General features: G+C 44.9%; 1 protein-coding gene across 1 annotated transcript; it reads right to left on the minus strand.

The window, feature by feature from the left end:
* Nucleotides 1-17,039: 17,039 nt before the first annotated feature.
* Nucleotides 17,040-56,274, minus strand: LOC148518396 (protein kinase C delta type-like). Its single transcript, XM_088477454.1, has 9 exons — nt 56,252-56,274; nt 48,131-48,156; nt 23,806-23,906; nt 23,165-23,335; nt 22,883-22,974; nt 22,018-22,080; nt 20,733-20,871; nt 18,678-18,950; nt 17,040-17,318 (listed from the first exon to the last, which is right to left on the minus strand). The coding sequence occupies exons 1-9, from the start codon at nt 56,272-56,274 to the stop codon at nt 17,040-17,042; spliced, it is 1,167 nt and encodes a 388-aa protein (XP_088333580.1).
* Nucleotides 56,275-72,089: the final 15,815 nt, after the last annotated feature.

Genomic DNA, 72,089 nt, shown 5'->3' on the forward strand with positions numbered 1-72,089 from the left:
ACAATGTCCATATTAACGACATAATGGCAACATGAAGCAGGGGGCGGGCCACGATGACGCGTTTCAGCGCAAATCGTGTCACCACACCCCTGCTGCCGGGGATTATATTGTAATTGGGGGGGGATGGCCAGACGGGCCGCGGGGGCCAGGAGGCTTGCCTGCTTTCCGGGGGCCGGGAGCAGCACCCGATTTTCAGGAGGCTCCCTGCCAAATCGGGAGGGTAGGCCAGTATGTCTCACAAACAGAACAATGTCTAGCCTCTGCTCCCTGTCTGTACATCCTTAATCAGCCTTGTTTGAACTCATTTTGACTTTATGGAGTGAATTCAGTTACAAGCTCTCTTCAATAATAAACATTAAGAGCATGACAACACAAAACGCTCGCTCCGAGGCCCTACCCATGTGCCGTGAGGCCCCACAATGAGCGTACAGCCAAAATAGTGATTTTTAATTATTACAAATTAACAGTAATTAATTTCAATTTCAAATTTTTTTAGTTGCCTCGGGCGTGTTTTAATATGCTCGTATGTAAAATTTCACGATCTTGGCTTGTAAACTGTGGATTTGTATAGAAAGTCAGAAGGACAGAAATAGTATAAATAGTAGAGATAAGAAAGTTTTTAAATATCACCACTGGAGGCAGCAGACAGCAGTACTGAGAGCAAGGCCCCACAATGAGCATCCAAAAAAAATTGTGGTGTTTAATTAATTAAAAATTAACAGTAATTCATTTTGATTTCAATTTTTTTTAGTTGTCTCGGCCGTGTTTTAATACGCTTGTATGTAAAATTTCACGATCTTGGCTTGTAAATTGTGGATTTGCATAGAAAGACAGAAGGGCAAATTTTTGCTTTTATATAGTAGATGATTTGTACTCTTGACTGCCCCCTGCTGATTAGTTTTGTTGCACCTTATAAATAAACATTGAAGATGATAATGATGATCCAAAACCTTTGTATCCGAATCATGACACGTCCTCAGTTTCTCATCTCTTCATGTGAAAACCAGCATATTACTTGGGGAGATTTATCAAGCATTCTAAAGAGTACAAGTGGTGGTGTTACCCGTAGTAACCAATCAGCTTCTAGCTATCATTTTATAGAATGTACTAGATAAATGATAGCTGGAATATGATTGATTGATTACTATCGGCAACAACTTCACTTGTCCTCTTTACAAGTGAGTATAAATCTCTCCCTAATAAGTTACACACAATTTAGATTCTCTGTACACTCTAAATACTATTCAAAGTCCTTATTAAATCAAACTGTGTATTGTTTTCCCATGTGTAATATAGTGGTTTAGAGGAACAATGGAGAATATATTTGCCATTGTACCAGTAAATTTCACTGTTAGCCTGTTGAAGTGTGTGTAATAAAGCAGAGGTCTGGAAAAATGGCCAAATAAAACATAACATGCCGTGTATATTGGCTTCATTCACACCTAAACTTTTTTCTTTTATTTTTTTCAACTGAAATAAAACTTTTTTTTTATTTAACAAATTTTTGTTGTTATTGTTACAGGAGAACAACCTGCATAGTATATTGCTTGTGCCTGTGACTCTATATAGGACTAGCAGTCTTAGCAAATTAGTGGTGCTCTCTATGACATTTTAAAGTGACAACAAATTTCAAAAACACCTTCCAGCATTTTAATGAAGTGCTTCTTGTGATGGGCAAGGTTTATTGATCTGTAAAACAACGATACACCCAGGTATATTACACAGGCCGCATCTTAACAATGTAGTCATTGCAACCTTATGTTTAACTGCTGGGCAATATTATACCCCTTTTACACCGGAGCTAAAACCCGGGTTATTTCAGGGTTAACCCGGGCAGCTCCCTGGTGTAAAAGGGGAGACGGTTGGATTGCCGGATCGAGTGACCCGGCAATCCAACCCAGGTAAATAGCAGGGTTTAACACGGGCGTAGCCCGTGAAACCCTGCTGTGAGAACAGCGCACTCCGGGTCACAATGACCTGGAGTGCGCTGCTAGCCGGCCGATTGGTCCGGCTTCAGTGGCACTTGGAGATGACATCATCTCCAAGCGTCCACTTTCACGCCGGGAAATCCGGGTCTATGCAGACCTGACTCCAGTGTGAGCGGCGCCGACTCGGGAATATCCTGAGTCGGCGCCGGCTAAATTCCGGGTCTGATCCGGATAGGAACTCAGGGCCTGATTCAGAGCCGCTCGTAAGCGGCCGCTCATTCGTTCCGAGTGATGTTTGCCCAACTGCACATGCGTACGGATCGTAAAAAGCATGCGCGAACCAGTCAGTGCGGCCGAAAATCGTTTGTTCGCTAAATAGCGAATGCCTGCTATTTTGAGTGACAGGAGGAGGCGTATGTGGGTGGTAACAGGGGAAGGTGCTTGAAAACGGGGAATGGAGATCCGAACGCAGGCGTGCTTAAAGGCCAAAACGGGCGTTTTATGGGTGTGCATAATTAATACAGCAGCGTTATTGACCACGTCACTGGGTTATTTTATAGTCAGAACTGCTCGCAAGATTGGGGTAGGAAAAACCAACCACAAGAATAGCGAGCAGTTCATACGCTGGTCGATGTACTCGATTAATCTAATAAATAGCGGACATGACGTAGGATGCGAGCGGCCAGGGGGCGTAGTTATTCAAAAAACGACCGCAAGTTTTGTTCGCTCGTTCAGACATAGAGGCGTGAACAGACCGCAAAGAGCGAACGGTTCATTTGAATAGCCACCCCTTTTTTCTGAACGAACGACCACAAATAGCGTCCGGCTCTGAATGAGGACCTCTGTTCCAACTCCGGGTCAGACCCGGAATTTTGGTGGAAAAGGGGTATTATTCTGTCGCTTTAACCACTTTACTGACGATTTTTCTGGCAATACCGGTCAGACATTGCCGGGGCCACAGGAGCGTCCAGGGTGTCAGAGAAGATTCGTTCTGCACATGTTTCAAACAAATTTCTGCTTCAAAAACACAGCAGGGTGGTGCGGTCGCACCTTGTCAGCTGAAGCACAGTTGGCTGCATTTGCATCCCATACGACCATGTCAGTTAAGTGATGCAGGGGTCTATTCACTAAGCCTTGGAGAAAGATAAATTGGACAGAGATAAAGTACTAACCAATCAGCTCCTAACTGTCACTTTACAGGCTGTTAGAAAAAAGACAGGAGCTGATTGGTTGGTACTTTATCCCTCTCCACTTTATCTCTCTCCAAGACGTAGTGACTAGGCCCCTAAGTGAATAATATTTCCTTTTGTATCTGCAGAATAATTAATTCTCTACATTATTAGTTAGATATATTGTGTATTATGTAAAATGTGTTTGTGTAATGAATACAACTTTCAAAACAATATTTTTTCATTCTTTTTTTGTCACTACCATTATTATTTATATTAAAAGAACACCATTCTGATATTTTCCCTTAATAATATCTCAATCTTGTTCTCTTTATCCCCAAGTAAGTTAGTCATATGGTTTATCTGTACATTCTTGCACTTCTGCTGTCATTAATCATTTACTTATTTTTAAATCCTACAGATAATCATATACTGGGAGAGAGTGAGGGGCTGTATACACCTCCAGCTTCTGTAATAGCAGAGCTTGGAGAAGAAGCATTTGCTCAGCACAATCAGAGGATCCTAACAACAAGCCTGGTTCACTGGCGGGCTGGGCCGGGGGGCAGGGTGCCATCTGCCCCCCGGGCCGCTACTATATCAGTCCTTGGGGGACGCCATCTGCCTGCAGCCGAACGCTGATAGAATGGCTGGAGACAGGCAGAGGATGTTGCTGGGCCACCCGCTCCATTTGTGTTACTGGAGCCAGAGCCGGATTAAGGAGGGGGCACAGGGGGTAGGTGATAAGTGCCCCCGTGCCCTCCCTTTCGCAGAAGCCTCCCGAAAATCTGGTGCCGCTCCCGGCCCACTGGGAAGGCAGGCAAGCCTCCTGGCCCCCAGTGATGTGTCCGCACCCCCCCCCCTCCGCAGTTGAAAGTATATACCCCAGCAGCGGGGAGGCGGTGATGCAATTCACGCTGAATCACGTCATCGTGGCTCCGTCCCCTGCTGCACAATGCCATTAATGTCTGTAATGTGAAGAGGGGGCGGAGCTGCGATGACACGATCACGCTGTCACAGCCCCATGCTCTGCCCCAATGATGTGTTAGTTGTGGACCCCGCCTCCTTTGACAGCATCACGCCTCCCGCTGTGTAAGCCCGAAAGCACCCTCCCAGAAGGAGGGAGCTAAATGTCGGCAAGCCTGATGTATGTGTGGCTATGTGTACAACAGTACGTATGTGACTATATGTGTATGTATAAGTGTAGCTATGTGTACAACAGTATGTATGTAACTATATGTGACTATATGTGTATGTATATGTGTAGCTATGTGTACAACAGTACGTATGTAATATGTGACTATATGTGTGTGTATATGTGTACTACAGTACATATGTAAATATATGTGACTATGTGTGTGTATATGTGTACTACAGTACGTATGTAAATGTATGTGACTATATGTGTGTATATGTGTACTACAGTACGTATGTAAATGTATGTGACTATGGCCCTGATTCAGAGCCGGACGCTGTGACAGAGCGCTCGCTCTGAATCAGGGCCGGCCTTCTTGTTTTTTACAGCGGTTTCCTGGCCGCTCGCATAGCTCATTCACTATAAATGCTCTATATCAGAGGTTCCCAAACGTGGTCCTCAAGGAACCCCAACAGTTCAGGTTTTAGAGATCTCCATGGTTGAGCACAGGTGGTTAAATCAAATGAATCGATGTACTAATGAAGTCACCTGTGGTCAAGCATGGATATCCTTAAAACCTTAAGGGGGGTATCCACTAGACGATTAAGATGAACGATAACGATCGTTCAATCGTTTGCAAAAGTGTCTAAAATGACCAGCGATGCGTGTGCCTGCTGGTCATTTAGACATCTATCATCTTTCCAACATGCTGGTCAACCTGACGATATCGTCAGGTTCAGTATGTATCCAGATGATTGATGACCCTGCACTGAACGTCTGCCCGTTCAGTGCAGGTTCATCACACGAGTGACAAACGACTGAACGATTACAATGTCATAATCGTGCAGTCATTTTCAGATCTTGTCGTGGATACCCCCCTTTAGGGTGCCTTGAGAACCGAGTTTGGGAAGCTCTGCTCTATATGGATACAAAACAAAAATACAGATGTGTTATGCTATTGCAAACTTCTAGATATTTAGCAAAATGAAAGACCGAGTTATTTTAATACCTGCAAGTCCTACAGTGACAGCATCCTTCAAATAACAATGAAATGTATTAAAAATCAAATGCACTCATATTTCAGAGGTGACTGCATTTGGTTGCATTTGCAATTTTTCATCGCAAATCCATCGCAACTCCTTACTAATATGCAGATCCATCGATACTTGGCCACCCGAGTAACAATATGGTCATGCAGAATGGACGTCTGAACTGAGACGTCGGAGCCATGATTTGTGCGCACGGGATCACAGACACAGGCAGCTTTACATCCCAAAACCGATCGCAGCTAGCCTGCATTTCTGGCTGCACGCCTCGTAACCTCCACCAAACGGCCCTTAACTGTCACTGCTTGCAACTATCGTAATGGATTTTGACGCATGCGCAGTGCGACTCAGACGTATGCGCTGATAGCCGATAATCGTTCAACTGCAAAAACATCGACATAGCTTACAACTCTGAATCAGGCCCTAAGTCAAGTTAAGAGGATCAAAGTAAACACAGAAATTGTCATACAGCTAGTTGCGACTTACTGTTTATATTAGGGGTGGGCAATAAGCGCCCTCCCTGATGTAAACCTACACATCCCAGCATGCCCTGCCGCAGTTTTGCTATTTGGCAGTGCTAAAAATGCAATGCATGCTGGGATTTGTAGTTCAACAGCAGCTGGAGGGCTGCTTATTGCCCACCCCTGGTTTATATCATTGAAATTATATAAATTATTCATTGGTGACATTTTTTAAAGTTTGCACTATTATGATTTTTTTGTGATACAGAAGACAAGTGATAATATTAAGGTAGTTATTTTAGTCATGAGTGCCACAAATTTATAGAAGCTGAGCTATATTTTTATTAATGCCACATGTAAAAGAGGAACAACTTATTGTGTGGACTATGGCCTTGATTCAGAGCCGGACGCTCTAACAGAGCGCTCGCTCTGAATCAGGGCCGTTCTTCATTTTAGAGCGGCCTCCTGGCTGCTCGCATAGCTGTTGGTGACCACCCACAGCTATAGCGAGCAGCCAGGAAGATGGTCGCGATGGTCAAGACCATCGCAACCATCGGACTTGCGACGAGACCCTTATGGTAGGGTCTCGTTGCCGCAAGTCCCAGTGGACTTCTTGCTCTTACAGAGCAAGAAGTCCACCCACTGACATTACTTGTGAAGTCAGTGGGGCCGGCCCTAGACGGTAGGCGTTCCCATGGGAGTGCCTCCGTCAGGGCAGCTACGCCCCCGGCCCGCCCACCAAAGGGGGCGTGCTGTCACTAAACATCGACAGCACGCCCCCTTTGTAGTGAGACCAGGAGCGACGCTATCCGGGTCTCGCGCATGCGCACGACGGAGCCGCCTCCGTCGTGCGCATGCGCACTGGGCCAACATCGACCCGCTTGCGAGCGTTCAGTGCTCGCGAGCGGGTCTGAATCAGGCCCTATGTACAGTATGCACCTCTTTTGGATTGATTTTTTTTTTTTTAAATGAGTGTTGTGAAATCTATTTATTTAGGTTTATTTTTTTCAAAGGCAATATTAATTTCCATGTACAGTACTTGCTATAAAATACTGTGAGTATAAATAGAACCCCGTTCTCATGTTAGCTGCTTTTCTCTTCAGGTCTTCCACATTTCATTCAGCAGCCAGAGATGTTGAATGTCTCTCAGAACACTCCATTTAATCTCACCTGTGAAGCTGTTGGACCCCCTGAACCTGTGGAGATTTATTGGTACCGAAACAGCAAAAAGATCAATGACATTCCTGAAGTGTCACCAGCAGTTCTCCATGTGTTTGGTAAGTCATCTGTAAATTACTACACTATAACATCTGGAGCATCATTTACAGACAATGATAAAAAGTGACTAACTATACTAAAGTGACTAACTACACCTATTTAAAAGGACAAGTGGAAGTGTGCCCATATCAGCCAAGTAGATTATAGCTGCTGTGTATGTTAGTTCCTACCTGCTGTGTATGTTAGTTTGTGCTGCATTGATGGGCTGTACTGATGCTGGCTGTCCTTTCACTGTAGATCTTATTTTATTAAATAAGAATTTTCTGCCAAAATGTATGGACACCCACAGTGGGAGTATACCAGTCCTCTACTGGTATATAAACAAATGGTAAATCGTAAAGGATTCATCTGATAAATGAGCATTGTGACTTCACTGACATATAATTAATAAGCAATTTCCCACTATAACAGTGCCACGATTTCTTTTCAGCACTCTCACACGGCTGCAATTTTACAGACTTGCATACAACACATACAGTTTATAGTCACACACATAGACACATCCAGCATATTTCCCTCCTCCCAACCCCCCACCACTCCCCCTGACGTATACCCCATTAGCTGTGCTGTATCAGCCACTATAAAAATCTTTATGTATACTATTTATTGCTGTTTGACTTTATGACATGTACACATGACATGTTTCAGCCAATAGTGAATGTAATGGCGTGTTTTCACCATTACATACAATATTATTGTTATTTTATATCCTGATGGCAAAACCGCCACAAATCAGCATATTTGAAAATCATCAGCTTAGTAAATACAGCCCAAGGACTCAAACAAGTCATCACAAAAAAATCTCTAGAAATGATGTGTATGCCCCTGGACGGCATTCAGCAATAGACACAATTTATGAGCCGTATTCAATTAGAGACGAAAAGCCGTAATAGGCGAAAAAGTTTCGCATATAGACGCTTTTCGCCTGGTCGGAACTTATCTCCAAATTCAATTCCAGACGGAATTTGCCTAAGTGGAAACTCAATGCAATGTACTGTAATAGACAAAAAAGTTTCTCCAATGAATAGCAGGTAAAAAGAAGTGCAAAATCTTTATTTTGGGGTGCAAACGTGAAGAAACGACCCAGAACCCTTGGGACAGTTCCCCAAAGGACAAATCTGGGGGAAAAAAAAAACTAAGAACACCTCAAAAAAGTACTTTCATTTTTGGGGCGAAAAAGTAAAAAGTGGGGGGACAAACATAAAAACTAGCGAAATAGACTTCTTGGGGGTCTGCAATAATGGGTCAGGTGTTTTTGGGATTGCAGGTGTATGCTGCAGGTGCGTTTTTTACATTTTTTAAAAGTTCATTTTAGAAACATTAAAATATGCTTGCACCCATTTGCAAGTACCCCAAATTTGACTGGACTACTTATTTTCACCAAAAATTACTGCTTTATGCCACTCTTCACCACTTTTGCAAAGACGCTAATAAGAAGCAATTTAAACTACTTAAGTACCCCAAACACTTTTATTAGGGCTATTAGTACACATCTACAGTGATTCCCTGTTAGTGCATCTTTTTTTGGAGTAGAGACTGATTTCCCCACTGCTGACAGCACTTTCCGCCGGTTCTGAATTCGCCACTTTCCGTTTTCGTGTGTTTAGGAATTGAATAGGGCGAAAAGCGGGGACGCGCAGGAAAAGTTTTCGCCTCTGAAACAGGCGAAGGAGATGGAAAGTTGGACAGGCGACACTTGTGTGAGAATCTGGATGTGGGTATATGGGGGCAGAGGGAGGCAGGTTGAAGCCTTGCCTAGTGTGCTGAGAAACCTTGCACCAGTCCTGCATATCCAAACTTAAATCTAAATTGCAGTCTGTCATTTGTGGACTACATGCAAAAGTAGACAGTATTTAACCTGAACACAAGAAAAAAAAATAATTTCACCCTTAGCATTGCTTATGGTTTATCCAGGTGCAAAGGTGCAAAGTTACTCCATTTATTATAAGGGCCCTTATATTAAGACTGACTCGAAAAAAACTGAATTCTCCGATAGAGAACTCCTGAGAGGTGAGGGGGAGGCATGGTGTTTAAGGGGCTACACCTCAAAAGCTATTGGAGGTACCGAGCTGAAACTTGGCATGGATGGGTAGAACCATCGCTCGGTGCTGCATGCCAAATTTCAGGGGTTTGTTATTGTTGTGGAACTACAGGTACCAGTGGGCCCGTAATGTGCATGTAGGGGAGGCTTGCTGGGACCTGTAGTTCCACAGCAAAAGACAAAATTTTTAACTCTTTCAAATACATCAATTAACCCAGCACCCACCGGCCAGGTGTGCCGGGGTTAGCCCCGGGCTATCAGCCTACGCCTGTGGTGCCCTGGAGAGGGGGACCACTTTATTGGGGGGGGTTCCCAGCTCCCCAGGGATCCCCAGCCTGGGCTGACTAGCGGTCAGGGTTAATGCTTCAGCTGGGGGACCCGGTGAAAGGGCTCCCCTGACTGTGGCATTAGCCCCCCACTTGAAAAAGTCCGGTGCTGGTTCTGGAATTAAAGGGGGACCCTACTAATTTTTCCCCTGTATTTCCAGAACCAGGACTGGATCAGAGCCCGGCGCTGGCTGCGCTTAAACACAGGGGACCCCATAGTTGTTTTTTCCACGTATTTTGTACAACCAGCACTGGGTCACTAAAAGCCTGGGGCTCGTTGCTCTTTTACGTGGGAGGGTCACGCCGTTTTTTTTTTTTCATTTTACACAGGTTTTTACTTTTTAGGCATAGATGCATGCATCTGTGTCTTGATGCTTGCAGCACAGATCTCCCTGATCCATGCCTACAAGCATCATATGCGGATCCGAACGATATATCGTACAGACAAACACTGAGCGATATGCTGCTGGATCGTGTGCAAGATTGGTAGATCTTGCCCAGGGCCGTAACTAGGGTAGTGCGACCAGTGCCGTGACACATAGCACCGCAGGGGGCACTGGGCCTGATTCATACCCGCTTGCGAGCAAGAAGGGACTGCAGCAGCAGTAGCCTGGACTAGGGTATGTAGATGTATTGGGCAGTCCCCATAGAACTGAGGTCTCATTTAATATTGATCTTTTATCAGCAGTTGGGGCATGATTTTAATTGAGGGGGAAGAGGGGTTGTCACTTATAGGGGTGTTAATTGACAGGATTTCAATTGACAGAGAAGGGGGAGGTTGTTAGGTCTGCGGGGGGTGGGGGGGGACAGTTCTAGAATATGATTGTAATTCTAGGGGAAGGGGTTGTTAGATTTAGGCCCTCATTCAGAGCCACTCGCTAGCGGCAGTACGCTCGTTCTGAGCGATGTTCGCACATCTGCGCATGCGTACGGTTTTTAGTACGCATGCGCGAACCAGTCAGTGCGGCCGAAAATCGTTTGTACGCAATATAGCGAGTGCCTGCTATTTTGAGTGACAGAATGAGGCGTATGTGGGTGGTAACAGGGGAAGGTGCTTGAAAACGGGGAGCGGAGATCAGAACGCAGGCGTGCTTAAAGGTCAAAACGTGCGTTTTATGGGTGTGCATAATTAATATAGCAGCGTCAATGACCACCTCATTTGTTTTTTTTTAACTCAGAACTGCTCGCAAAATAGCGGTTGAAAAAACCAACCACAAGAATAGCGAGCAGTTCATATCCTGTTCGATGTACTCGATTAATCCAATAAATAGCGGACATGACGTATGGTGAGAGCGGCCAGGGGGCGTTTTTAAGAAATAAAATATGTTTTGCTCGCTCGTTCAGACTTAGAGGTGTGAACAGACTGCAATGTGCGAACGGATCATTTGAATAGCCACCCCTTGTTTTTGAACGAACGAACGCAAATAGCGAATGGCTCTGAATGAGGGCCTTAGTGGCAGTTCTGGGACATGATTTTAATTGAGGTAAAAGGAGGGGTTATCAGGTTTAGGAGAGGCAGTTCTTTGACATGGGTCAGGGCCTGACTTGGGGGGCAGTTCTCTGGTATTATTTACATTGAGGTAGTTGTCAAGTTTGAGACTGATTATAAAGTAATTGAGGAAGGAGGGGTGATTGTCAGGTACAGGGTATGTTTGCAATTGAGGGAGGAGGGTTGTCAAGTTTGGGGTATGATTATAATTGGAGGAGTGGGGGAGGTTGTCAGGTATGGGGTATGATCATAATTGAAGGAGTGATCTAGGGTCTGATTTTAAACTAGAGAGGAAGGAGAACTGACCTGTCAGATCTGGGAACTAATTTTTAATGAGGAAGGGTGGTGTCAGATTTGGGATCTACTTGTTAATGTATAAAAAATTGGGAATTATCTATTTCTTTTACCAATATAAAGTAGTCACTGTTTTGCTTGTGTTGTTGGTGTATTTGTAGCAAATTGTTTGTTTTAAGGGTTAAATAAATGTATGTTTTAATATCAAGTCAGTAATATTCTTATTTATTTTTACCTATAGGGGTCGATTCAATTAGCCATGAGGTGGATTGCCCCGTGAGTAAGTGCAGCTATATACCGCAGTTTCGGTAGCTCTGAACACGCAGCTTTTTGTTTGCAGCGCTGCGTACAAAAAAATTGATGTCTGGGGCGGTATTGAGCCGGGACTGGGCAAGTTCAGCTGCCATTGCTGACGTTTCTACACCATTTCAACTGAAGCTTTCTTCTCTTGCGACTAATTGAATTGACCCCATAGAGTGGCACTTTACTAACTCCATGTATTAGTCGTACTATTAATTATTTATGATTTGTCCTGGTTTGTGTCAGTGCCAGCGCTCACGTTTGTATGTTGTACATCTTGTGGTACACCTGACCACTACGTATATGTTTAGCTTTTGATAATTATCATCATCGTACATCAGACTACACTTGTTGAAGAAGATGCACCAGGCGTATTTACACTTAGGACCAACTCAGTGGCTGCAGTTCCATCAATACGCCCTCACTGAACATTATCTACATGAAATTGCTCATTACAGACCAGTTACGCCTCCTCAGCCATTAGTGGAGATTCACTTGAAATGCGTACTACCCTGTGTCAGTTACACTTGCATATGCCTGGTTTGTGCCTATTTTTCTTTTGCCGTACGCTGGTAGAAAGCCAGGGCCACTTGCTTGTATTTCCCCCCCAGGCTAAAAGCTGCCAGACCCTGACTATTACCATTCACCAAATAATGTAACAAGTAATCCCAGACCAAACATTTTTTTGTAATTGCCATTCTGTAGGACTTCCATAATGCAGATTACTTGCAAATGTACATTAATTAGTAACACAGATATGAAACATAATACACAAGAAAAATAAAAGAATTGTCTAATATTGGTGAACACTTGAATGGAAAAAAGGAGCAAAATTCCTCTTAAAATATAACATTTATTGGTACAGTATAAAACATCATACACATTAAAATATTAAAAATATATAAACGCGTAAAAAAAGTGATACAAAGTTGGAAATGTGAGGTAATAAAATGTCACATTGAATGCTGCTATTTTTGTATTAAATTATAAAGTACTGTACTAAATTGTTTGAGTAACCATGACTATAAACAGAGAATAGTGTTAGTAAGGTAAGTCCATATAACCCATAGAGAGGGAAATCCCCAATAAAGTATATAATAAAAAAAAAGAAAACATATATAATTATAGAGAGATAGAGATCATATATGGTTTATATACTGGAAATAACACAGTTTAAACTTATAGCTAATAATAAAATGGCCCCCATTCAAGACCTATTCATCTTCCTCCTCAACATCACTAAAACCTGGCTTTCTCCAACAGCTCTCTACTATGGTGACCTCTTTTCTACTCACTCAACCAGGTGATGGTGTGTTCTTCAAGGCTTTCATCTCCTCCAAATCCTCCAACTACCAGTGTCTCATCACCACCTTCTCTGCCCTCCCCCACTCCTATATCTCCTTCCCTATCTGCCTATATTCCTTCCCTATCTGCCTCTGACTTTGTCATCTATTCACCTCCAACATAGAATCTATCAGATAGGAAATCTCTACCTGCCACCTTCTAACCCTGTCTCCTATTAACTTCTTCTCCCTCTAGCTATTACTCATTTTACTCCATCATAGGAAACAAATCCAAGTTCTTCTCTCTTTTCCCTTGGTCCCCCTAACTCATCTCTCTCCTATTCAATCTACCCTTAACATTAGGTCATATTTCTTTCATATGCTAACAATAATAATTGCAATAATAATAGTAATAACAATAATGACAGTAACAGAGATATGTACTGTCAATTTTTTTTTTTAAATAACTAAAACACAAACTGTAGGTTTTATTTTTATATGGACACATCTGTACCATGTTTTAGTTAAAACCCGGCCTCCACCACCCCTACATAGCCGGCCAGTCACACGCCTTTGATATTTATTATTATTATTATTATAGTTATTAGTTTAAATAATCTCTCTTCTCCCCTGGTCTCCCCTAACTCATCTCTCCCCTATCCAATCTACCCTTAACCCCTCCCTTCAGCAATAATAGCAGTAGTAATAGTAATAATAATAAAACCCGGCCTCCACCTCCCCTAAATAGCCGGCCAGTCACACTCCTTTGATGTTTATTATTATTATAATTATTGTTATTAGTTTAAATAATCTCTCTTCTCCACTGGTCCCCCCTATCTCCTCTCTCCACTATTCACTCTCTCCTTAACCCCTCCCTTCAGCAATAATAGCTATAGTAGTAGTAGTAGTAATAATAATAAAAACCGGCCTCCATCGCCCCTAAATAGCCGGCCTGTCACACTCTTTTGAAGTTTATTATTATTATAATCATTGATATTAGTTTAAATAATATCTCTTCTCCCCTGGCCCCCCATAACTCCTCTCTTCCCTATTCACTCTCCCCTTAAACCCTCCCTATAGCAAAAATAGCAGTAGTAATAATAATAATAATAATAAAACTCGGCCTCCACCGCCCCTAAATAGCTGGCCTGTCACACTCCTTTGATGTTTATTATTATTATTATAATTATTGTTATTAGTTTAAATAATCTCTCTTCTCCCCTGGTCTCCCCTAACTCCTCTCTCCCCTATTAACTCTCCCCTTAAACCCTTTCTTCAGCAATAATAGCAGTAGTAGTAGTAATAATTAAAATAATAACAATAATAAAACTCGGCCTCCACCACCCCTATATAGCCGGCCAGTCACACTCCTTTAATGTTTACTATTATTATTGTTATTAGTTTAAATAATCTCTCTTCTCCCCTGGTCCCCCCTAACTCCTCTCTCCCCTATTAACTCTCCCCTTAAGCCCTCCCTTTAGCAATAATAGCCATAGTAGTAGAAGTAATGATAATAATATTAATAATAAAACCCGGCCTCCACCTCCCCTAAATAGTCGGCCTGTCAAACTCCTTTGAAGTTTATTATTATTATAATCATTGATATTAGTTTAAATAATCTTTCTTCTCCCCTGGCCCCCCCTAACTCCTTTCTCCCCTATTCACCCTCCCCTTAAACCCTTCCTTCAGCAATAATAGCAGTAGTAGTAGTAGTAATAATAAAAATAATAACAATAATAAAACCCGGCCTCCACCACCCCTAAATAGCCGGCCTGTCACACTCCTTTGATGTTTATTATTATTCTAATTATTGTTATTAGTTTAAATAATCTCTCTTCTCCCCTGGTCTCCCCTAACTCCTCTCTCCCCTATTAACTCTCCCCTTAAGCCCTCCCTTTAGCAATAATAGCCATAGTAGTAGAAGTAATAATAATAATAATAATAATAAAACCCGGCCTCCACCTCCCCTAAATAGCCGGCCAGTCACACACCTTTGATGTTTCTTTTTTTTTTTTTTTTTATTATTATTATTAATATTAGTTCCCTCCTAACTCATCTATCCCCGATTAAATCTCCCCTTAACCCTTCCCTTTAGCAATAATAATAATAGTAGTAATAATAGTTAAAATTATAATAAAAATAATAGGAATAATAATAGTAGTAACAATGAAAAATATATAAACATGTTTTAAAAATTCTAAAAACATAAACATGTTCTTCTTTTCTTCATCATGGCTCTGAAGTGCTGTATAATAACAAAAAAAAAGTAAGACTTTAATGTGTGTTTTCTATGGTAAAAAACACACACACTACAGTATCTTATTCTGTGTGTTGCTGTGTTATCTCTATACCCAGCACCTTCATCATTAGATCTCTCATATTGTGATTATTCATGATATTAATTATCGGGGTTCGGACCCCGATAATTAACATTCTAACTCTATGCAAGCACCGAAGCAATTCATCATTGCTCCAGCGTGGAGACAGCTGATCCGAAAATCAGCTGTCTCCCCGAACTGTTTCATTGTTCCTTTCAGAGCAGTGAGACAAGTGCACATGCGTAACCTACAGGTCACGTATGCGCCCAAGAGACCCGTCGTCTAGAGAAGGGAGTCGGACAGGGGTGGAGGGATCCGAAAGAACCCTCTTCGCTATCCGGGACTCCTTCCCATAGGGAAGGAGTAGGTTGCAAGCCCGGAGCCGGAGCACTTGTCATCTTAGATGGAGAATGCTCCCGCACTCAAGCCCCGAAAATATTGTATTTTCGGAGCTTGATTAATTCTGACCCCATACCAGTGTATGGGGACAGTGGCCCATTCAGCGTGAGGAAGGTAAACAGAAGATATCACAGATACCTTCTTGATGAATGGCCCGATAACTTAATTTCTACAATTGCAGGTGAAAATGTTCATTTTCCCCTGCTTTTGTAGAAATTAAGTGATGATGAATAGGCCCCTATATGATGAAACAAAGGATGCACAGGATGTTATTGTTCATTTACTCATTTAATCAGTATGTGAGGTAATATATTTCCTATCCTGCATTACCTATTATTACATAGACAGCAGGCGCTTAACCAAATGGGATAGGCCATCCCCTTCCCCAAGTTTAGTCATACATTGTGTGGCTGCACAGTGACTGGGTATGAGATCATCTTACACAGTAGCAAACTGATTGGTGGATGGTGCTGGCCATTCACAAGATGGAGTAGCTGGAGGTCTCCATACTTTGATTAGTGAATGTCTGAAACTATCCACTAATCAGAGGGCAGGCTGCTGTCACATGGCCTGTACAGTGCACAGACAGACAGCAAGACACCACAGGAGGGGCAAGTTATTTAATTGTTTCACCCTACAGATATGTGATCTAATTCCATAATAATTATACCAATAAACTTTTTGGAGTGGGCTCAGTCCAGGGGCCTATCTATAATGGGTGCAGGGTGTGCGGGGAACATGGCCTGGGTCCAAGGGGGCCACGCACCGCACACCCTGCCCCCATAATATTACGTACCTCTCCAGGGTGCCACGTCGGTGCGCTGGTCCTTCGCTATAAAATGACTAGACAATGGCCACAGTGGCCATTTTCCCATTTTTTGCGCATGCGCAGTACAGGGAAAATGGGCGCCGCTGCAGTGCCCAGAGTCTGTAACTCCAGCGCTGGCCACGCACAACTCAGTGCACTGCCGGGCGGAGAGGAGGGGGCCCGTGTCGGAGACTGCACACGGGCCCCCTCCTCTCTAGAAACGGCCCTGGCTCAGTCTCATAATTACTTCAGAGATCTGATTTTTTATTATGTTATATGTAGATTTAAATTATATTATACTGTATTATATTATGTATATTATATTGTGCTGCTAGAGCTCTACGGTCTCATTTAGCATTATTGCAGAGATGGGTAAGGAGGGGAATATTCTACATTATAATGTCATCAGAGATATGGGGCCTGATTTTGAATTACAGAGATTGAAGTATGGGGAACTCTATATTAAAATGCCAACAGAGATCTCATGAACAACCATGGCTGTGTATGAATCTAATAATTAAGACACTTTCATAGAGGAGCTGACTATAAAAACTCAAAGTTCAATATTATCATCAGCATCAATCAACTGATTGCTGAGTGACAGACATGAGCCCTGAGATTTATAAGTCACCTTCTTAGAATTTACCTTCTTCATCCAGCGAGAAGTCTAAACTATTTCTGCTGGGAGGTGGAGACATATTCTGTAGAGCACATCCTCAGAGGTGACCTCAGAAGAATAGAAAAGAAAATGTGTTAAAATTATACTCTTAACTTATAAAGAGAATATACACATAAAATATAAACATGAATACGAAAACCATCAGCCTGAAACCATCTCTTCGTTCCATAACCATCTTCCAGGTGTTAGGCCATCTCGCTCCATGCAGGTGGAAGGCTGGTGTTCTGGGGATGGTCCTCCAGTTGGAGCCCACATATGAGAACCCTCTGAACAGCTCCTGGTCTATTGAGCTCAGTGGTGTTATCTGAGCCTCTGCTGCTTCCATCTCCTCGATGTTACATCCTCGGGAGCTGTGTTCAATGGTGGGCTACAGGAAGAAGAGACAAATAAACATCCATGTACTAAAATCTGATTTCAAATTCATAAAAGCTAAAAGTGTTAGAAAAAAGTAAGATGTGACATGTATCTATGGAGCCGCTGATAGCACAGGCTAGTGTAGTGTGGTTCTGCTCAGTGGCCTCTCTATAAAGGGTGCGGGGTGTGCGGTGCATATATTGTAGGCTGCAAAGTCTACTGGCGCCCAAACCATACCAGGGCCAAAACTAGGATTTTTCTCACCCGCGGGAAGGCAGTAATTTGGCCCCTCCCCCCCAAAAAAACAACAATGAAGACATTTTTTTACGTGCAATGCATGTGCACTCCTGAAAAGGGTGTGTAGTTTCATGTATTACATTACGCCACACAGTAATGCCCACAACACATTATACCACAGTAATGTCCCTTACAACACATTATGCCACACTAATGCCCCTTACACATTATGCCACAGTAATGCCCCTTAAGCATTAAGCCACCTTAATACCCCTTACACATTATTCCATAATAATACCCCTTACACATTATGCCATAATAATGCCCTCTTACACATTATGCCACAATACCCACCATAATGCACCTTACACATTTATGTCCCCCTTCCTTCCCCAAAGCCTCTCACCTTGTTCCCAGGATTTGAAGCCCCTCACCCTAAAATTTGGAGCTGCACGCCGCATTGGCAAGCTTGCTTTCCAGCTAAGGATTTGGGGCCACATGCCTGCATTGGCAGGCAACCGTCCGCAGCCCTTGAGAGACAAACCACCATCATTCTAATGTGACACCGGTCACGGGCCAATCAGAACTTGCAGACCAGCAGCCGCTGCTGATTTGCAGCTGGTCCACGAGCTCTGATTGGCTCTCGATTGGCGCTACATGAGAATGATTGCAGCTCTGTGTCTCTGCAGGGCAACGGGCAGCTGCCTGCCAGTCCCGGCATGCGGCTCCAAACCCACACTAACAGCCAGGTACCTAGGCCCCCAATCAGCAGCCTGTTCTCAGTGCCCCCAAGACCAGTGTCAAGGGCACGTGCCCCCCTAGTAGCTGCCCTGACCATACACCCTGCACCCATGTTCAATACTCAGCTCTCCGGAGTTCCATGTTTGCAGTGGCTGGACTCAATATAATAATGTACATGAAATCACTTACTACATATGGGTGCAATGTGATTGCAGTTATTTCATTAGCTAAATAAAGCAAGTAATGCCACAGTGATCACCATGTGGATAGGCTGAGCGATATCCTCTCATCATAAAATGATCGTTGACCTTCATCTTTTTATTATATTTGTAAATGACCCTTATTATCTTTAAATGCATTAATTGTGCAAAACTGCTTTTTTTCCTATACTTACTGGGTCAGGGACATGTGGTGGTGGGAGTCTAAGGGCTTCCAGCGAGACCCAATCCATGCGCTGGAACAAAGGATGCTGGCGGATGTTTCCGTTGGCTCCCAAACGCCTGGATGGATTTTTACACAGGAGCTGCTTAACGATGTCTTTAGCCACAGCTCCTGCCTTGTGGAACCGTCTGGGATGGTAGCGACGGGTTCCGGTAATCATTTCATTAATGATGACACCAAATGAATACCAATCCACTCCAGCGTTGTACTCCTCTCCTGCCAGCATCTACCATAGAGAAAGATATTATAGCACATTGTTACTCTATCATTATCTACTATAAGCCATGTGTCTGTGTCTCATTGGCACTAGTTCTTTGCTATTATCATCCCACCTCTTTCAGTAGGTAACACCTTGGGCAGCATTCTATAGCTGAGTCTTTGCCGCAAATTGCTCAAAGTGGCTAAAAACGTCACAACCGTGACTAGGAATGGTCATATAGGGCTTTCTATTGATGGTCACCTTCCATGGTGCCATCGATGATAACCATCGATGGTGCATAACAAAACATCTATGGAAAACCATTGATGGTTTGCACCACTTGATGGCCACTGCTGCCTAGTAAATAGTGGGTTGCGGGCCAATATAAAACATGGGGTGGGACTTAGCAGGCTACCAGGGGGTGCAGCTAAGCTCCTTGTCTCTCTGTAGAAGAAAAAAACATTGAGCTCCATTGGCTCTCTGCAATCGATAGCAAAACCGTCGCCCATCGGTAGTAAACCTTTAATGCTTGTTAAATATCGATGGTCGATGGCCATCCTTAGCCGTGACTTCCACGGACAGAACTCAAAGTGAATCTGTCACTCAGTGATGTCAATAGGGAAGTGTGAGCAGTGTCATTGTGCAGGGCCCTTGGTATGGCACTGTCTCTGTCCCAGGCTCCTGTATTTGGCTTGCAGGGTGCTTGGTCACTACAAACACACACCCTGCAGCCTGTAGAGCTGCCTGGAGTGTCGTAACACAATGAAGTCACATATTTATGGGCGGGGCTGGCACAGGGTGCCACAGAGTACTTCCCCAGCACTGCTGTCACACATGCTTGCTCCTGGGTAGGCAGGTCAATGATGCTCTTATTAAGAGTACAATAAAGGTGTGATGACACAGCTATGAACAGATGGAGGCCAGAATTATTATTTGGGGTAGGTCAGGGACGTGTGCACATTCACTGATGATGATGATCACCAGCACTAGCGACCCACTTGTCAATGAATGATGGCGAATGCACCACTTATTCTGGAAGGACATATAGGGCCTGATTCTGAATTGGACGCAATGCCGAAGGTCACAGAGTTGGGCAATGTTTTGCTACTGCGCTTACCCGAAAATCCCTAAAACTCCTACGACGCATGTGTTACACAGTGTGTGCGCACAAAGACACTGATGAGCCGCACACCATCAGACATGTCTAGGAGAAGTGCTTGGCATTCCTGGGTGGTGACTGGGAGGTGGCTAAACAGATGCACAGAGATGGTCTGTATTATGGGCGTGTCAGTAACGTGTTTGTGTACATGGGTGCTCAATCACTCACAGTGAGGCCATACTTGTATAATCTGCACCTGCCATAGTGCTGGTATAAGTTTCTATGGTGTGACTGATGGTGGTGACTACAGATGCACCAGGCAGTATTACAGCATCTACATATGCCCATAGTGACGTCTCAGTCCTTGCACACACAGATGTACACCAGGGAAGGGCTGTGTAGTGGCATTACATGGTATCACATACGGCGATTACTAAAGACACAGACACGTCTGCTCCCACCTCTGACTTAGGCCCATAATGTTTTATTTGTGTGTGGTGTAACCATTTTTTTCTCCATATGGAGAGTTTTTTCTATGTTTTAGAAAAGATTTTTAAATTTTATGCCTAAAAGTGATGTAAACACTGTATTTTGCAGTCAAAACAAATGGCAAAAAACATTGATTAATAATGTAAGAAATGTATGTGACATCTTCCAGGCGTAAGCCGGAGCATATGCTGCTGATAGTAATAATATATTATACCCCTCACCTCTGGTGCCATATATCCAGGGGTTCCAGCGTAGGCTGTGGCTGTCTGGTCACCAAAGATGTTATCGATTGCCAGGCCGAAATCAGCAATTTTCAGATGACCAGACTCTGCCATCAGGATGTTATCTGGCTTTAGGTCTCTATAAAGAAAGATTTATGATAAATGAGAACTATTTTGTCTAGTGAGAAATATATACTGTACATGAATTACTAGTAGTATTACAGGAGTCACATTTTGCAGACAGCGCCACCTAGTGATTACAGTGATTTCAGTTCTTACATTAAGCGTAATAACAAAGTGCACATCACTGTGACCTGATTATGGGCTCTATTTATTAACATTATTTTTACTAAAATAAAGTGAAAAAGGGTGTTTTCACACCCTTTTCACATTATTTTAGTTTCACCTGTAGTTATTACAGGGCAATTGGAGTAGAATTAGTAAAATTCTACTCCAAACCCCAGTATCACTTATTTTTAGTAAAGCAGATCGCATTTCCCATAATTGTAATGGGAAATGTGATCCGACCATAGTTACTAAAAATAAATTGTAAAAAAATACCGGGGGAAGCCCTGTGATAATAACGCCACCTGGAGGTGGCGTTATCCAGGATCTCCCCCGGTTACCGGGCTCCCACTCTGCTCTAACGGGGAGAGCAGAGGCGGGAGCTGGTACCAGTAATCAGCTATGTGGTCTAAGCAGACCGCAAGCTGATTGCTGTAAAAAAAAGAAAAAAAAAATGAAACATTTTTTTTTTACTTACCTGAATCCAGGGACCGGTGATCGGGCCTCCGGTGATGGCTCCTCTCCGGTCAGCTGGTCTCCCATAGTGCACTGCGGCCCGGTCATCAGGTGATCGGGCGCCAGTGCAGTATGGGAGATCACCTGATCGGGAAGCCCGGAGAAGACCACCGGAGGCCAGGAGGATGCAGGTAAGTGTAATGAAGGGAGGGGGGTTGCGGGGGGGTCGCAGGGGTCCGCGATCGTGGGGGCGGGGCTTAGCGTCGGTGGGGGGGTAGTAGCGGTGGTCGGTCGGCGCATGCGCGGGCTCTTAGTTGCGGTATTTTTTCCGAAAATACCGCGACTAGAGTGCGGATGGGATCCGCAGGGACAGAGCTTTATCGCAAGCTCTGTCCCTGCAAGGGATTTATAGTAAATCCCTGTGATATTGCCTGAATTCGCAATGCGAATTCATTCGGTAATATCACACTACAATCCGCATTCAATATGCGGATTGTAATAAATAGAGCCCTATGTATGAAATTGGAATTATTAGTATAATTACCGATGGATGATACCCTTAGAGTGCAGGTGTTGTACACCACATGTGATCTCAGCTGCGTAGAACCTTAAAGAGAAGAAATTATTGTAACTTGTTGACACTAGAAAAAGGTAGAAAACCTGATATCCCCACTTACCCCCTCATGTCATACACTGCCCCTGTCACATGACACCCTGTTATCACTGACACATTCTCACAACTATGCTCCCACATGATCAGCACATTGACATATATGGAAGACATTCCATGATCTAATAAGACCATATGTTAGCAGGGCTATCAAGACAATGGTGGGACCAGGTGATATATAGGTGGTGTGGTCAAATCCCCCTGCAAAAAATGACTGGAAAATACTATGTGCACCTGCAAAGGGGGGCCCAGGCACCCCGCCAAGCCCCTCAAACAAGTCTAGGCCCCGGTAATTAGTATCTGCTCCCCCTTCTCTCTGTGCCCCTGCATGTTATTCTATCCATACTCACATTCAACATAAAGACCAAATTAAGGTGATCAGTAATGAAAAGATTACATTGAACATTTGCCATTCCCTGGAGAGGATGGCCCAGGTGTATGGGATGGGGGCATGTACATTAAAGTCTGCGTTTTATTTAAGTCTAACTCCTTTCAATGCAGATGTAATGCAGCTCAAAACTGAGTATTATTATCTTAAACAAGCTCTATTGATAAGGACAAGGTACCCCAGTAATGTTAGCTGCTGGGCCATCTAGCGTCCCTGCTTTGGGTAAAGGTGTAGGGGTAGGAAATATTAAGGGGAATTTACAAAAGGTGTACAACCCTTATACTGTCCCTATCTCTGCACACCCTGTTACAGTTCATTTCAGTACATGTCTGTTGTATTTGAGGTGCTTACGTTGCGCTGGTGATGTCCAAGCAGCCTTTCCTCTGCAGGAACTGGTATAAGTCCCCGCCACTCGCGTATTCCAGACCCAGAAATAGATGGTTCTGTTTGATTGGACACACACAACAGTCATATAATACATTTTATTAGGAGAACATGGCAACAACTCCAAGTGAGCGTACTGGCTCATAGTAACATTATTACCCAAGAAGAGATGAAACCTGTATTTATGGTAAATGTGTAAATATAAATAAAGAATTCTAACTACTGATCCTTGTCTAAAATACACTGTACCGTGGTCTGGAAGGCAAGGTGACCATGGATGAGGAAGGCACTACCAGACGCAACCTCTAGCACCCTGCGCTCCACAAACACCAGCTCCGGGTCCTTCAATAGCAGCTTTCTCTTCTTGATGACCTTCACTGCCAGTCGCTGACCAGTCAGAGAGTCCTCAGCCAGCAGGACCTACAGGTGATAGAGGCATACACACACAATCATATTTCTACTTACATTTTATTACCTCTATACGCATCCATATCTTTAGAGGTTAGCGGTATATTGTATTTCCAGTGTCATTAAAGTAAAAAATAAATGTCATTTTTAGATATTACACATTGACACATTACGTCCATGACGCCGATTGGAGGACCAGGCAGCAGCTCTGCCGGGAGGAGGTCACGCCCGCATGCCGTTACTCAGCAGCAGAGTCTTTGGGGGTAGGAGGGCAGAAGGCTTAGGGGGAAGGGGGGAAGCTCCGTGTGGCTTGAAGGGGGGCCCCCACAAGCCTTAACCTGGCCCTGTCCTACTGCTTTATGGTGATGCTTAATGACGTACATGGAGTGACAATGATAATATATTCATGATGCCTCCTTTACTACAATGTTTGAGTCACACAGTTGTTACCTGAGTTATGTAACCACAGTCACATGACTTACCTTCCCAAAGCTGCCCTGGCCCAGTAGATGGCAGAATGACAGCCTCTTGATGTATGAAGAGACTGTTTCTCCAGGAGCAGCTTCCTGAACACCACTTCCTCCTTATAGGGATAAAAAAGTGAACAATGTAACATTTACTATTCAGAGTTAGGGATCTATTTATTATCATTAGTTTTACTAAAATTAAGTGAAAAAGGGTGTTTTCACACCCTTTTCACATTATTTTAGTTTCACCTAAAGTTACTACAGGGCAATTGGAGTAGAATTCGTAAAATTCTACTCCAACCCCTACGTATCACTTATTTTTAGTAATCAGATCGCATTTCCCATAATTGGAATGGGAAATGCAATCTGTGTGCAAGTTACTAAAAATAAATTGTGAAAAATATACCTGGGGAGGCCCTGTGATAATAACGCCACCTGGAGGTGGCGTTATCCAGGGTCTCCCCCGGTTACCGGACTCCTGCTCCGCTCTAACATGCAGAGCCCGGAGTCGGCCCCAGTGATCAGCTGTGTGGTCTAAACAGACCACACGCTGATACACTGCAAAAAAAAAAAAGTCCAAAAAAAAATGTACTTACCTGAGTCCAGGGACCGGAGTTCGGGGCTCCGGTGATGTCCTCCCTCCGGTCAGCTGGTCTCCCTTATTGCACTGCGGCCCGGTCATCAGGTGACCGGGTCCCAGTGCAGTATGGGATGTCAGCTGACCGGAGTAATATCACACGACAATCTGCATTCACAATGCAGATTGTAGTAAATAGAGCTCTTAGAGGCACATGTAAAATGCATGTACATTATTGTATTGTATTACACCATTATGTAACTGTAATGCAGTCAGAATACTGTTGTGTACAGAGAGAGCACATAAACTCAGCCATATAGAGGAAAGTGGGTCATCAATTGCTACTGTTGGAAAAATGGTCAGGGATGGGCTGTGAAGGGGTATTTGCACCTCAGGCTGGTGTCATATTGCATCACCTTATGCCGGTCAGTTGCTTAATATTATTTGTATAATAGCTGACCATCAGTGTATCTGGGATATCCTCAGTGGGCCCTATTGCTTAACCATTTAATTGACTAATATTTTCCAAAAATTACCCCAAAATTGTTGATTTTTTTAAATGATCAAATTATGTAAATAATTATTTACACCTAATTTGCTAAAACTTAATTAATAAATATGTAGATTATTAATGACATTATATTGAATAAGGGTAATAGTTCTTATTTACATAATTTGATTATTTAATAAATCAATAATTTTTGTAACAATTTAAAAGAAGAGTTTTATACAGGTAAAAAAAACTTTTTAGTGATATATAGTGTGTGTATATATATATAAATATATATATATATATATACCATTTTTATAACTGGGCCAGCAGCAGCAGCAGTGAGTGGGCAATCCTGCGGGGCTGGCCAGGTGAGCAGTGCATGTAAATGGGGAGAGACCAGAATACACAGCATCCCTGAGCCCCTTGAGCTCAGGCTGCAGGAAGACTGTTTTAAAACAGGGGACTGAGCTATTAATTTTATTATTATTCTGTGGGCTAGTAATTTAATGTTATTGGATAGAGGACTGGGCTATTTATTAGTGTGGAGATATTATTTCATGTAATGGGGATGTGGGCTGGGCTATTAATTTATTGGTGTGGTGGGGTAATCATTTAGCAGTGGATGGGAACTGTTCATTTAATGATGAGGGATATTAATATAATAGTGGCATCTTGGCAATGTCTATTAATTTAAGGTGGGGATGAGGGTTATTTATTAAATATTGATGTTATTATGGGCTTTATAGGATGGAAGGTATATTTATTTATTGGGGATGGCTACATGGGATCAACAGTGGTCATGTTTATTATGTTGATCCCAGAATGGGAGATGTGAAATGACTGAGCAGTGAGCGCTGTATACCGTGATCACTCGCACCGCCGGTATTCTGTGCTGACTGCCCCAAGTCCTGACAATGCGCCTGTGCTGCTGCGCAGTGTGTAACTTCCCGTATCCCCACACAACTGCATGCCTGAAACTCTCTGTAACCCTGGTTCTCTCTAGAATATGTGTTATTTATTAATGGCAATGTGAAGGCACAATTGTCCCCTGTGGGCTATATTGCACTTTACACATTATATTGTGTAGGAATAATGTACTATAACTGTGAGGGGGGAGTGCTAGTCCCTTATTTTGCCAGGGGCCTTCACCATATTAACTGTAGGTGGGGCCAGGGGTATAACTAGGTATTTGAAGACCCCATAGCAAAAGTTTGAGAAGGGCCCTATGTAGCACCCAATAGCAGTGTAGGACTGGCCCACAGGGGTACAGGGGAAACCCCTGGTGGGCCCCACTGACCAAGGGCCTACCCTCTTCTCTAGTGCTCAGGATGCAGACTGTACACTTGAATTATTAATTATACATATGTTAAATTATACTGCACAGGACTATGATGTATTTTCTATAATGCATTGCTGTTATTAATCTTGTACATTATCTTGCATGCATTAGCAGTATTTACTATATAGATTCTTTAAGGGACCCAGACCATGCACTCTTAATGGTTAGCCAAGCCTCTGTGGAGGCTGGCCACAACCCCAAATATGGGCCCCTATCACTGCATTCCCCCGGTGGGCCCTTCATGCTCCAGTCCGAGACTGCCCAATGGTAAAAAAATATAACACATATAACTTTGACAAGGTAGATCAGCCCCCATCAGCACTGGGCCCTAAAGCAGGTGTACCCCTTGCATCTATTGTAGTTAGTAGGGATTAGCATAAGATGAGTAGTCAAGGCTAAAGCAACATGCAGGGCCGGTACGAGGCATGTTCATCTATTGCAGTCGAACAGGGGCGCCACCCCACTGAGGGCACACTAATGCCAACCTTCCCGATTTTCAGCGGGACAGTCCTGTTTTTTGGGCACTGCTCTGCTGTTCTACCCGCGGGCCGAAGTGTCCCGCTGGTGGTAAGGAGGTTGGGCACTCCCACCACCACAGCTGTGCCGGCCCCATAGAAAAGTAATGGACAATTCAGTGCAGCAAGAGGGCTGGGGGCAGCCCAGCTACTGAAGGAGTGCTGGGCTTGCCCCCAGCCTGACGTTAAATGGGATACGTGCCATACAGGCACGTCCCCAATTAGCGTCACTTAGGGGGCATGGTCTACGATAATTAGGCCACACCTCCTTTTTGGGTGCTCACGACTTCACCGAGCGCAGGGTGAGGGGCATCGTATTCCCTCTCCACACAGGGCGTGACTCCTCCTCGAGCCAGCCCTGGTAACATGCAATAGTATGTGGAGTTGTAGCAACTCAAGGGGGAGCATATTACAGTAAACAAACCTAAATACATAAAAAATGCTATAAAGTATTCAGTTATACCCCAAGTATTTCATTAATGTAGAGGTGAGATTGTATGGTGTGCTCCATTTTGTTGTGGCTAAAGGGTATTGACATTTAAAATACTCCCTGGAACTACAATGAAACATCTTACAATGGAATTGTTTCCTCTATGAGTAACAAGTAGACATAGCTTATTAGGAGCATCTCCACATAATTGTGGGCTATGCAGGGATTGTGCATATGTGTAAATACACCTGTATATTCAGGAGGATCTCTTGCACCAGGGAAAGGGCTGACGCAAGTGAGAACTAAAAATAATGACAGCTATGAAGCCAAGTGTACAGATTGTAGCAGTCCAGTCCCAAGGATGCATACAACTCAGCGTGTGGGTGATATCTGTATTTAGGGCCTGATTCATTACAGATCACTATTGCGATCGCAGCTGCGATTATGCATGCAGTTCTACTGCGAAATATGCTAATGTTTGCAACCACTCAGCCAGCATAGAGACGCCCACTACCGCTTTCTCACATCCGTAATACCTCTCAGTCAGAGACGGATTTAGACCTCACGGGGCCCTGGGCAAGATACCGATTTGGGGCCCAATATTATAGTAGGTTTTGCTGGAGCAAGATACACAGATCATATTACATACACACATCCATCCATACATATATATATATACATACATACACACACACACATATAGATACACACATACAGTATATATATTACACACAGTAATATGATTTGTATATGTTGCTCCAGGGACACCTACTGTAATATTTGCACAGTTATCACAGTAGGTGTTGCTAGATCACATTATATTATGTATATATTTATATATACATGGGAGAGGGAGCAAAGATGGAGACAGGAGGAAAGGGGGGAAAATAGGGTGAGGCGGGAAGAAAGGGGACGAACAGAGGTGGATGGGAGTAAAGGGGGGCCGACAGAGGGAAATAGGAGGAAATGTGGATAGACAGAGGGGATGGGAGGAAATGGGGGAAGAACATGATGAGAGAAGGAAAAAGGGAATAACAATGGAGAAAACTGAAGTTGGAAGATCAGGCAAGAAAATAAATACCTACATAGTGACTTGGCGAATATACAGTATGATAAACGAAATTACTGTATAGGAGTGGAGAGGGTTAAACTTCCTAGGCTGGGGGCAGACCAGTGTGGGGAATCATGTGATAATTAGGGCCTATGGGTTCTTAGGATTGTAGGTTTTAGCAGGGATATTAGAGTTTGTTGGAGGCGGAGTCAGCCTCTTTTGTTCCTGTCTTCCCACCCTCCCTCCCTAAATTTTATGTTATGTGCTCTCTTTAATTTGGGTTTGGTGATTTCTTCGTTGGCTATTTTAGGCGGGAAAGAACGGCAGGTTACCTATTAGCACTGTGAATATTGGTTTACTTTTTGTTTCGCTTACCTTTGTTGACTGTTAAAGTCTGCTGGACCACCCCGCCGGGGGCAACATCATCACCTTTCAGGGTGGGTAGTCAAGGTAGAAGGCTTGAGCGTATTGTGTTGTGGTTAGAGTGTTTATAGTGTTAGGCTTGGGCTGTTGTTAGCCGTTCTTTCTTTGCAACTATATTTAAATTAATTTAATTAATTTTAGTAATTAATTCATTATCTGTTAATTAAATAAAATAGCTAACAATTCTGCCAAATACAAGTCTCTGTGTCTTTATTTCAATCGAGTATGTTTTATTGTCAATGATTCACGCACTGATCAATCCTCAGACGATGGGAGGTTTATATATATGTATATGCGCACGCATATAATTAGAATTTTTTTTATCAGTTAAACTTACCCAGAGTGCCATCATTCTGTTTGTTCTGGGTCCTGTTGTCTTCATAAGCAGAAGACCATTGTACACAGTAATCACCCCATGGATCTCAGAAGGGGGGTGAAATCAGTTAGGGCAGGGGGAGGTTGACACTGGCCAAAGCAGCATAGTGTAGGGGAGGTTGATTGGTTGGGGCTGCCAGGATTAGTGCATGCTACCAGGGGGAGATTGCTATCATTGTGACTATGGGGGAAAACTACTACTGGCCATAGCTACTGGGGAGGGTGGTTGGACTGGGCTGCCAGAGGGAGCTGGCTACACTGCGGGATGGAGGCGCCATTACAGCGACTGGGTAAGGTTACTGGCCATAGCTGCGGGCGGAGGTAGTTTAGACTGTACTGCACTGCAGAGATCAGCACATGCTGCTGGGTGTAGCGGGCTACACTGCGGGGGCCGGGGGGGGGATGATTACAGCAGCGCAGGTGACATGGGAGGTTGGTTGGAGGAGGCTGATACACAGTGCGGGAAGGAGGCTGGCATTACACTGCAGGGAGAGGGTTTGGAGGAGATGCGAGATGCTGTGACTGCAGCAGCTCACGCTGCACACATCACGGCTGGGGGTGGAGCTAAATGAGGTGAGGAGCTGGAAAATGAGCAGCGCTGCTGCTACAGTGCCTGTGTGTCTGGCAGCAACACGGTGCTGCAGGTTCTCTCCAGGGCCGGATTTAGGGGGGCCCGATCACGGGCCCCTTGGGACCCAATGGGCCCTAGGCGGACGCCTAGGTTGCCTAATGGTAAATCCGGCCCTGCTCTCAGTTCTGCGTATAAATCGGTAACAATGAGTAACATCGGCCCCTCACACAGAATTACAGCAGGTCTGACCTGTCTCAGGAATTGAAACATACAGATCACAGGTGCACAACCCCAAATTACTAATTACATATAAATACATTTTCAATCAAATTTTGCAATCGATAGAGGTTTTTAGCATAATCATGGCCAAGGTTATGGGCCTTCCCACCATATCCAGGTAACCTCTTTAGTGTAGGTCCCTAACATACTAGGGGTCAAATCCAGAGTGCAGGACGCCCCCAAAGTAGCCCAGCTAAGCCGCCCTAGGGCACCACCATAATAGGAAAAGTGAAGTGTAAAATAAATAGTTAAGAGCAGCCACAGCTGCATATATATATATATTCAGGGTGTGCAGTCCAGGAATCTTTCCTATATACTGAATCTTTCCTGTCTCAGGAAGTGCAAGTTCCGTTGCATGCAGTGAGTACTCAGGCTGCATATGTTGTCACAGTAGCTAATGTATGCACATCCATGTAATGGCGTTCAAACGGACAGGCACGCCTGGGTTTCTCCTACCACTCCCTCGTCACCACCCCCAAACACTGACATCCCATCACTCACTCTGCGATGGCTTTCTATCTGCGTGTGTAAATTCAATGCTAACCTTCGCATGCGCAGTATGCACCATTGACCAATATGCGTATGCAGTTGCAATTGCGATCCATGCTGTTTCAGGCCCTTAGTTCTATATATGCAATGCTGGAGCTATTATGGCCAACTCGCATTGCACTCTGCATTTAAAACCAGACTCATGATCATTATCCAGCTGCATGCAGTCAGCTGTTATCATGCTTGTAATTAACTAGTTTATTTAAGGTGGTAAAAGATTATGGTTTTACAGGTGAAGCAAAGTTTGTTGCAGCAAACAGAATGTATTATGCTATTTATTCATATAACCCGGGTTACTGACAGCTTAACTCAGACCCTCCAACGCATACTTGTCTACTCTCCCGGGACTCTCCCGATAATAGGGTGCTGCTCCTGGCACCTCGTAAGACTAGGCAAGTCCCCCGGAATGGCCTCCGGCACCTTGCAAACCCACAAAAGTGGGCGGTCCGGGGGTGCGATGATGCGATTCGCGCTGAATCTCCCCCTGCCTTATAATGCCAGTAATATTGGCATTCTAAAGTGGGGGGTGGGGCCACTATGATGCGATTGCATCGGCATGCCCCCGCTCCGCCTACCTGAACCGCCCCCACCCTCCCTGCTGGATGGACCTGGCAGCCCACTCCCGAAGCCCCCTGCAGAAAAGTCGGAAAGTATGCTCCAACATGGCCATTCCATTAGGAATAAAATGCTCTGCTCCTGGACTTCCCTCTTAATTTATGATTGCAGACACCTGTGCTGAAACACCTATCTCATCAATTACCTAGTTCAGCACAGGTGACTGCAATCATACATTAGGTGGGACCCCAGGAGCAGAGCATTTTGTATCTAATGGAATGGGTCATGTTAACTGTGATTCAAGATATCAGAGGTTTAGTTGTGACAAACCATTTACTGCACTAAATCCTGCCCCATATGTAAATAACTGGATAAAACCACATACTCTTCAGCAGTAAACATGTACCTATTGTAGTCAGCTGTAAGGTGCCCATGCAGGAGAGCACAATCTCTTTCTCATAGTAATTATGCCTGCTGTCCCTTTAAATTAAGCATCCTATTTCCATAGCCATGTAACAGCACTGGGTGTGGTTATCATTATCTAGTCCCCTATGCCCGATATTCCCTAACAATGCATGATAAAAGGGAAATGCTGCATTTTCTATCTAGAAGGAGTTAGGGGTGTGCACCGGCCACTTTTCGTGTTTTGTGTTTTGGTTTTGGATCTGGATCTTTCTTCGTGTTTTGGATCTGGATTGGTTTTGCCAAAACCACCCTTCCGTGTTTTGGGTTCTGGGTTTTGTGTTTTGGATCTGTATTTTTTTGAAAAAAAGCATAAAAACAGCTAAAATCACAGAATTTGTAGGTTTTTCTGCTCCTATGCTATTATTAACCTCAATAACCTTAATTTCCACTCATTTCCAGTCTATTCTGAACACCTCACACCTCACAATAGTGTTTTTATGTCCAAAAGGTTGCACCGAGGTAGCTGGATGACTATGCTAAGCGACACGAGTGGGCGGCACAAACACGTGACCCATCTAGGAGTGACACTGCAGTGGCAGGCAGGATGGCAGTTAGAAAAACTAGGCCCCAAACTGTACATAATGCAAAGAAAAAAAGAGGTGCAAGATGGAATTGTCCTTGGGCCCTCCCACCCACCCTTATGTTGTATAAACAGGACATGCACACTTTAACAAATCAATCATTTCAGCGCCAGGGTCTGCCACACAACTGTGGCTGAAATGATTGGTTCGTTTGGGCCCCCACAAAACAAGCTGGCAATTAATGTGTCCCTGCACAAACTGGCTCTACGGAGGCAAGATGTCATCCTCATCCTCCTCATCCACCGATTCCTCACCCTCTTCAGTGTGTACATCCTCATCCTCACAAAGTATTAACTCGTCCCCACTTGAATCCACCACCACAGGTCCCTCTGTACCTTCTGGAGGCTGGTCTCCCTGGAAGAGCTGATAATTCATTTTGATGAACATCATCTTCTCCACATTCTGTGGAAGCAACCTCCTACGCCTTTCGCTGACAAGGTTCCCGGCTGCACTAAACACTCTTTCGGAGTACACACTGGAGGGGGGGCAACTCAGGTAAAATAGAGCCAGTTTGTACAGGGGCCTCCAAATTGCCTCTTTTTCCTGCCAGTACAGGTATGGACTGTCTGACATGCCTACTTGGATGCTGTCACCGATGTAATCCTCCACCATTCTGTCAATGGTGACAGTATCATATGCAGTGACAGTAGACATGTCAGAAATTGTTGCCAGGTCCTTCAGTCCGGACCAGATGTCCAAACTTGGTCCTGCCTGCCCTGCATCACCGCCAGCGGGTTGCTTAGGATACCTAAGTTTTTTCCTGGCAGCCCCAGTTGCGGGAGAAAATGAAGAAGGAGCCGTTGACGTGTCACGTTCCGCTTCAGCTGACAGTGTGTTCACCAGCAGGTCTTTGCACCTCTGCAGGCTTGTGTCGGCCGGAAAGAGAGACACCACATAGGCTTTAAACCTAGGATCGAGCACGGTGGCCAAAATGTAGTGGTCTGATTTCAACAGATTGACCACCCTGGAATCCTGGCAAAGCGAATGAAGGGCTTCATCCACAAGTCCCACATGCCGAGCGGAATCGCTCCGTCTTAGCTCCTCCTTCACTTTCTCCAGCTGCTTCTGCAAAAGCCTGATGAGGGGAATGACCTGACTCAAGCTGGCAGTGTCTGAACTGACTTCACGTGTGGCAAGTTCGAAGGGCTGAAGAACCTTGCACAACACGGAAATCATTCTCCACTGCGCTTGAGTCAGGTGCATACCCCCTCCTTTGCCTATGTCATAGGTGGATGTATAGGCTTGTATGGCCTTTTGCTGCTCCTCCATCCTCTGAAGCATATAGAGGGTTGAGTTCCACCGCGTCACAACCTCTTGCTTCAGGTGATGGCGGGGCAGGTTCAAGAGTGTTTGCTGGCGCTCCAGTCTTCGGCACGCAGTCGCTGAATGGCGAAAGTGGCCAGAAATTTTTCGGGCCACCCAAAGCGTCTCCTGCACGCCCCTGTCGCTTTTCAGAAAATTCTGCACCACCAAGTTTATTGTGTGAGCAAAACATGGGACGTGCTGGAATTTGCCCAGATGTAATGCCCGCACAATATTGGTGGCGTTGTCAGATATCACAAATCCCCAGGAGAGTCTAAGTGGGGTAAGCCACTGGGCGATGATTTCCCTCAGTTTCTCTAAGAGGTTGTCGGCGGTGTGCCTCTTACTGAAACCGGTGATACACAGCGTAGCCTGCCTTGTAACGAGCTGGCATTTCTGAGATGCTGCTACTGGTGACGCTGCTGCTGTTGCTGCGTAAGGTGATACATCTACCCAGTGGGCTGTCACAGTCATATAGTCCTTAGTCTGCCCTGTTCCACTTGTCCACATGTCCGTGGTTAAGTGGACATTGTGTACAACGGCATTTTTCAGGACACTGAGGACACTTTTTCTGACGTTTCTGTACAGTCTCGGTATCGCCTGCCTAGTGAAGTGGAATCTAGACGGGATTTGGAACCGGGGACACACTACCTCCATCAATTGTCTAAATCCCACTGCACTAATGGCGGATACCGGACGCACGTCTAACACCAACATAGCAGTCAAGGCCTCAGTTATACGTTTTGCTTCAGGATGACTGCTGTCGTACTTCATCCTCCTCGCTAAGGACTGTTGGAGGGTCAATTGTTTAGTAAAAGTAGTGGTGTTCCTACTTCCTCTCTGGGATGATGAACGACTCCCAGCAGCAGCAGCAACAGCAGCAGCGGCAGCAGTAGGCGTAGCAATGCAGGATCCTCCGGAGGAATCCCGGATAGGAGAGTCAGTCATGCCAGTGATATGGCCTGCAGGACTACTTCCGATCCTGACTAAGGAGGAAATTGACGAGGAGGGAGTTGACGGTGTGGTTTGCAGGCGCTTGGATACAACAGGACAACGGGATTTAGGTGTCCCTGGACTGCTTACGGTCTGAGCCAAAGTTTCTGAACTTGACAGTAACTTTTTATGAACGCGCTGCAGGTGCCGTATAAGGGAGGATGTTCCTAGGTGGTTGACGTCCCTACCCCTACTTATTTCACCTTTACATATGGTACATATGGCAAGACAGTTGTTGTCCGGATTTGGATAGAAATATTGCCAGACCAAAGAGGTGGAATGTTTGGTCTTCTGCCCAGGCATGACCGTGATGGGCTTTTTCATCCCACGGACAACAACTGTCTCCCCCGGAGCCTGATTTAAACAAACCACATCACCATCAGAATCCTCCTCGCCAACTTCCTCCTCAGCGCCAGCTACACCAGTATCCTCATCCTGTTGTACTTCAACAGTGACATCTTCAATTTGCATATCAGCAAGTGGACTGTGGGTGCTCCTTTCAGCACTTGCAGGGGGCGTGCAAATGGTGGAAAGAGCCACCTCTTCCCGTCCAGTGCTGGGAAGGTCAGGCATCGCAACCACCACCACACTTGGACTCTCTTTGGGGATTTGTGATATCTTCTTAGAAAGCACAGTTCTTCGCTGTGCTTTTGCCAGCTTAACTCTTTTGATTTTTTTAGTGGGAGGAGTGCTTCCATCGTCATGTGAAGCTGAACCACTAGTCATGAACATACTAGGGATCGACCTTAGCCGTTCCTTGCCACTCCGTGTCGTAAATGGCATATTGGCAAGTTTACGTTTCTCTTCAGCTGATTTAAATGTCTTTTTCAAGGTCATTTTCCTGAACTTTGCCATTTGGGATTGTATGTGCCCTCTACTATGACATTGGGCATCGGCCTTGGCAGACGACGTTGATGGCATGTTATCGTCTATGTCATGACTAGTGGCAGCAGCTTCAGCACTAGGAGGAAGTGGTTCTTGATCTTTCTCTATTTTATTTTTATCGGAGAAAGTTTGGTCCTCCATTTATGTTATATCGATTTGATATATACGTGCGGCTAAACACAGAAAATAATTTTTTTTTTGGTTCGGACTGGAGTGTACTTTGTGGGTTACAGCACCCTTTAACGGTCAAGCCAGCCGGCCCTTTACTTATGACACAGGCGCACTCTTGGCACTACTTTGTTGATGCACGTGCGGCTACTGCGCACACAATTCACAAACACAGAAAATAATTTTTTTTTGGTTTGGACTGGAGTGTACTTTGGGGGTTACAGCACCCTTTAACGGTCAAGCCAGCCGGCCCTTTACTTATGACACAGGCGCACGCTTGGCACTACTTTGTTGATGCACGTGCGGCTACTGCGCACACAATTCACAAACTCAGAAAATAATTTTTTTTTGGTTTGGACTGGAGTGTACTTTCGGGGGTTACAGCACCCTTTAACGGTCAAGCCAGCCGGCCCTTTACTTATGACACAGGCGCACGCTTGGCACTACTTTGTTGATGCACGTGCGGCTACTGCGCACACAATTCACAAACACAGAAAATAATTTTTTTTTAGGTTTGGACTGGAGTGTACTTTCGGGGGTTACAGCACCCTTAACGGTCAAGCCAGCCGGCCCTTTACTTATGACACAGGCGCACGCTTGGCACTACTTTGTTGATGCACGTGCGGCTACTGCGCACACAATTCACAAACACAGAAAATAATTTTTTTTTTGGTTTGGACTGGAGTGTACTTTCGGGGGTTACAGCACCCTTAACGGTCAAGCCAGCCGGCCCTTTACTTATGACACAGGCGCACGCTTGGCACTACTTTGTTGATGCACGTGCGGCTACTGCGCACACAATTCACAAACACAGAAAATAATTTTTTTTTTGGTTTGGACTGGAGTGTACTTTCGGGAGTTACAGCACCCTTAACGGTCAAGCCAGCCGGCCCTTTACTTATGACACAGGCGCACGCTTGGCACTACTTTGTTGATGCACGTGCGGCTACTGCGCACACAATTCACAAACACAGAAAATAATTTTTTTTTGGTTTGGACTGGAGTGTACTTTCAGGGGTTACAGCACCCTTTAACGGTCAAGCCAGCCGGCCCTTTACTTATGACACAGGCGCACGCTTGGCACTACTTTGTTGATGCACGTGCGGCTACTGCGCACACAATTCACAAACACAGAAAATAATTTTTTTTTGGTTTGGACTGGAGTGTACTTTCGGGGGTTACAGCACCCTTTAACGGTCAAGCCAGCCGGCCCTTTACTTATGACACAGGCGCACTCTTGGCACTACTTTGTTGATGCACGTGCGGCTACTGCGCACACAATTCACAAACACAGAAAATAATTTTTTTTTAGGTTTGGACTGGAGTGTACTTTCGGGGGTTACAGCACCCTTAACGGTCAAGCCAGCCGGCCCTTTACTTATGACACAGGCGCACGCTTGGCACTACTTTGTTGATGCACGTGCGGCTACAGCGCACACAATTCACAACCACAGAAAATAATTTTTTTTTGGTTTGGACTGGAGTGTACTTTCGGGGGTTACAGCACCCTTTAACGGTCAAGCCAGCCGGCCCTTTACTTATGACACAGGCGCACGCTTGGCACTACTTTGTTGATGCACGTGCGGCTACTGCGCACACAATTCACAAACACAGAAAATAATTTTTTTTTAGGTTTGGACTGGAGTGTACTTTCGGGGGTTACAGCACCCTTAACGGTCAAGCCAGCCGGCCCTTTACTTATGACACAGGCGCACGCTTGGCACTACTTTGTTGATGCACGTGCGGCTACTGCGCACACAATTCACAAACACAGAAAATAATTTTTTTTTTGGTTTGGACTGGAGTGTACTTTCGGGGGTTACAGCACCCTTAACGGTCAAGCCAGCCGGCCCTTTACTTATGACACAGGCGCACGCTTGGCACTACTTTGTTGATGCACGTGCGGCTACTGCGCACACAATTCACAAACACAGAAAATATTTTTTTTTTTGGTTTGGACTGGAGTGTACTTTCGGGGGTTACAGCACCCTTAACGGTCAAGCCAGCCGGCCCTTTACTTATGACACAGGCGAACGCTTGACACTACTTTGTTGATGCACGTGCGGCTACTGCGCACACAATTCACAAACACAGAAAATAATTTTTTTTTGGTTTGGACTGGAGTGTACTTTCAGGGGTTACAGCACCCTTTAACGGTCAAGCCAGCCGGCCCTTTACTTATGACACAGGCGCACGCTTGGCACTACTTTGTTGATGCACGTGCGGCTACTGCGCACACAATTCACAAACACAGAAAATAATTTTTTTTTGGTTTGGACTGGAGTGTACTTTCGGGGGTTACAGCACCCTTTAACGGTCAAGCCAGCCGGCCCTTTACTTATGACACAGGGGCACTCTTGGCACTACTTTGTTGATGCACGTGCGGCTACTGCGCACACAATTCACAAACACAGAAAATAATTTTTTTTTAGGTTTGGACTGGAGTGTACTTTCGGGGGTTACAGCACCCTTAACGGTCAAGCCAGCCGGCCCTTTACTTATGATACAGGCGCACGCTTGGCACTACTTTGTTGATGCACGTGCGGCTACTGCGCACACAATTCACAACCACAGAAAATAATTTTTTTTTGGTTTGGACTGGAGTGTACTTTCGGGGGTTACAGCACCCTTTAACGGTCAAGCCAGCCGGCCCTTTACTTATGACACAGGCGCACGCTTGGCACTACTTTGTTGATGCACGTGCGGCTACTGCGCACACAATTCACAAACACAGAAAATAATTTTTTTTTAGGTTTGGACTGGAGTGTACTTTCGGGGGTTACAGCACCCTTAACGGTCAAGCCAGCCGGCCCTTTACTTATGACACAGGCGCACGCTTGGCACTACTTTGTTGATGCACGTGCGGCTACTGCGCACACAATTCACAAACACAGAAAATAATTTTTTTTTTGGTTTGGACTGGAGTGTACTTTCGGGGGTTACAGCACCCTTAACGGTCAAGCCAGCCGGCCCTTTACTTATGACACAGGCGCACGCTTGGCACTACTTTGTTGATGCACGTGCGGCTACTGCGCACACAATTCACAAACACAGAAAATAATTTTTTTTTTGGTTTGGACTGGAGTGTACTTTCGGGGGTTACAGCACCCTTAACGGTCAAGCCAGCCGGCCCTTTACTTATGACACAGGCGAACGCTTGACACTACTTTGTTGATGCACGTGCGGCTACTGCGCACACAATTCACAAACACAGAAAATAATTTTTTTTTGGTTTGGACTGGAGTGTACTTTCAGGGGTTACAGCACCCTTTAACGGTCAAGCCAGCCGGCCCTTTACTTATGACACAGGCGCACGCTTGGCACTACTTTGTTGATGCACGTGCGGCTACTGCGCACACAATTCACAAACACAGAAAATAATTTTTTTTTGGTTTGGACTGGAGTGTACTTTCGGGGGTTACAGCACCCTTTAACGGTCAAGCCAGCCGGCCCTTTACTTATGACACAGGGGCACTCTTGGCACTACTTTGTTGATGCACGTGCGGCTACTGCGCACACAATTCACAAACACAGAAAATAATTTTTTTTTAGGTTTGGACTGGAGTGTACTTTCGGGGGTTACAGCACCCTTAACGGTCAAGCCAGCCGGCCCTTTACTTATGACACAGGCGCACGCTTGGCACTACTTTGTTGATGCACGTGCGGCTACTGCGCACACAATTCACAAACACAGAAAATAATTTTTTTTTGGTTTGGACTGGAGTGTACTTTCGGGGGTTACAGCACCCTTTAACGGTCAAGCCAGCCGGCCCTTTACTTATGACACAGGCGCACGCTTGGCACTACTTTGTTGATGCACGTGCGGCTACTGCGCACACAATTCACAAACACAGAAAATAATTTTTTTTTAGGTTTGGACTGGAGTGTACTTTCGGGGGTTACAGCACCCTTAACGGTCAAGCCAGCCGGCCCTTTACTTATGACACAGGCGCACGCTTGGCACTACTTTGTTGATGCACGTGCGGCTACTGCGCACACAATTCACAAACACAGAAAATAATTTTTTTTTTGGTTTGGACTGGAGTGTACTTTCGGGGGTTACAGCACCCTTAACGGTCAAGCCAGCCGGCCCTTTACTTATGACACAGGCGCACGCTTGGCACTACTTTGTTGATGCACGTGCGGCTACTGCGCACACAATTCACAAACACAGAAAATATATTATTTTTTTAGCACTTGGGGGGAGCACCCCTGATGGACAGAGCACCCCCTGGACAACACTACAGCACCCCTTTAGGACTGGGACACTGCACAGGACTTTGGAACTGACTGCACAACACAGTCCAGCCAGCCCCTATGGACTTTGAAGTAGTGGACACAGCCCCTATTAACAACAGCAGCACAGCACAACACAGCCAGCCCCTATGGACTTTGAAGTAGTGGACAACAGCAGCACTACACTACACTACACTACACAGCACTAACTCCCACCCTCCCTCTTCACTGTCCACAGCCGAGTGAGAAAATGGCGCCGACGCGGGTACCTTATATAGGATCCAAAACCCGCGAGACTCGGAAGGCGGGATGATGACGTTTTGCCTCGATGTCAGATCCGAGTCAGGCGGGAAAAGTCGAGCCTGACTCGGATCGGACTCGGATCGGGGGGGCTCGGGGGGGTTCGGATTTCAGAAATCCGAACCCGCTCACCCCTAGAAGGAGTAATCACCCCCTCCCCCCGACACATAGTGATTGCATTATGGCTGGTGGGGCAATTTAAGGCTAGGTGGTGCTAAGCAGCTGCAGAGGTGAGAGGACTGCACATGAATAACAGGTATAAATCACATACCTACAGTATAACCTAAGGCCATCAGGCTGAGGGGGAGGATATACAGATTGAGGGGACATGACAGCAGAAAACAAGCTACAGAAGGTCACTAAGGGTATATCTTTAATTGAGCCATGGGCAGGGCCACCAACAGAAATCTTGGGGCCTGGTACACTGATATCTCTGGGGGGCCCCCTTGACCCCCCTCGCCCAGATATATCTCCCCTGCATTTGCCAAAACAAGTGTTACAGCTATACATTGAACAGAGATACCCCCATATATATATTAGCTATACACTGAACAGAGATACCCCCATACATATTACATAGACAATGAGCCTTTGTCACCCCTGTATTGCCACATAATGCCAACACCACTACTGCAAGTCATATGTTGCAGAAGTAACCACATTATCATCTATAACTTGCCCAGGACCCCACGATAGATAGATAGATAGATAGATAGATAGATAGATAGATAGATAGATAGATATGATATAGGAGATAGATAGATGTGACATAGATAGAGAGATAAATATGATATAGGAGACATAGACAAATAGATGAGATAGATAGATAGATAGATAGATAGATAGATAGATAGATATGAGATAGAGAGATAGATATGATATAGGAGACAGATAGATAAATAGATAGATAGATGTGACATAGATAGAGAGATAAATGTGATATAGGAGACATAGATAAATAGATGAGACAGATATGAGACAGATAGATAGATATGAGACAGAGAGATAGATATGATATAGGAGACAGACAGATAGATAGATAGATAGATAGATAGATAGATAGATAGATAGATAGATAGATAGATATGATATAGGAGATAGATAGATAGATGTGACATAGATAGAGAGATAAATATGATATAGGAGACATAGACAAATAGATGAGACAGATATGAGATAGATAGATAGATAGATAGATAGATAGATAGATAGATAGATAGATAGATAGATAGATATGAGATAGAGAGATAGATATGATATAGGAGACAGATAGATAGATAAATAGATAGATAGATGTGACATAGATAGAGAGATAAATGTGATATAGGAGACAGATAAATAGATGAGATAGATATGAGATAGAGAGATAGATATGATATAGAAGACAGATAGATAGATAGATAGATAGATAGATAGATAGATAGATAGATAGATGTGACATAGATAGATGCATACCTCCCAACATTCTAACTTAGCTAGGTGTCTATGGAAAATGGGAAAGAGCCTCGCGACTTCCCCCATTTTCGTCACTTTGGGGGACGTGCTTGGGGAGAGCGGTTTGTGCTCTCCCCAACTTCCCCCCCACCGCGGGACACTGCGGCGCGCGGGTGGGACAGCGGGACAGTCCCAGAAAAACGGGATGTCCCGCATCCAGTTGGGAGGTATGTAGATGTGATATAGATAGATAGATATGAGATAGATAGATAAATATGAGATAGATAGAACGATCGATAGATACTGTAGATAGATAAATATGAGATAGATAGATAGAGTAGATACTGTAGATAGATAGCTATGAGATAGACAGATATTAGATAGATAGATATTATATAGATAGATAGATATGTGATAGATAGATAGATAGATAGATAGATAGATAGATAGATAGATATTAGATAGATAGATAGATATGAGATAGATAGACCATTTTAAAGCCACCCTCTGCTTATACCCATTTTTTTATATTAGATATATATTTGGCAGTAGCAGCACAGCGTTTTTGTTTTAAATACTATCCCATAATATTCTATATGTAAATCCAATGCAAAACTAATTCAATTAATTGATTTTGCTTACCGCATCTCACAGTTAGTGTGTGTACCAGTCAGCTGCTGCGCTGCCATTCAGTGACTGTCAGATGCTATGGACTGGTTGGGACTGCCAGCCAGGGAGGGTCAGGTGTCATAGATAGGATTCTGTAGTGTGGAGGGACTGGAGTGGTGGTGCTGCAGGGCTGCTTATGGACAGTGCATATGGATTAGTTTTGCATTGGACACCATTACTGGGGGGAGCTACTACTGGGGACACCATTACTGGGGGGGAGCTACTACTACTGGGGACACCATTACTGGGGGGTAGCCACTACTACTGGGGACACCATTACTGGGGGAAGCTACTACTACTGGGGACACCATTACTGGGGGGGACTACTACTACTGGGGACACCATTACTGGGGGGGACTACTACTACTGGGGAGACCATTACTGGGGGCAGCCACTACTACTGGGGACACCATTACTGGGGGAAGCTACTACTACTGGGGACACCATTACTGGGGGGGACTACTACTACTGGGGACACCATTACCGGGGGAGCTACTACTACTGGGGACACCATTACTGGGGGGACTACTACTACTGGGGACACCATTACTGGGGGGAGCTACTACTACTGGGGACACCATTACTGGGGGGGACTACTACTACTGGGGACACCATTACTGGGAGGAGCTACTACTACTGGGGACACCATTACTGGGGGGGAGCTACTACTACTGGGGACACCATTACTGGGGGGGACTACTACTACTGGGGACACCATTACTGGGGGGAGCTACTACTACTGGGGACACCATTACTGGGGGGGAGCTACTACTACTGGGGACACCATTACTGGGGGGGGAGCTGCTACTACTACTGGGGACACCATTACTGTGGGGGCTACTACTGGGGGTACTGCATCGGGAGGGGGAACCTCTACTGGGGACTACTATTGGGGGGAAACTACTACTGGGGGCACTATATAAGGGGCTTACTACTAGGGGACCACTACTGGGGGCACTAAATAGGGAGAACCACTACAGGAGGCCCTGTATAGGGGGGATCGCTGCTGGGGGCCTGCATAAGGGGGACCACTACTGGGGGCACTGAATAAGGGGAACTAATAAGGGGCTGCATAAGGGGGACCACTACTGGGGGAACTAATGGGGGCTGCTTAAGGGGGACCACTACTGGGGGTACTGTAAAAGGGGCACTACTATGGGCCTGCATAAGAGGGACCACAACTGGGGACATTGTATACTGGGGGTACTGTATAAGGGGCACTACTGGGGTTAAGGTGCATATGGAAAGGAATGGTCAGAGTGACGATAAAGGGGTGTGTCATGTTCACATGCCCCATTTTTAAGTGACCACGCCCATTTTTCCACCATTTTTAGCCTTCCTGGTGCTTCTCTGGCTTGAATACATACTGCTTATCTTCCCAACATGCTCCTCCGTCTCCAAATTGGAGTTTCTATAGAGGAGTGTATAAAGAGGCGCAATATAAAAAAGCTCAGGGATGGGCTATATATATATATATATATATAAATTTTTTACAAATCTGTGTCATTATACTGCTTGGAACGGCTACAGGGACTGATTGTACAAGATCCCTCTACCCTGGTTGTTTTCAGGCTGAAAGAAGGATTTTTCTTCATATGACGCTATTCTGAGATGATATTATATAAAATAAGCGTCTATACCTTTATTTAATGTTTTGATGCTTGATGAGTTGCAAAAATGTTAAAGAGCTGTAGGGAGCAATGGCTTCTGCTCTACAGTGTGATACTGTGCGAGCTGGTATTAATGGAGAAGATAATTGCGTTATCTTCTCTGGTAACACTTTGCTGTATAGTGGGAAAAATGTGGTAACACTCATATCCGCATTGTTTAATAGAAATGTGTTTGCTGAATAGAGCCCCAACTGTGATATTTTTAGGAAAACCAACAGAGATCATTATCTGAGTTAAAAAAAAGACTAATAACAGACAGTCCCAGGTAGTCCCTTGAACAGCAAAGTACGTTTTTGTATTTATTAATGCATATGTTTATCCATATAAATTAAGGTTGTTTATTGATTAATGCACATTTCATCACTGTAGTTCTTTTTCATAGAATATATTAAACTCTTTTTCTTTATATACTACACTTTAGCATTAAGCAAGTTCTCGTTGGAATTACCACAACCCCACTAATGGCAGTATATCACCTCACTAGTGGTTGGCCTTACCCCTAAGTGGGACCCATGATTACATTCCCTTTAGGGGCAGTAGATGTAGTCTTGGACTATGCTAACTTGAGCAAACAGTTAGAGACCCAAGAGATGGAAAATAACAGATAAAGAAGACTTATAGCCAAATTAAACACCTATTTCTAATTATATTCATAATTTCAGCTGCAAATCCTGATATTGTTATACTGCATGTGATGGCCATAAATGATTACCTCAGATAATATTGAATAATGACTTCATAAAGGTTATCATATTTACCACCAGTTCCACTTTTTATAAAGGCAAAAGGTACATAATTTGTCGGATGTGTGATTCTCATAGGAAATGGGTGTGGTAATTGTGGATAATGGGAGTGGTCTAAACTGTCCAGATTGTTTTTGTTGTTTTCTTGTAAGGTTTGTATTATTCCAAGTCTACTGGTTGTCATGTCTTATATATTGATACGGCCATACCTGCTCGTTCCTGTCTCCTTCTAGAGTCACCAAAGCGAATGACCTCCCCAGATGTTTTCCTTCTCTTCCTGTCTGCAATCATTCCACTGTCTATGCCAATTTCTTCTATCTGATCCTCTCTCTTCCTCCTCTTATCACTCTTTTGGTTGGTATAATCCATAGAAAAACTTTTCTGGCTCCCATCATCAGAGCTGTTTTTCACATGCAGGCACTTCTTTCTTCCTTTCTTGGGAGACTTGGTGGAAATCCTCTTTTTGGCCTTCTTGATGGCCCAAGACTCCTCCAAACTGTCAGATATCTTTCTTTTCTTCAAAGCCATCATCTTCTTTCTTCTCTTGTAGATAGAAAACTCCTCATCCTCTGAGCTCCTGGCTTCCTCCAGATGCGACGCCATCCTGCCGACAGTCCAACTGTCTCTGACTCCCAACTGCCACTCAGAGTTTTGAAAGTAAACAGCAGCAGGTGATCATGTGACAGCAGCATGGAAGCTGATGATGGTACCAGCTATGCTTTACCAGACAGGCCACCACCATAGATGATGCCCATTTCATGTAGCTAACTTGTAGCTGATACTGTTACTTCTCCTATTACAATCAATTGATGTTGACAAATGCTTGAAGTTGCAAATCAGGGTAATTAAAAATAATATATTAATTCATATACATTTTTGAGCTTGGAAGAGGGCCTCTGTGGCATCACTGACAAATCTCCTTGCTGGACTGACGCAGATGGTGTTTTGCTTGTATCTTTTATCATGGATGCTAATTAACTATAGAAGGCTAGCTTGTATTGTAAAGAATTTAACCTTTCAGACCTAGAAATTAAATAAATTATAGAGGCTTAAGTAGAAGTACGTATCAGCAACAGCATGACGCACAGTCACGGTGTCCTCTTTAGGGCCATAATTAATTTGAAGAGAAAAGTCCGAGGTCGGACTTTTCGCCATCATCGCCGTTTTTTGCAGGGTATAGTATTGGGCGCGTGCCTGCTTATCCCCGTATTCAATTTGTATCCGGCGAAAACTATACCCGGCGGAAAGATAAGTATCGAAAAGTGCTGTTTGTTTTTGGGGAAATCATGCTGTCACCTCCCAAAAGATGTTCTGACATGGGGGATCACTTTGGGTACCCCCGATTTGGCCTGCTGAAGATAGTCGGGTTTTTACATAGCCGCGGCAGGTGCATAAATGCGCCTGTGAAGAACTAGTGAAGAATAGCACTTAGCTTTTTTGGGGGAGTAAAAATAACAATGCCTATCAAATTTGGGGCACATGAAAATGGGTACAAGCATATTTTTAAGTCCCTAAAGTTATTTTTTAAAATTCTTCAAAAATGCACCTGCCACTACCAACCGTATTCTAGAAAATGCACCTGCCGCTACCAGCCGCATACATGGGAAACCCCCCTGAATCATTTTTGGTAGTTTAAAACTTTTTCCCCAATATTTTTTTTTTCGCCCCCAAAATGAAAGTACATTTTTTGGGGTGTCCTGAGGATTTTTTAAAAATGTTTTTTGACACAGATTACTTTTAGGGGACATTAAAAAGGCTGCAGGCTATTTTCTTTTATTCTGCACCCCAAAACCCCAATTCTGCACTTTTTTTCACCATGTATTACATGGAGAAAACTTATACCCATTTTTTTTACAAAGACTTTTCGCACCGGTGAAAAGTCTTTGAAATTGAATATTGGGATAACTGAAACTGGCGAAAATTACGTCATCAGCGATAAATTATCGCCAATGACAGACTTTTCGCCCCATATTAAGTATGGCCCATAGTTGTTGTTGGTGGTGGAGTTTTAGAATTATTCTGCTGACTGCACCTGAGAAAACACTTGAAAACAAAGGGTTACCTGGCAGTCATTTCTCATCCCAAGGAGATGCAGAGGAGGAATCCGCTTAGATCCCTCTTCGCATCTCCGGAACTCCTTCCCATAGGAAGGACCCTACCACAAGGGTCTCGTCGCAAGCCCGATGGTCGTGATGGTCTTGACCATTGGTGGTCACCCACAGCTATACGAGCAGCCAGGAGGCTGCTCTAAAAATCAGGAAGGACGGCCCTGATTCAGAGCGAGCGCTCTGTCAGAGTGTCCGGCTCTGAATCAGGGCCAGAGTGCAATAAAGATATATATAGCAATTTATTGATACATAACCAAACATCCAAAACACAGCCTAGCAATGATCACAACCTCTAATCAACCTTTAATGGGTTACCAGGTGGATACATTGCACTTTATTATCCACCTGGTTGTAATTTTAAACAGTTAAATTATTGTTCCATTTCAGCACTTTAGTAGTACACTTTGCACACACTGCACTTTTTTCATAAAGCACTTTACTGCACTTTGCTACAAGACTTATGCACATATATATATATAACCGTGTTCTCCCAAGGCTCTATGTAAAGGGCGGTCCGCCCAACAAAATTATCTTGCCGTCCAGGACCTGCAGCGCCGCCCGCTGTTTGCGCAGCGCCGCAGAAACCAATAACGCCTGTGGCATCTTCTCAACCAATCGCCGCCGGCAGATTCTCATCACTACAGCTCCCAGAATCACCCTGGCACTTGCGGCTCCTCCTCCCTCTGTGTGCGCCTTCTGCAGCTGCCGCCTGCTCGTCGTTCTGTGTTCCTGGCTTACTCAGCCTCACTCCGGTCCCTCTCTATCACACGCTGCTCCCGCCACAGCCACTCTCTATTCACTGTGCCTCAGTGGGGATGTCGGACCCGGGCTGGGGAGGTGTGCAGACCAGTTGCCCAGGTGTAAACGGTGCTGGTAGAGGAGCACCCTGAAAGGTAAGGACTCCTGTCATTGGTGTTACTGGCTGACTTTGTGGCCCCTGTCACTCTCCACCTGTGTGGCCCCTTCACCTGGTATTAATTCCCATTTACCCTGACTGCTGTGTCCACCCCCGTCCTTACCCGTAGCACTGCCTGTCCTTAACCACCTCCTTGTCCACAATACTGCCCTTGCTATCTACCCCCACCCCCTCCCAACACCCAAGCCAGGCATAGTGTGCAATAAGGGGCCATACTGTGTGGGCATAATGTGCAATAAGGGGACATACTGTGTATATATTGGGCAATAAGGGGGCATACTGTGTACATCATGGGCAATAAAGGGGCCATATTGTGTGGGCTTAATGTGAATTGATACTATTGGTGGCCACACCCCCTCCATGGAAAGCTACGCCCCTTTTTGCACGAAGGCTGCCACCCTGCTGCTACTTGATGCCACCCGGCTGCCAAACTTTTCTGGGGAGAACACTGTATGAACACTACTGCACTTCATTTTTGACCCAGTGGGTTATAACACACCATTATACTTAAGTCATGCTAGTCGCTTGAACCAGTTTCGCTTATCAAACATATATATATATATATATATATATATATATATATATATATATATAGAGGTAAGGAAAGTGCGGCACTCAGAAGATTTGGTATGCATTAAAGGATTTTACTCCTGTGGTCCATATTTCTATGAGTTATCATTTTCGTCAGGACAAAGTATACAACATAAGCTCACCTTTCCTTTCTTCTATTATTGCCGGTCTGGAGTCCGGACGTACATGTGCAGGCAACGGGGTGCAGTTAGTATCTTTTCAGTGAGTGCCGGATCCCTTTGGAATATATATATATATATATATATAAACAAGCAGATAGGTTCGGCACTCCCCATTCCTTAAACAATTGCCTGCGTGCCCTTGGAAATATCAGGTACACAAAATATGTAATGCCTAACCGGCAAAATAGGAAAAGTTTTTACGTCAACGTTTCTGGGCTATCACGCCCCGTCATCAGGAAGACATAAACACAACAAACACATGTACAGCTTACCTTATATCCCCACCCGAAGACAAATGAGTTGTGACTGAGACAGCAGAGAAGTGTGCACGCGACCGGAGCCTGTGTGCGGCGCATCATGATGACGCAACAGCCTCAAGCTCCGGCGGTCTCCATAGAAACCTGAAGCGCTACTCCGGCTACTACCTGTCAGAAAAATGTGCAAAAGAGTAAAGAAAAATCAATAAACATCGAATCACATTAAAATCTATGAAGATAACAACATTGTAACAATAGGATATGCACAATTAGCACCCAATCAAAAACATAATGCAGTAAAATGCATAATATAAGAGAACTATGCTATACAAAATACAACATGTTAAACTGATGATTACATGTCTCAATTAACTACATTAAATACTTTCAAATATTTGTATCCCCCATTATTTCATCACATTAACGAATTCCATGCAATACGCTCATTTAAACCTCGATAGGCTACAGTGTCCAACTTGAATATCCAGGTTGCTTCTAATCTAGTTAAAGTTTTTAATCGGTCACCACCTCTCATCCATCTGGCACATGATCTATTATCTTGTATCTAAGAGAAGCTAACTGATGTATATAATCACGAAAATGAGATGCCACCGGCTGATCCATAGGTTTACCTCCAAGTGCCGCTTTTATGGCTGACCTATGGAGGGCCATTTGTTCCTTACATTTCCGTGATGTTATCCCTAGGTAATATAACCCGCAGGGACAAGTAATAATATTTATCACATAGGTGCCGTGTTGTGTTTTGCCGGTTAGGCATTACATATTTTGTATATATAATATATATATTATATATATACTGTATATATGCAGCGGTATTTTTCAGCAGGAACAAGCAGGAACTCAGGAGCTGATTCAGACCCGGACGTTAAGAAGTGTTTGTTCATAGCTGGCCGATGATTGCATTGTGTGCATGAGTATGCATCGCAGTGCATGTGCGTAAACCAGTGCGAAAGATCAAGAAGTGTTCGCTCGCCCAGCATAGACAGCCCAGCAGAGTGAGTGACAGGAGAAGCCATTTGTGGTAACAGGGGCAGGCCACTAGAAACGGGGGAGTGTAGATGTGAACGCGGTCGTGTCTGACAGAAATAACGCCGTTTCAGAGGTGCGCATAATTAACAGGCAGCGTCATAGTACACGTCACTTGGTTGTATTTCACACTGAAGTGATCGTAGTGCTTGAGGTAGGGTACAGTCTACCTCAAGCGCTGCGTTCACATCCGATGGTACATGATGTACCCATGCTTGCATACACTTCCTGAAGATGATGGGCATTAGTGGGCGGCTTAAGACAGGCTGGTGAGCGTCTACATACACAAAGTGATCACACGCCAGAACATAGTGGGCATGCTTAAGCCTTGTCGTGCGATTGCCTGCCGTGCCATCACTTGGCCAAATTTGCATATGCTGGGAGCGAAAGAACGCATCTAGCGAGTGGGTCTGAATGAGCTTCTTAGATCCTGATCCTCTCATTGACTATGACGTAATGTCCTGGGGCCAAAATGTATTTTCCATTAGAGGAGCCTAATGACATGGTCATGTCTTCATCTACAACCTGCAGCTGTTGCAAGGTAAGTGTGTGTGTGTGTGATGTATGTGTGACATATACATGTTTGTGTTTAGCTATAGATGTACAGTATATGTGTGTATGTGCAATATGCATATATATATATATATATATGTATGCATGCATACCTCCCAACTGTCCCGCATTCTGAGGGACAGTCCCATTTTTCTGGGGCGTGACGCGGTCAAAGGGGACGGGGCCCGGCAGCTGATGCAGTGTTGGGGGCGGAGCATGGGGGCGTGGTAGTGCAATCGTGTCATCATGGCTCCGCCCCCTCTTCACAATGCCCGGATTAATGGCATTGTGCAGCCAGAGGCGGAACCACGATGATGCGAATCGCGTCACCGGCGCCCCTGCTGCCGAGGTTTTTCCTTACAAGCGCGGGGGGATTAACTGCCTTCCCGGGAGGTCGGGAGCGGCACCCGATTTTCGGGAGGCTCCCGACCAAATCGGGAGGGTAGGTAAGTATGCATACATACATAAATACATACACACACACATACATACATACACACATATACATACATACACACACATACATAAATACACACATACATAAATACATGCATACATACACACACATACATAAATACACACATACATAAATACATGCATACATACACACACATACATAAATACACACATACATAAATACATGCATACATACACACACATACATACACATACATACATAAATACATGCATACATACACATACATACATAAATACATGCATACATACACATATGAATTCTCACCAAGAAGCAATTGGGCAGCAGCTCCTCATGAAGTGTAGAGGGGCGGAGCTTCTTTTGTGATTGACAGGCTGGGAATCCATGGGTAGAAGGAGAGGACTTCAGGAGAGGGAAGGGGTGGCCCCCACACTGCCTGCATGTTCCATGTCAGTGAATGCATATACCCGACAGCCAGGAAGGTTCTTCTGATAATCCTCCAAATCTCCCCCTGACACGACACTGCACTGCTCTGCACTCTGCATTCAAAGACATGGAACATGCAGGCAGTGTGGTGGCCACCTCTTCCTTATCCTTAGCACACAGCAGCACAGCACACATCAGAGCTGAGGCTGACAGCCTGGGTGGCCACGGCAGAGACTTGCTGGCAGCCTGGAGTGAAAAGATCATACAGGAGTTGGGGCAGATAGCGGCGGCTTATTAGACCAACCAGAAGGTTGGTGGACTCAACAGCACCCTCCAGGGGCTGGCACTTTTAGGCAGCTGCCTAAGGCAGGGTACACATCAGAACGACCTGGGCATTATAGTGAGAGCCTGTATGCAATAGTGCAGCAAGCTGGGGATATGGGGCTTATATACTGTATGTATAGGTCTGTACCTGACTTGCGCTGCTGAGATATCTCTGGGACTTGTAGTTTAGCAGCAATTATCTGTCTACTTGTTCTAGATGGGATAGGCCTAGCATTATTTTTGCCTTTGTGGAACTACAGGTTCCAGCATTACCTTTAGAAACTAGAACAGAACCACACAATCACTAATACAATGTTCTTGTGTATAATTTCCTATTGACTGTACCTACTATACATCTTGTATGCAGGGTCGGCAATAGAAATCTTGGGGCCAAGTACGCTGATGTCTCTGGGGAGCCCCCCTCGAACACGCACACACCACCACCCCTGAACCCACCACGCCTGACCCAGCACCAACACATCCCTCCCCTGCGTGTGAGGGAGGCAGGGACAGAATTGCCAGGGGAGGGGCAGCATTGCATGTAATGTCACCGCTGCATCATTCATTAATAGGCACAGCACGAACCAGGTGATGAGGGTACTCGGAGGGGGGCTGAGAGATGGTGCCATGGCTCATACCTCCCAACTTTTGTGTTCCACAGAGAGGGACACTTCACGCGCCTAAGGTGCGTTGGTGAGAAGTGGGCGGAGCTCCGATGAAAAGGGGTGGGGTTTATTGGAAATGAGGCGGAGCCTCGCAGCAAACCCCGTTTATGTCATCATAGGGGGTGTGCCCAGCAGTCTCCGAGATGCTGGGCAGCCCCCTACACAGGTGAACAGATGCGGCATCTGTTCACCTTCTCCACGCCCGCTGCTATTCAGAGCATCGGTATGTGCTCTCCCCAACTTCCCCCCCACTGCGGCCCGCGAGTGAGACAGTGGGACAGTCCCAGAAAAACGGGACTGTCCTGCTGAATGCGGGACAGTTGGGAGGTATGCATGACTGGCTTTATTTTGCTTAGTTGTGCGGCCGGCCAGTGTGGTCAGTCTGTATATCAAATTTAGTTGCTGCAGTGGCCCCATCATTTTCTGCACCTCTGAACCTCAGGGCACGGTACGGGTGTACCCTTAGTACCCCCTGTTGCCGGACCTGCTTCTATGTATGTATATTGAGTCTGAATATGGTGTCATGTGTGCACATGATTATAGAATGGTCAAATAGAAATTTATTATTGGGGGATAATGTGGTAGTTTTTATAACTGTATAGGATCTAACATTTCATGAAGGTTCATATTCTTGAAGTTCTGTAACAGGAGGTTGAGTTTAGTATGAGCTATGACATTTGGGTATATGCCAATGACATAGTATGGTAATTTAGGTGTTGTATGTAGTGTTCAGCCTATCTGAAAAGGACATATTGATACTTAAACGATTTTTTTAGAAGCATTACCACTGCCAGTGCGCAGATCAGTCACATCTTCTGTTTGGAAGTTCGATGGTTTCGCAGACTTGCCAAGCATTGCGGATGTGTGTAAGGTAAAGTGGGCATCCTAATGTTTGGCTGTGACGGCATTACGATTGCAATCATTAGAATATTTTCACAGTGAGACTGCGTGTGTAATCGCAACTACAATCGCACTAGCGATCCGTAATGAATCAGGCCCATAGTGCATACACACTGTGCAATCTACCAAACGACTGAATGATATTTTTAATTGTCTGATGGTTAGATCGTTAATTATATGATGTTAACATATCGCTTGGTCATCTAGTAGTGCATACACACTGCATAATTTGTGGGGAATCGAGATTGTCAGATTGAGCTGCACGTAGGGGTGACCTGAAGATGTGACGGCCGCCCCCACAGGAGCGAGCATAGTGCATATACAGTTGACGATTCTAAAAATTTGTTATTCTGATCTGTCGGAATCAGCCAAATCATTTTTAAAAATCATCTAATGTGTACCCAGCTTTACTTTGTCATGCTGAAACGCTGGTCTTCACAAAGATAATTGCTTCAAGTCCCTGCAGTAAGACCAACGTTATAAATGAATAGAGCATCTACTGTTAGTTCTCTGGTGGCACTAGGACTCATGTGATGCAATACAGTGCATGGATGCAGGGGCAGATTGGGATGGAAAACCAGCTCGGGAAATTTATGGAAGCAACCCTAATAGGGACGGGGTCTGTTGAGGAGGAGGGGTCTGTCGAGGGGTGCGGGATCCATTCTCATAGGGCCTGATTCTGCCCATAGCAACTAGGGATGTGCAGGCTCGGATAGGTTCGAGTTTGCACGTGGAGTTCGGATTTTTCCCTCCAAAAAAACGGAACTCAGAACGAGGCAAAACGTCATCTTACATGGACGAACATCATCATTCCTGGTCTTTTGTCCAGGAATGATGATGTTCGTCCATGTAAGATGACGTTTTGCCTCGTTCTGAGTTCCGTTTTTTTGGAGGGAAAAATCCGAACTCCACGTGCAAACTCGAACCTATCCGAGCCTGCACATCCCTAATAGCAACCAATCAGATTCTACTTAACATTTAACTAGCACCATCTAGAAGATAATAGCTAGAATCTGATTGGTTGCTATGGGCAACATCACTTCTAAAACTCACTTCTAAAAACTCTCATTTTAGTAAATTTACCCCTGAGTTGGACACAGTTGCAGCTGTCCTTGTGTCTTTTGCTGCAGTTGCATCTGTGACTTTAGGCTAATGACATTACAACGCTCTTCTCTGGTGTACAGCCATGCGTCTGAATATGCAAGTACTGAGACGCACACTGTCAGTGTCTAAGAGGTCTATTTATCAAGCAGTGCAAAGTGTGGGGAAGTGAACAAGTGGAGAAGTTGCCGATAGTAACGGATATGCTTTTAAGTAGCATTTATCAAGTACAGTCTATCAAATAATAGGTAGGACCTGATTGGTTGCTATGGGCAACTTCTCTACTAATTCACTTCTCCACACTTTTCACTGCTTGATAAATAGACCCCTAAGTCTTTAGACACCACCGTTGGTTTCACTATTGGGACTTTCACCAACCCTATGCTAGATGCAGATCATCCGTATTACCTCCAATGTGAGCAATTCAGCTTCTCTATAGCCAACCCCATGTGACATACTTACCTACCATTCCGATTTGGCCGGGAGCCTCCCAAAAATCAGGTGCCTCTCCCGGCCCCCCTAGAAAGGCAAGCAAGTCTCCCAGCCCCAGCGACCCACCTGCATAAACCCCGGGCCGGTGACGCGATTCGCACTGATTCGCGTCATCATAGCCCTGCCCCATACATCACAATGCCATTAATCTCACCCCCAACAACGTGTTATTATCCAAGCCACACCCCCTTTCTCCTGCAACACGCCCCCTTTTTGCCGCGAGACTCCCCCAGTGTTGTTGCCCGACAGCTCCCTCCCGGTAGGAGGGAGCTAAATGTCAGCAACCCTGCCATGTGACCACCTAGGAATACCCAACACATTTCTAATACACTTTGTGGTGCATGGATCTAAGGGGGTCATTCAGACCCGCTCGTGAGCGGCAGTACGCTTGCAAGCGGGTCGATGTTCCCCCACTGCGCATGCGCACGACGGAGGGAGCTCCGTCGTGCGCATGCGCGAGACCCGGCAAGCGACGGGCTCTCCATCGCTCCGGGTCTCGCACCAAAGGGGGCGTGCTGTTGATGTTGATTGACAGCACGCCCCCTTTGGTGGGCGTGCCGGGGGCGTGCCTGCCAAGCGGAGGCGTTCCCATGGGAACGCCTACCGTCTGAAGCCGGCCCCACTGACTAGTGATGTCAGTGGGAGTGATTTTGGCTCTGATAGAGCCAAAATCACTCCAGGGCTTGCGGCAGCGAGACCCTACCGCAGGGTCTCCGTCGCAAGCCTGATGGTCGCGATGGTCAAGACCATCGCGACCATCATCATGGACGCTCGCATATGCTGTGGATGGTCACCCACAGCTATGCGAGCGTCCAGGAGGATGCTCCATTTTCATGGAGGAGGGCCCTGATTCAGAGCGAGTGCTCTGCTCAGAGCATTCTGCTCTGAATCAGGCCCTAAATCCGCACTGCAACTCAGACACATGTGCAAATGAAAAACAATGCACAAGCAAAAAAATAACACACTTTGGTCCCCACAGGAAAAAAATTAATACACATTGTTCCCCATGAAAAAAAATAAAACACATTTATCTCCACAGGAAAAAAATACACACGTTGATACCTGACAGGAAAAAATTAAACACATTGGCACCCACAAGAAAAACACACATTAGCCTCAACAAGAAAAAAATAACACACCCCGGCCCCCACAGAAAAAAACATATACATTGGCCCCCACAGGAAAAAAATACACACATTGATACCTGACAGGAAAAAATGAAACACTTTGGCACCCACAAGAAAAAAAAAACACATTGGCCCACACAGAAAAAAAATAAAACACATTGGTCCCCACTGGAAAAACAAATAGACTGACCCGTACAGAAATCAATAAAACACTATGGCCCCCACAGGGAAAAAAAACACATTGACCCCCAACAGGTGAAAAAAAGGATTTGGTGAGTAGTGTAGGTCCCTGGCCGGGTTACGGGTATGTTTCAGAGGCGGGGATGGTAGCTATGGTGGAAACTGTACTGTGAGGCCAGGGGGTAGGGCTGGTGAGCCAATCGCCCCCATCGAAACTAGCACCTGAAGCATGAGCTTCATATACTCTGCCGCCACTGGGGTCAGGATAGGAGTAGTAATAGTAGTGGGATGCAGGGGGCAGGACGGGAGTAGTACTAGTGGGAAGCAGGGGGTTGAATGGGAGTAGTAGTGCATACCAAGGGGCAGGATGGAAGTAGTAGTAATGGCAGAGCAGGTGCAAGCTTGGAGTGGTAGTAGTGTGGGGCAGAAGGGGAGTAGTAGTAGTTCAGGGGGCAGGATGGGAGTAATAATGGAAAGTAGGACAGGATAGGAGTAGTATTTTGGAGTAGCGGGCAGGATAGGAGTGGAAAAAGCTGAACAAGAATCACCTCCACTCCAGGGTCACCTCAGCTCACCGCAGCTCATGGGTCCCAGCCATACTTGCCTACACTCCCTGAAGTAGCAGGAGGCTCACGATTTTTCGGGTAGCCCCCCGCACCCCCTGGAGATGTAGGCAGATCTCCCTCATCCTGCCCACTTCACTGGAAAGTGGGCAGGATGGGAGATGTAATGGGGAATTCATGGGTCCACAAGGAGGGGGCGGGGCTAAATGGTGCAATTTACGTAATTTAGCGGGTCTAATTGTGTAATCAGTCCGGCCCCGCCCCCCGAACCGGCCTCTAGCGGTCCTGACCGTCGTCCCTTTCACAGCACTGACAGCAGCTTCACACAGCGAGGGGGAGCCCCTGTCAGTCACGTCCAGCTCCTCCGGCTGCCTTCCATGTCCAGCTACTCCATCCCTGGCATAGCTACACACACCCTTCCCCCTGCGTGGTCCACCTCATCTCCCGCAGCCTGGCTTGGCTCTGACCATCCCACAGAGAAAGGTGAGGTGACGGAGGGCAGCAGAAGCTGAGGGAGGGATGGGATGCTGCACATTCATTGTGGAGCCCGGAGCTTCCAGGTTACGTTCCATAGCGGAAAGCAAATTCCGGAAGCGCGGCAGCCAGCAGGCAGTGTTGGCCAGCAGCAAAGGGGTTAATGCGGCTGGCCCAGCGGGAACTTTCCCGCTGTCCCGGCGGCCCAATCCGCCCCTGCATGGATGTCAGTATTTTATAACTCGCTTTTTCTTTTAGTGGGTCTGTCTCTTTAAAGGGAGGTTTCCAGGAGCTGTGCAATGATTGTCTATGTATATTATGTAAAACATCAATGCTGAAGAAAAAGGGAATATAAGCAGATTTTACATGAGGACAAAAGTCTTTTGGCATTCCTAACTTTAGCTTTAACTTTACAAAACGTCGACAATAAAAAGCAAATTGCAAATGCATAAACCATACACTAAGAAAAAAGTAAAGCTATTTGTTGGGGCACACTTAGAAGAAATATTCAAAGATATTAAGTTTAAAAATTAACTTTTAATATAAGTATTAAAAATAATATTCAGAGGTACCAATAATAACAAGTATAAATAAATTGGCGAAAACATTTATTAAGACAATTTCTGCAATTCACATACCACACAAGAAAAATAATAGTGAATGTACTTTAATGAAATAGGAAAATACCACAGATATTGGTGTACAAGTTACACCATGTGCCGTCCTATTAACCCCATTGGAACAGTGCAGTTCTTTTTATCCTGCAGTACCAGGTCTTCCTAGGCTGTCTCCCATACTAGTACTAACCAGGCTTTTACTGTATCGCTTCCAAGATCAGACGGGTTTGGGCATAATCAGTAAAATATGACTGTAGGTTTAATTGGTATCACTGAAAATAATTGGGGATCTGCCCTATGCACATGATATAAACTTGTAAGAGAAAAATGTAGGACTGTTTACAACAGAAACATCCAATTGATTGGTGATAAGTTTCAAAAGAAGGAATGCAGAAGCATGCCTTACTAGTGATGCACACATTACATAGTAGATAATATGACTGAAAATGATGAAGATGACATCGGTGTACAGCACATGTGATAAAGTCCTAAATCAAATGGTATTGAACAATATAAAAAGAAACATTGGTAAATAAACTGCGTACGTTAACCAAAATTAATTGAGAGCAGCACCTAAATGTGTCTTGAGCTATACATATGTACTCAACACAGAGGATATAAACACCCTTTATATGCTGGGTAAAAAATAATAGGGTTAAATATCCCACATAAATCTCAAGAATACACATTTAAGTTAGAGCAAGAAAATTGACAGCCAGTCAGCATAAAAAAGGAACATCATGTATATAATTATGTCAGTTCATCAGATACCAAATTCAACCTCAATAATTAAGCTGACCACATTGATGATCTATCAGTATATTCCAAAATATTAGGTTATCAGACCAAGTAATCAGCTGTTGGCTGAACAGGTACAATGAACCATAAGCAATGTATTAATATATAAATAAAATTTTAAATAAATTTTGCAAGCTGACAAAAGAAAATACCTAATATCAACCTTAATAGGCAGTTATGAACTGGGAATATTTGCTGCTCTAGTAGCGATTTGCAGGCTGATCAAAAGGAAATTAAAATAAGTAATAATTAAGGCTAATCAGACAGAGTATTCTGTCAGTAACATACGATACCAGTGTGGAGTGATAATGAGTCCTGTCCGTGCACTGGCTTGGTCTCAAAGAAGCATTAGCAGATTAGTCATGAACCGAGGACGCGTGTTTCGCCCATGTTGAGGCTTGTTCACCGAAGAGGGCGCCTAGAGGGCGCCGTTGAGTGCCCAGGAAGAAAAAAAACGTCCACAGAAAAAAAAAAAAGGGACGGTCCCCGCACCCCCCACCCCCTGCGCGCTAGCCGCCGTAAATTTTTAAAGCAGTCCGACACTGTCTGTAGCTGCTTGCCATGGCCGGGTAGTCATCAGATGTTGACTGACCCGGCGGCTGCATCCTGTGGGAGGCAAGCAGCATGCAGCAGCAGGTGGGCAGCGATGTCACGTGGAGGGAGCTTAGCAATACCGCTTCCAGTCTCAGCACCCTCCTCCACGCCGGCTCACGTGACATCACATAGGGTGTTCCGATATGCTCCTCTGTGGTAATTATCCTGACACAGGCGCCGGGCTGTCTGAAGAAGCGCTAGGTCCCAGCTACCCAGCAGCACAGCTTCTCTGCATTCCACAATGAAGACCCTGCCGACGGGGAAAGAAGACTGCCTATGGTAAGTTTACTACGGGGTGCCTCAGTAGATCGGGGGAGGGGGGTTAAACACAACTGGGGACACTACTATAGGGGGCTTTACCAATGGAGGGATTACTACTATTGGGAGGCACTACTATTGGGGGGCATTACTATTGGGGGCACTACTACTGGGAGACATTACCAATGGGGGCACTACTATATGGGGCACTACTCGGGGCACTACTAATGGGGACATTACTACTGTGGGCACTACAGGGGGCATTACCTATGGGGGCATTACCACAGCAGGCACTACTATAGGGGGCACTGCATGTGGGGCACAACTACCTGGACCATTGTGTAAGGGGTATCACTGCTGTAGGCATTGTATAAGGAGCACTACTACTGTGGGCATTGTATTAGGGGAACTACTACTGTGGGCATTGTATTAGGGGCACTACTACTGTGGGCAATGTATAAGGGGCACTAATACTGTAGGCATTGTATTAGGGGCACTATTACTGTGGGCATTGTATTAGGGGCACTACTACTGTGGGCCTTGTGTATAAGGGGCACTAATTTGGGCATTGTGTAAAAGGGGCACCACTGTGTGTCATAACATGAATAAGGGAGTAATGTGTAGCGTAATTTGAATTGGGGATACTGTATTATAAAGGGAATTACTGTGTGTGGCACAATGTATTATACAGGGCATTACTGCGTGTGGCATAATGTATTATAAAGGCCATTACTGCATGTGGCATAATGTGTTATAAAGGGCATTACTGGGTGTGGCATAATGTGTTATAAAGGCTATTACTGCGTGTGGCATAATGTGTTATACAGGGCATTACTGCATGTGGCATAATGTATTATAAAGGCCATTACTGCATGTGGCATAATGTGTTATAAAGGGCATTACTGCGTGTGGCATAATGTGTTATAAAGGCCATTACTGCGTGTGACATAATGTGTTAGAAAGGCCATTACTGCGTGTGGCGTAATGTGTTATAAAGGGCATTACTGCGTGTGGCATAATGTGTTATAAAGGGCATTACTGCATGTGGCATAATGTGTTATACAGGGCATTACTGCATGTGGCATAATTTGTTATAAAGGGCATTACTGAGTGTGGCATTATGTGTTATAAAGGGTATTACTGCATGTGTTATAAAGGTCATTACTGTGTGTGGCATAATGTGTTATAAAGGACATTACTGTGTAAGGCACGCCCCACAGTGTGATGAATTGGGGATGTTCCGCAAGGACACGCCACCCTTTCGGGAAGCGCGTGCGCTTTCAGCGAGCGCAGAGGAACGCCATCTAGAAAAAGTTATTTCTTTTTTTTGTTGGGGGGGGGCGCAAATGTGAACTTTCGCCCTGAGCTCTGCAATGTCTAGAACCGGCCCTGCACACAGGAGACCAGTAGCCGGGATGCCGGCAGTCAGAAGACCAACAGCGACATCCCGATGCTCAGAATCCAGACGGGGCTTACTAAGTATCCTAACCCTCCCTCCTAACCATCCCTTTTTGCATTCTAACTCTTTCCCCTTGCAGTTTAACCGTAACCCTCCTCCCACTGCAGGCTAACCCTAACCCTCAACGTTAGTGCCTAAACCCATTCCTTCTCTTTGGTGCCTAAACCTAACCCTCCCCCTAGTGCCTAACCCTAACCCCCTCCCCTGGTGTTGCCTAAACTTAACCCTCTCCCACCCGCAGTCTATCTCTATCCCTCCCCACCACAGCCTAATCCTACCCCCTCCTCACCCCCGGTGGTACCTAAACATAACCCTCCCCCCCGCGGCCTAAACCTAACCCACCCCGCTATACTTACATTCGATATGCCAGCTGCGGGGATTCTGGTGTGGGCATATCTAGTGATGTTGAGATTCCGGCGCCGGGGTTCTGGCCACGGTTCGGGATTCCGGCACTGGGATTTCGACCACCGGCTTCCCACAACCTCTCCTCTTAGTAACATCTGGGTTACTTAGCCCTGCCTATGAGGTGCCTATGGCAGCGCTAAGTGACCCATTTGCAGCACAAAATTCTAGCCTGCTATTAACTCTAGCAGGCAGAAGGCAGAGAAAACCCTTTAGTACATATCGAGAAGTGACATGTATAGTGCATGTACCCCTTTGTGTGTCCAGCCCACCAATATATAGCTTCCCAAGCCTGTATTAGGTAGGTGCGCTCAATATAATGCTCTGTAAGTAACCAGACCATTTATTTTCGGCCTCTGATGTCCCACATGGCATCATTCATGGGGCTTCACGGGCCCCCTATTCCACCATGCCTTGTCCTTGCTTTGTTAGAATTGATGCGGACTCATTGAAGCCAACCACATACCAGCTAATCCCCAGGTTATCCACAATCGCAATTTTAATATCTTCATACCCACCCAGATTAGAAATGTCCCTAATATGTTGTTATCTTGACTGTATTCCTGTGGGTGTAACATTGCTCTCTAAATGTACACATTAAATCACGCCACTGCAAGCCGTATTGAAGAATCTCTACAGTACGGAAACTGGAGAGTCAGCGGCTGTAGGATTAGCAGGAGTGCTGGCAGTCAGTTATCTGTATGCCCCATCAGCCATATGGCATTTACTTATTGCTGACTGACTACTGCATTGCAGATCCTCCTCCCTGGTTATTGGTGGGAGTAGCAGCAAGGTAAATAATAGTCAAGGCTGTGATCTAAACAGGTCAAATGTATTAGGTGGGTGGGGTCAAACTGGGGGATGGCATAATAATAATAATGTGAAAAGGGACTGGACAGTTTGGTGGCGTGCTTTCAATGCTGCATTATACTTGCCTACTCTCCAGAAAGTCACTGGAGGCTCCCGATTTTTCGAGTAACCCCCTGCACCCCTGGTAGAGGAGGCATTTCTTCCACATTCTGCCCACTTCCTAGTGAAGTGGGCAGAATGGGGAGAATTTCTGTGGCAATCGAGGGTCCCCATGTAGGGGGCAGGGCTTATATGACGTGATTCTTCAGGAATATTTAAATTTGCACCAATCGCGGCAATTTACTGTGAAGGGGGACGTGGACCGTCATGCCCCGCCCCTGTCACAACTGACCTGCTTCTCCCGGGGAGGAGAAAACAAAAGTAGACAAGTATGTGCTGCATTCTCTTTTTCATTATTTGCGCTTTACAGTTCGTCTTTATTTTGTTTTTTTCCCCCAAGCAGTCACCATGGACCTTGGGGAAATATTCGTTGTATAACAACATTTGATAACAATCTACTTCATTTTAGGGGTGTGCACCGGCCACTTTTCGTGTTTTGTGTTTTGGTTTTGGATCTGGATCTTTCTTCGTGTTTTGGATCTGGATAGGTTTTGCCAAAACCACCCCTCCGTGTTTTGGGTTCTGGGTTTTGTGTTTTGGATCTGTATTTTTTTGAAAAAAAGCATAAAAACAGCTAGAATCACAGAATTTGTGGGTTTTTCTGCTCCTATGCTCTTATTAACCACAATAACCTTAATTTTCACTCATTTCCAGTCTATTCTGAACACCTCACACCTCACAATAGTGTTTTTATGTCCAAAAGGTTGCACCGAGGTAGCTAGATGACTATGCTAAGCGACACGAGTGGGCGGCACAAACACGTGGCCCATCTAGGAGTGACACTGCAGTGGCAGACAGGATGGCAGTTTGAAAACCTAGGCCCCAAACAGTACATAATGCAAAGAACAAAAATAGGTGCAAGATGGAAATGTCCTTGGGCCCTCCCACCCACCCTTATGTTGTATAAACAGAACATGCACACTTTAGCAAACCAATCATTTCAGCGCCAGGATCTGCCACACGACTGTGGCTGAAATGATTGGCTCGTTTGGGCCCCCACAAAACAAGCTGGCAATTAATCTGTCCCTGCACAAACTGGCTCTACGGAGGCAAGATGTCGTCCTCATCCTCCTCATCCACCGATTCCTCACCCTCTTCAGTGTTGTGTACATCCTCATCCTCACAGAGTATTAATTCGTCCCCGCTGGAATCCACCACCACAGGTCCCTCTATACGTTCTGGAGTCTGGTCTCCCTGGAAGAGTTGAGAATTCATTTTTATGAACATCACCTTCTCCACATTTTGTGGAAGCAACCTCCTACGCCTTACGCTGGCAAGGTTCCTGGCTGCAATAAACACTCTTTCGGAGTACACACTGGAGGGGGGGCAACTCAGGTAAAATAGAGCCAGTTTGTACAGGGGCCTCCAAATTGCCTCTTTTTCCTGCCAGTACAGGTACGGACTGTCTGACATGCCTACTTGGATGCTGTCACCGATGTAATCCTCCACCATTCTGTCAATGGTGACAGTATCATATACAGTGACTGTAGACATGTCAGAAATTTTTGCCAGGTCCTTCAGTCCAGACCAGATGTCCAAACTTGGTCCAGCCTGCCCTGCATCACCGCCAGCGGGTTGCTTAGGATACCTAAGATTTTTCCTGGCAGCCCCAGTTGCGTGAGAAAATGAAGCAGCTGCCGCTGCTGCTGCTGCTGGGAGTCGTTCATAATCCCAGAGAGGAAGTAGGAACACCACTACTTTTACTAAACAATTGACCCTCCAACAGTCCTTAGCGAGGAGGATGAAGTATGACAGCAGTCATCCTGAAGCAAAACGTATAACTGAGACCTTGACTGCTATGTTGGTGTTAGACGTGCGTCCGGTATTCGCCATTAGTGCAGTGGGATTTAGACAATTGATGGAGGTAGTGTGTCCCCGGTTCCAAATCCCGTCTAGATTCCACCTGCATCCTCAAAGCAGCAGCGACAAGCGTGCGTCTGTCTGTTAAAGGGTGGTGTAACCCTCAAAGTGTGCTCCACAAACAATAAAAAAATTCTTCTTTTTTTTTCTGTCTTTGTGAATCGTGTGGGCTGTAGCTGCACCTGCATCCTCAAAGCAGCAGCGACAAGTGTGCATCTGTCTGTTAAAGGGTGGTGTAACCCTCAAAGTGCGCTCCACAAACAATAAAAAAATTCTTTTTTTTCTGTCTTTGTGAATTGTGTTGGCTGTAGCCACACCTGCATTCTCAAAGCAGCAGCGAAAAGCGTGTGTCTGTCTGTTAAAGGGTGGTGTAACCCTCAAAGTGCGCTCCACAAACAATAAAAAAATTCTTCATTTTTTTTCTGTCTTTGTGAATTGTGTGGGCTGTAGCCACACCTGCATCCTCAAAGCAGCAGCGACAAGCGTGCGTCTGTCTGTTAAAGGGTGGTGTAACCCTCAAAGTGCGCTCCACAAACAATAAAAAAAAATCCTTTTTTTTTCTGTCTTTGTGAATTGTGTGCACTGTAGCTGCACGTGCATCAACAAAATAGCAGCGCCAAGCGTGCGCCTGTGTCCCATAAGTCTGTTAAAGGGTAGTGTAACCCCGAAAGTGCTCCAAAAATTAAAAAACTATTTTTTTCTGTGTTTGTGACTTGTGTGCGATGTAGCCGCACGTGTATCAACACAGTAGCAGCGCCAAGCGTGCGCCTGTGTCATAAGTCAAGGGCCGGTTTGGACATCTGGTCCGTACTGAAGGACGTGCCAACAATTTCTGACAAGTCTACTGTCACTGCATATGATACTGTCCTCAAAGCAGCAGCGACAAGCGTGCATCTGTCTGTTAAAGGGTGGTGTTACCCCCAAAGTGCGCTCCAATAAAATAAAATAATCTTTTTTTCTGTGTTTGTGTGTGAAATGTATGCGCAGTAGCCGCACCTGCATCCTCAAAGCAGCAGCGACAAGCGTGCGTCTGTCTGTTAAAGGATTACATCGGTGACAGCATCCAAGTAGGCATGTCAGACAGTCCGTACCTGTACTGGCAGGAAAAAGAGGCAATTTGGAGGTCCCTGTACAAACTGGCTCTATTTTACCTGAGTTGCCCCCTCTCCAGTGTGTACTCCAAAAGAGTGTTTAGTGCAGCCGGGAACCTTGTCAGCAAAAGGAGTAGGAGGTTTCTTCCACAAAATGTGGAGAAGATGATGTTCATAAAATGAATTATCAACTCTTCCAGGGAGACCAGACTCCAGAACGTACAGAGGGACCTGTGGTGGTGGATTCCAGCGGGGACAAATTAATACTCTGTGAGGATGAGGATGTACACAACATTGAAGAGGGTGAGGAATTGGTGAATGAGGAGGATGAGGACGACATCTTGCCTCTGTAGAGCCAGTTTGTGCAGGGACAGATTAATTGCCAGCTTGTTTTGTGGAGGCCCAAACGAACCAATCATTTCAGCCACAGTCGTGTGGCAGACCCTGGCGCTGAAATGATTGGTTTGTTAAAGTGTGCATGTCCTGTTTATACAACATAAGGGTGGGTGGGAGGGCCCAAGGACAATTCCATCTTGCACCTCTTTTTTTTCTTTGCATTATGTAATGTTTGGGGCCTAGTTTTTCAAACTGCCATCCTGTCTGCCACTGCAGTGTCACTCCTAGATGGGCCACGTGTTTGTGCCGCCCACTCGTGTCGCTTAGCATAGTCATCCAGCTACCTCGGTGCAACCTTTTGGACATAAAACACTATTGTGAGGTGTTCAGAATAGACTGGAAATGAGTGGAAATTAAGGTTATTGAGGTTAATAATAGCATAGGAGCAGAAAAACCAACACATTCTGTGATTTTAGCTGTTTTTATGCTTTTTAAAAAAAAAAATACAGATCCAAAACCCAGAACCCAAAACACGGAAGGGTGGTTTTGGCAAAACCAATCCAGATCCAAAACACGAAGAAAGATCCAGATCCAAACACAAAACACGAAAAGTGGCCGGCGCACACCCCTTATATATATAAAGAGTAGAGAAGCCGCACACACTCGCAGGTCTTGAATTGTTCGGGTGCAAGGTAATATAATGAATTACAAAAAAGCCATCCACTTGGAGCAACCTGAAAACATGGCTACCCCAACCAAGATAGAATACCAGCACTCCATTAGAAAATGCATAAACAGGTTTTACTATAATATCAAGCAAACAGCCATAAACTTGTAAAAAACAGCAATACTCATCAGTAGTTCATCAATCTGCTGGTCTATTCAAGGAGCCATATAACAGACATAGTCCCGGGTACAGGGCCGTAGCTAGGGTGGTGTGGCCGGTGCCATCGCACAGGGCACTACAGGTCAGGGGGCGCTGTTTGGGCCTGTCAAATTTCTGTTTATTATCATTCTTGCTTGTAGCTTGTTATTTCATCCCCAGCATCTCTTGGCCTCTCCTATCTCTTCCCAGGCCCTTCCCCATGAAGCCATGGCCCTTTTTTTGTGTGTATTATGTCCCTTTGAAAAATGAAGGGGGCACCAATGCTCTTTCTGACACAGGGCACCAAAAAGTCTAGTTACGGCTCTGCCCGGGTATATATATGTGTAAATGCCCGCCACTCATCTCAGGTTATATTTTAAGTATTTTTGTTCCCTCCATGCAGCAAAAATACTGGTAAGCAAAAACATCAGCAGCAGCACTGTATATTTAACTTGACTGAAGTTCTTTAATGCCACCAACTTTGCTGTGGATACAGACAAATATATATATATATATATAATATATTATATATATATATATAGTAAAAGGATAATTATATCCCCTTTGTTTCCTTATACTGTTCCTTGCTTTATAAATCTTTCCCCACTTTGGCCCATATTCAATTAGCCGCGAAAAGTCGGAATCCACAAAAAAGTATTGCGGGTGACGTAATTTCTCCTGGTGCAAACTTATCTCCGTATACAATTCCAAATGCTTTTCGCGTATGTGGAAAGTCAATGCAATGTAATAGGCAGAAAAGTTTTGCCTATGAATAGCAGGTGGAAAAAAGTGCAGAATTGCGGTTTTGGGGTGCAAACATCGGGAAACCACTCAGCACCCTTAGGACAGCCCCCAAAGCATAACTGCATCAAAACAAACCAGAGAAACAGCCCAAAAAAACACTTTGAAAATGGGGCAAAAAAGTGCAAAGTGGGGGCACAAACTTTAAACTAGCAAATTAAACTTTTGGGGGTGTGCAAGTAAGGGGGAGGTGTTTTGTTGATTGCAGGTGCTTGCTGCAGGTGCGTTTTTTAAAACTTCACTTTGGCGACTTTAAACCATGCTTACACCCATTTTCAAGTACCCCAAATTTGACAGGACTATTATTTCCATAGAAAAAACCTGCTTAATTCTATTCTTCACCGCTTGTGCAAAGACGCTAAATAGAAGCAATTGACAGCACTTAAGTACCCCAAATAGCTTCAGTAGGGCTATTCGGGAACATCTATATTGATCCCCAATGTTAGTGCATCTTTTGGGGGGTGTCAGGCAGATTTCTCCATTTTTTACAGCACTTTTCGCCTGTTTGAGTTTCGCCGGGATGCGTTTTGAATACGGCGAATAGCAGGAGCGCACACGATAAGTTTCCGTGGACAAAGCACGCGATGTAGGCGAAAAGTGCGGCAGGCGGAAAAGTATCGCAGGTGCAAAACTAATTTAATACGGGCCTTAGTCCTTTCACCACATGAAATTACATAAAACACCCACAGAGTTCTCTTTATAATATTTACTATAATCAAAATAGGATTGCACAATACATACATAATTCTGATAAAAGTAACTACAAAACTATATATTCAATTACACAAAGAAACAGTTTACATACAGTATACAGCCATGGCCAAAAGTTTTGAGAATGACACAAGTATTGGTTTTCACAAAGTTTGCGGCTTCAGTGTTTTTAGATCTTTTTGTCAGATGTTACAAGTAAAATTACAAGCATTTCATAAGTGTCAAAGGCATTTATTGACAATTACATTAAGTTTATGCTAAGAGTCAATATTTGCAGTGTTGACCCTTCTTTTCAAGAACTCTGGCATGCTGTCAATCAACTTCTGGGCCATATACTGACTGATGGCCACCCATTCTTGCCTAGTCAATGCTTGGAGTTTGTGGGTTTTTGTTTGTCCACCCGCCTCTTGAGGATTGACAACAAGTTCTCAATGGGATTAAAGTCTGGGGAGTTTCCTTGTCATGGACCCAAAATTTCGATGAGTTGTTCCCCGAGCCACTTACAGTAGTTATCACTTTTGCCTTAAGGCAAGGTGCTACATCATGCTGGGAAAGGCATTGTTCATCACCAAACTGTTCTTGGATGGTTGGGAGAAGTTGGTCTTGGAGGATGTTTTGGTACCATTCTTTATTCATGGCTGTGTCTTTAGGCAAAATTGTGAGTGAGCCCACTCCCTTGGCTGAGAAGCAACCCCACACATGCATGGTCTCAGGATGCTTTACTGTTCGCATGACACAGGACTGATGGTAGAGATCACTTTTCCTTCTCCGACAAGCGTTTTTCCAGATGCCCCAAACAATCTGAAAGGGGATTCATCAGAGCAATTAACTTTACCCCAGTCCTCAGCAGTCCAATCCCTGTACCTTTTGCAGAATATCAGTCTGTCCCTGATGTTTTTCCTGGAGAGAATTGGCTTCTTTGCTGCCCTTCTTGACACCAGGCCATTCTCCAAAAGTCTTCATCCTGTGTCATGCCAACAGTAAAGCATCCTGAGACCATTCATGTGTGGTGAAATTATGTTCTTTCCACTTCCAGATTATGGCCCCAACAGTGCTCACTGGAACATTCAGAAGTTTAGAAATCCTTCTATAACAAATGCCATCAGTATATTTTGCAACAATAAGGTTCTGATGGTCTTGAGAGAGCTATTTGCTTTTACCGATAATGAGATGTTTCTTGTGTGACACCTTGGTAATAAGACACCTTTTATAGGCCATCAATTGGGACTGAATCAGCTTATATTAATTTGCACTGAAAAGGGGCAGGATTGCTTTCTAATTACTGATAGTAATCAGCTGGTGTCTTTTTGCACCTTCCTTTCTTCATGTGTTCAATACTTTTTCTCTGTGTCATTTCACATTATTACACATAACTTATTTTATGGACATCTATGGTTTGATATCTTTGCATGGGTTGTTGCTGACATTTGATAAAAATTTTATTCAAATAGCCCCATTACAAATATATTTACTGAGAAGAATGTTGATGTGTTCAATACTTGTTATTTACTTACTGTATAAATATATATATATATTTATTTTGACAGGGTTAGTATTATTCCACATGAAGTAAATGTGGAATATCCAGATCTCCCAGATTTGGCAGTGCAAAGGCATTAGGAATGTGTAATGTCCAGTTCAGGTGTTGTCTCAATCAGAATCTGGAAGGCAGCTGATTACAGACAACTGTGTGAGACTGGATTAAGAACTGCAGAGACACTGGGGAAACTGAGCCCGACGGTGAGTTAGTTGCCCAGTTTATAGGAATGGGGGTGACTAGTGTTAGGGATCCTGGACCTGCGAGTCCACTGAAGAAAATTGCTGTTTTGAAGACTAGTGTTCCCGCTAGGCAGTTTTAGCGGGGCGCGGCGCCCTGCCCTCCTTCTGGAGGGCAAAAAGCACCCTGCCCTCCAGGAGGAGGGCAAAAAGCGCCCTGCCCTAACAGCCTGCGGGAGCCATTCTCACCCGCGGGACGCAGTGTCCCGCGGGTGGACAAACATGCGGTGATCCGGTCACCGCCGGAGAATAGACGCTGGGCGAATGCGCCCGGCATCTATTCTCCCTTTCTGCAGCGCTTGGGGGCTGCCCGGCATAACCACGCCCCCTTTTCGGGCGCCTTGGGCGCGCGCACAAGATTGCCCTCTCTAGCTCCGGCGCCCTGCCTGCCGCCGGAGCTAGAGGGAACACTAAAGACTTTGTGTAACGTCTTGCCTGTGAAACTGCCGTATCCTGTATACCTGCCTGTGGTGAGAAATAAAGATGCTGAAGGATTTTACCTGGTCTATGTGATTCTTGTCACAATATATATATATATATATATATATACACCAGTACGAGTGGCACTCCCATGTACTGTAACAAACATGTGGGTGCCTTCCGGAGAAGCTCCACTCCAGTGGGCTCCAATATACAGACAGGCCGGCGGCACTCTTCCAAAAAACCAAAAAGACAGCAGGTCATATGCGTTCAATGTTTCGATGTTAATACATCGTCATCAGGATAATAATATCCTGATGACGATGTATTAACATCGAAACGTTGAACGCATATGACCTGCTGTCTTTGTGGTTTTTTGGAAGAGTGCCGCCGGTCTGTCTGTATATATATATATATATATATATATATATTATATGAGAGAGAGAGATAGAGAGAACATGCACATAGATGGGCACTCTCAATGTAGAAAAAATGAAAACATTTTTATTGAAGCCCTCATATTTTTCAATCGATAGTCTAGTCGACGTTTCGGTCCTCCTGGACCTTTGTCAAGACACAGAACATCCAAACTGCACAGCCACCACCAAAGTCTGTCTTGGATTATATATATATATATATATATATATATATATATATATATATAGTGTTAACCTGGGGTAAGTAGCTCGGTAGAGGGCGAATTCATGCAGTGTTTAATGAAGGTCCACACACAGCTTGACTCCTGATTATCATAGTGTAGCTAGTCTGTCCATAAAGTCTCTTGCCTGCTTCTCTGCAGGTCTATTGCCGGCTACAGCCTGCCACAGCTTTTCAAAAACACAGTCAATCATGGTGGCCTTCCCTGTATGCTACAAGTATAGGCCCTGTCTTCCTCAGCTTGCAGCCCAGCTGCTTCAATGCCACACAGTCTAAGAGATTTGTGGTCCCCCCTGCCACCTGCAGGTCCGGACTCAGGCCTCCTTGCCCCCAATGGCTTGGCTTAGCTTCACTGGGCTCTGTGGCTGCCACAGTCCCACTTAGGCCCATATTCAATTAGGAGCGAAAAGTCAGTTGCCGGACTTTTCGCCGACATTTGGGTGCGATAAAGTATCGCGCTCGTCCCTGCGTATGCCCGTATTCAATTCCAAAATCGGCAATAATGGGACCCGGCGAACACGGAGTGAGCGAAAAGTGCTGTCATTTTTGGGGAAATCAGCCTGACACCCCCCTAAAGATGCTGTGACATGGGGGTTCACTATGGGTACCCCCGAATAGCCCTGCTGAAGCTATTTTGGATCTTTAAATGGTCTCAATAGGTGCTGTTTAGCGTCTTTGGAAAAGTGATAAATAGCATTTAGCAGGTTTTTTTTTTGCAAAAATAAGTAGTCCCAGCAAATTTGGGGTACATGAAAATGGGTACAAGGATGGTTTAAAGTCGCTTAAGTGAAGCTTAAAAATGCGCAAAAAACGCACCTTCAGCAAACACCTGCAATCAAAAAAAACCTCACCCTCTAATTACTTTAGTATCCTGTTTCTAATTACTTTTATGTGTATTAAAAGTAGGGGTGTGCACCGGCCACTTTTCGTGTTTTGTGTTTTGGTTTTGGATCTGGATCTTTCTTCGTGTTTTGGATCTGGATTGGTTTTGCCAAAACCACCCTTCCGTGTTTTGGGTTCTGGGTTTTGTGTTTTGGATCTGTATTTTTTTTTAAAAAAGCATAAAAACAGCTAAAATCACAGAATTTGTAGGTTTTTCTGCTCCTATGCTATTATTAACCTCAATAACCTTAATTTCCACTCATTTCCAGTCTATTCTGAACACCTCACACCTCACAATAGTGTTTTTATGTCCAAAACGTTGCACCGAGGTAGCTGGATGACTATGCTAAGCGACACGAGTGGGCGGCACAAACACGTGACCCATCTAGGCGTGAAACTGCAGTGGCAGACAGGATGGCAGTTTGAAAAACTAGGCCCCAAACTGTACATAATGCAAAGAAAAAAAAGAGGTGCAAGATGGAATTGTCCTTGGGCCCTCCCACCCACCCTTATGTTGTATAAACAGGACATGCACACTTTAACAAACCAATCATTTCAGCGCCAGGGTCTGCCACACAACTGTGGCTGAAATGATTGGTTCGTTTGGGCCCCCACAAAACAAGCTGGCAATTAATGTGTCCCTGCACAAACTGGCTCTATGGAGGCAAGATGTCATCCTCATCCTCCTCATCCACCGATTCCTCACCCTCTTCAGTGTGTACATCCTCATCCTCACAAAGTATTAACTCGTCCCCACTTGAATCCACCACCACAGGTCCCTCTGTACCTTCTGGAGGCTGGTCTCCCTGGAAGAGCTGATAATTCATTTTGATGAACATCATCTTCTCCACATTCTGTGGAAGCAACCTCCTACGCCTTT

This window comes from Taudactylus pleione, unplaced genomic scaffold (assembly GCF_031769625.1).
Source record: "Taudactylus pleione unplaced genomic scaffold, aTauple2 ptg000201l, whole genome shotgun sequence".
Lineage (NCBI taxonomy): Eukaryota > Metazoa > Chordata > Amphibia > Anura > Myobatrachidae > Taudactylus > Taudactylus pleione.

What these genes read in the sequence shown, in the direction of transcription:
- LOC148518396 (XM_088477454.1), bottom strand. Translation starts at nt 56,274, where the DNA reads ATGGCTGGGACCCATGAGCTGCG. An exon ending in CTGGATATATGGCACCAGAG is followed by an intron (nt 18,951 to 20,732) that starts GTGAGGGGTATA and finishes TCTCTATGGTAG; the next exon opens with ATGCTGGCAGGAGAGGAGTA. An exon ending in CACCACATGTCCCTGACCCA is followed by an intron (nt 17,319 to 18,677) that starts GTAAGTATAGGA and finishes TTCTTCCTGTAG; the next exon opens with CCCACCATTGAACACAGCTC.